The 65,583-nt window shown below is 48.0% G+C and overlaps 1 protein-coding gene across 1 annotated transcript; it reads right to left on the reverse strand.

The window, feature by feature from the left end:
* Positions 1 to 15,606: 15,606 nt before the first annotated feature.
* PXDC1 (PX domain containing 1) lies at positions 15,607 to 44,526 on the reverse strand. The gene is made up of 5 exons (XM_035030756.1): positions 43,695 to 44,526; positions 29,431 to 29,522; positions 28,529 to 28,646; positions 20,727 to 20,838; positions 15,607 to 16,611 (listed from the first exon to the last, which is right to left on the reverse strand). Exons 1-5 carry the CDS (start codon positions 43,948 to 43,950, stop codon positions 16,494 to 16,496), a joined length of 696 nt encoding a protein of 231 aa, XP_034886647.1. The 5' UTR covers positions 43,951 to 44,526; the 3' UTR covers positions 15,607 to 16,493.
* Positions 44,527 to 65,583: the final 21,057 nt, after the last annotated feature.

Below are 65,583 nucleotides of genomic sequence, written 5' to 3' on the forward strand. Positions count from 1 at the left end.
GTGGTGGTGGTCATAAGATTATCCCACTCAGAGTGCAAGCTGGTGCAGCCACTCTGGAAAACAGTATGGAGGTTCCTCAAAAAGTTGAAAATAGAGCTACCACACGATCCAGCAATTGCACTACTGGGTATTTACCCCAAAGATACAAAAGTAGGGATCCGAAGGGGTACGTGCACCCCAATGTTTATAGCAGCAATGTCCACAATAGCCAAACTGTGGAAAGAGCCAAGATGTCCATCGACAGATGAATGGATAAAGAAGATGTGGTATATATATATACAATGGAATATTATGCAGCCATCAAAAGGAATGAGATCTTGCCATTTGCAACGACGTGGATGGAACTGGAGGGTATTATGCTGAGCGAAATAAGTCAAACAGAGAAAGACATGTATCATATGACCTCACTGATATGAGGAATTCTTAATCTCAGGAAACAAACTGAGGGTTGCTGCAGTGGGGGGTGGGGTGGGAGGGATGGGGTGACGGAGTGGTAGACACTGGGGAGGGTATGTGCTCTCGTAAGTGCTGTGAATTGTGCAAGACTGTTGAATCTCAGATCTGTACCTCTGGAACAAATAATGCAATATATGTTAAGAGAAAAAAAAAGAAGAAGATAGCAGGAGGGGAAGAATGAAGGGGGGGAAATCGGAGGGGGAGACGATCCATGAGAGACGAGGGACTCTGAAAAACAAACTGAGGGTTCTAGAGGGGAGGCGGGTGGGACGATGGGTTAGCCTGGTGATGGGTATTAAAGAGGGCATGTTCTGCATGGAGCACTGGGTGTTACGCACAAACAATAAATCATGAACACTACATCTAAAACTAATGATGTTATGTATGGTGATTAACATAACAATAAAAAATTAAAAAAAAAAGATTGTCCCACTCATGGTGTTACTTTGAGGAGTAAATGAGAAAATGCTTGTAAAGACCTCGGCACTGGGCCAGTCATAATAAACGTGAGTTCTCATTGTTTTCAGTCAACCAAGACAGTGGATGGATGACACCTGAAGGGTCCCCAGGAAAAGAATGGGCCAGCATGAAAAGGGACTCTAGGGGATAGAGCCAGTCAGTGGGTTAAGTGCCTGAGTCTTGATTTCAGCTCAGGTCATGATCTCAGGGTCCTGGTGTCGAACCCTGCATTGGGCTCCGTGCTCAGCGGGGAGTCTGCTTGGGATTCTCTCCTTCTCCCTCTGCCTCTCCCCCTGTTCATGCTTTCTCTCTCTTTCGAAAATAAATAAATAAATACTTAAAAAATTAAAAAAAAAAGAAAACTTCATGGAGGGGAGCCAGGCCTGCTCCTCCCCCGTGAGTACGCTGTGAGCCTATTGCTAGGAGTGTAAAATGGTATAGTAGCTATAGGAAACATTCTGGCAGTTCTGCAAAAAGCAAGACAGAGTTACTATATGACCCAGCGATTCCACCTTTGGATATATACCCAAAATAACTGAAAGCAGGGACTCAAAAAGATGTTTGTATACTCACGTTCACATCAGCATCATTCACAATAGCCAAAAGGTGGAAACAACCTAAGTGTCCATCAACATATGAATGGATAAACAAAATGTGTTTGATACATATCATAGACTATGATGGGGTCTTAAAAAGGAAAGGCATTCTGACACATGCCACAACACGGAGGAATCTTAAAGATGTTGTGCAAAGTGAACTAGGCCAGTTGAAAAAGGACAAATACTGTATGATTCTACGTCTATGAAGTACCTATAGCACAGTCAAATTTTAGAGACAGGAAATCAGATGGTGGGTGCCAGGGGCAGGGAGGAATGGGTGGGAATGGGGAGACAGTGTCCAATATGGACAGAGTTTCAGTTTGGGAATATGAGAGAGTTCTGGAGATGGATGCGGTGATGGTTGCACCAACCGTGGGCAAGATGAGGGAGGGGATCAAGGAGCTAAGGCTACAGTGTCACTGTCCCTGTGAATGAGGAGAGGAGAGGGGAGGTGAAGAGTGCTGCCCCCTGGAGGTCAGGGATGACCTGTTTTGTTCAAAGGCCAAGCCACTTGGATTCAAAGGCCATGCCTTCCACATAGTAATAATGATCCTAGTTGGAGTCAGATACATTGCTAACATACACTGAATAGGTAATTTGTACTGGGACCTAACACTGTGGGGGCAGAGGAGTACCAGCCTCCTTTGCAAGGGGAGAGAGCTTACTGGTCTGCCTGCCCTTAATGTGCAAAGCTTGGAACGCCAGGGTTGTAGGAAAATGAGCAGCCTCCACTGAAGGAGGTGCAGGGAAAGGGCTCCTGGGGTAGAACCAGGGCTCTGCTAGGGTGGAAAAGTGAAGTCGGGCAAGGGAGGGGCACAGGGCCCCGGAGAGACTGCTCCCGCCATCTGGGTGGGATATCTCAGAATCCCAGCCACCTTGTCAGCAGAAGGAGTTCACATTTGTCTTGGGATTGAGCTCCCTGTCCTTGGCTCTGTCAATTTCCAATTTCAGGCACTCCAGGCTGGAAAGAACTTGTGCCAAAGTTCTGGTTCACGAACACATTTTACGACAAATGATCAAGAATGCAAACACATAAGAAATCTTGGCAGACTTATCACCAATTGAAGATCCAGTATCATCTGGCCCCAGGAGCCATGGCCCAGAAACAGGGTCTGACCACATTTCTCCCTGTCCAGAAAGTATTGGCAAAGTTGCTCTTCACACCGGCAGAGAGCCGAGCCTTGCAGTCAGGGTAAGTCATCACTGAACGAACCCCTCTGTCCATACACAAATTAAATCATCGAGGGGCCTTGTCTCCCCTGCCAAACGCTGTTCACACAGCTTCTTGTTTACTAGTAAACCCATATTGCACATGCCAATTCATCGTCTTGAATAATTAATGCAGCACATATGAATAATTAAGGCTCAGTTGAGACCTATAGCTGAGAAATCCTACAGTCATTAGGTTGTTTCATGCAGTGTGATGGAAGGAACCAAGAAGTCTTTGACAAAGGTACACGGTGACAGAGGAGGAAGCATCATCCAGGTAGCCAGTCCCACAGGAAGCCAGATGAGGTCACAACCACCTGCTGCCCAGTCCTCAGTGAAATACCATCTCACCCCCTTGTCATTTTATAGCCCAATCCCTCTGGAGCTGGTGGTTTCTCGTGCTGTGTGGCTTCTGGCTGCCTGGATCACTGTTGCTGCAACATCTTCTAAATTCCAGAACATTCACTCTTTGTGGGGGGGTGGAATTTATGAGCGCTTTAAAAATAAGAAGGTGGGCATTCACAAGTCCTTGGGAAAAAAGAGTACTGGGGGAAAGTAGCCAGTCCCACAGGGGAGTGTTAGAACGGTGCAAGGCACTTCGTATGCACTGTTGCCTTCCACTTGTCCTCTGGAACACTCTTGGGAAGAAGCTGCTAAACAAAATGTGCCCAATCGCTCTTCCTGCTCAGGGGCTGTGCTCCTGCCGTTCCCTCTCCTGAGCTGTTCTTTCCTACCACTCTCCCCCTCCACATTGCAGCTTAACCGCCACTCCCTCAGGGAAAACCCTCCCAGACCTTTGGGCTACAGCAGGCTCTTACTGGATTTGCATCCCTGTTGTGAGTAAACACTGCACAGTGAACCTCCCCCCCTCTAGGATGCCAACCCCCGAGGGCCAGGATCCTCTTCGGCCCCTGTTATGCTTGCAACCCCAGGGCCTGGTGCAGAGTAGCTGCCCTACCCAGACTCCCAGGGTGGCTGAACACAGGCAGGAAAGAGGATTTACACCCACATCTGTCTGACTCCAAAGCTCAGGAGCTCTTGACCACACCAAATGGCAGCAGAAGGAAAGAAGGGGATGGGGGGAGACCAAGGACATAAGCACTCATGATCACAGCTCTACAGTGGCTAGGAACCCCTGAACTAAAGTCTGAGTGTCCTCCTGAAAACTTGTGGAAGCTGCCAGCCAGATATGGTGGTGGTAGAGAGAGGGCTTGCCTAACACGCTGGCCCCGCTGTCAAGTCGGGGAAATTGGGTCCTCACAAGTCCTGAGACAACACCTGGCAGTCCACCATAGCTTTGCTAAGACAGTTCAGGGTCCGTGCCCAACACGATTTCAGTGTCAGCTCCTGGATATTGTCGTGATACTGAACCCCTCATTCTTCAGCTGCTCATAGAGACGGAGCCCTAAAATCCCACTGTCTATCTGCCGTTTGGTTTGAGATTTTGATCCCCTGATAAAATGTTCTATACCGAGAGGAGGGATGACTCCCTATACTATAATCAGGCTTTGGTAGCCCACGGTAAATAAGCAGTCTGGTAGTAAGTGAGAGACTCTGCCTATGAGGACATGCATGGGGGACTCGGGGTCACAGGGGATGGCGCGCCACACTGACTAATGAGATTGCAGATCTACGGGGCGCCGAAAGCCTTTCTGCTATGAGTTTGCAGAGTGATAACAAAAGATGGTTAAAGCAAAACAGGGTCCTTCACCCTTTGTCTTCACCCTGTTTTTCTCTGTCTTGTTCCTTGAGCATATTCCTCAGATGCATGCAGAGTGTTTTCATCTTAATTGTCCGTGAAAACATCAGAAATGCCCACTGAGACAGCTCGATGATCTGTCCAGCTCATGGTCACCAGCAGAGAGCATGAGGATGCCCATGGGAGGGCAGCATTTGTTGGCACCTCAAAAGCCCATAGGCCCTTGTCCTCCTTTTCTCAGCTTCCCTCTGAAACAGCTGTAGATGTGCAAACTGCAAGTCACTTAACCTTTATCGTACTCACATAGAAATAGAAATTTGTCTATATTAATATGAACAGCGTGCTTCATCTTTAAGGAAACAAATATAAGTTGTTTAGGCCGAATTCCCATATAAATTGTTTCCAAAATAGGGGCCCCTGGGTGGCTCAGTTGGTTGAGTATCCAACTCTAGATTTCGGCTCAGGTCATGATCTCAGGGTCCTGGGATCGAGCCCTGTGTTGGGCTCTGTGCTCAGCAGCGAGTCTGCTTGGGATTCTCTCTCTTCCTCTCCCTCTGCCCCTCCCCCTGCTCTCTCTCTCTCTCTCAAATAGATAAATCTTAAAGAAATGTTTAAAAAAAGTAAAAAATAAATTGCTTCCAAACAGATGCCTAGAGCAGAATCTATCATCTATTGCCCACATACTATTTTCTAGACATTACTAAGAGTTCCACGTTCCTTATTTCATTCAGTCCTCATAACAAATCTGTGAAGGAGTTCTCATTGTCTGGGCTTCCAGGTGGGTAAATTCAGACTCAGAGAGGTCATGTGACTGTCTGCATTTATGGCTGTTCCGTGGTATGGCGAGATTTAGATCAGGTCTATCGGGCTCCAAAGATTGTACCACAACTATGATGCTCTACTGCTGGATTTGTAAGCTACCATAGCAACTTTGACCCTCGTCATTAATACATAACTATAATAGAAGAATTATAGCAGTAACACTGCTATAATGTAACAAGATGTGCCTTGTAACAATTATGAACCATGATGATGTAACAAGATGTCATTGTGGCCTGAACAGGTTAATTATTAACATAACTATAATAGAAGAATTATAGCAGTAACTACTTCCCTGTTAAAGTATAACAATTATGAACCATGATGATGTAACAAGAGACTGGTGCTGGAACCTATTCTAGTTAGGATAATCAGGATAGGGAAAGTAAGAAATTATGCTTTACAGAGCAGGTTTGGCAACCTCATGTATGAGAAGGGAAAAAGCCAGGCTGCAGGAAGAAAGGGTGGTACCTGCCCCCAACATCAGGCCCCTCCAAACCCACTGAGACCAACATAATCTTGGCTCTGCTCAGTGTCAATTTTCAAAATTGATTTTCAAGAAGATAATAAATGGTGAAATCTAATCAAGCCTCTTCGCTTTTTAGAAAAGATTTGAGGGGCGTCTGGGTGGCACAGTCGGTTGGGCGTCAAACTCTTGGTTTCAGCGCGAGTTGTGATCTCAGGGTCCTGGAATGGAGCCCTGCATCAGGCTCTGCACTCAGCGGGGAGTCTGCTTGGGATTCTCTCTCCCTGTCCCTCTGCCCCTCCTGCTTGTGCTCACTCTCTCTCTCTCCCTCAAAAAATAAATAAATCTTTAAACAAAAAAGATTTGGGAAAATAGAACTTCTTAGGAACGCTCTATTCAATTCATCACCAAAATTTGTTTTTACCTCACTATGACAGAGCCAGCAACACAGGATGGATTATGTGGGTTCTAGGCTGTGTGTTTGGGGGCTGGGGCCGAGGCAGGCTTTAAACAAAACATATGATGCAATAAATCTACTGGAAATCAGAAGCCCCACTCGTGGTGAGGCGATGTTTTGCTGGTGGATGACAGGGGGGTATGCTGTGGGCTGTGGGCCATGGGGATGGAGAGGGCCATGAGCAGCATCGAGAACTGTGGGAGTGGGGTGCCTGGCAGGAGACAGGCAGGCTGTCAGGGCTCCACACAGAACAAGCTGGATTCAAGAAAGGCCCTTGCTGGATGCTCCAGCAAGCCCAGACTAAAGTCCAGCCTTCCTGATGAGCAGATGTGGCAGGGGCTGGGGCACCCAGATCACAACCCAGCTGCTGGCGGAGAGGCTCCAAGTATCCAGCTGCTACCTGCTGGATGAGTTGGGATCTTCTGAATCCAAACTTCCACGTTGCTTCTAGAGATCCAAGCAGCCAAAGAACCCATCCCCCACAGCCCCAGAAGAGTGTACCCAGGGCCTTCGTCGTCCTCGGGTACCAGTCACAGCTATTTTCCTATAGCAGATTAGCCAGACACAGAGAATGTATGATTTACACTTCCTCATTCTTTTTTCCTACATTTTTTTCTGGTGAATGAGAGGAGAAATTCTTTCTGGAAAGTGGCAGGTCAAACCATGCCCCCATGCCCTGACCCCACCCGGACTACTGAAGATCAAGTTGAGCCAGATTCCCAGAGAGAATAAATATTCCCCAGGGCAGATGTCTGTGGGTGTTTGGGGAGAAAGTATTAACCTGTTCAGGCCACAATGACATACTCTCTTGACACACCACCGTTTAGCACCTTCCTGCATGCGAGGCCTCTTTCTAGGGCCAGTGTGATGAGGTAAGCAAGACACACTGGGCCTCTGGTCTCATTTAATCAGATCCAAGGGGCCCTGAAGGAGTTCCTGAGACTTTCAAGGTCCTCAGCGCTTGTGTGCATGCCAATCACAGACCAGCGGACTCTAGTTCTAAAAAAAGGAGTTACTGGACCTGTGACACTAACCTGCAAACCCCAGCTTGGAGTGCAGACCAGACTCAAGGATAAAGACCACATCTGGTGTGGACGCTGTGTATCCGATCCCACAATCGAGGCGGATTGAAAGCTCAGACTGTTCTGTGAGGTGACTGCGGTCTTGAGGCTAATCAGAGGCTAAAGGAGTCAGGGGGCGCTGTCTACAATGGTGAAGGAGAACCTTTAAATGCCCTACCAGGGAGTTGGGCTGTCCACACTTTCTCACTATCCTTGCTTTACTGGAATTATTTTTTCTTCCTTGTCCTTCTTTTCCTTCTTATTTGTCTCCTTCTTCACCTTTTTCTCCTTCATACCATGCTTTGTTCTGTGTTTTCACAGGATAGCTGCTGTCTACTCAAGACTGAGCATCTTACACATTTATGGACACTCAGTGCAGTGGACAGTGCCTGGGACATAGTAGATGCTCAACAAGTGTTATTTTTCTTTCTCCTCTTCCTGCTCCCTGTCAAGGGCCTCCTGTGGTTTCCCAGGCCTGGATGTGGGTGACAACAGTCATGTCTCAACAACCCTCATGCCTCAGGTCCTGGGAAGTCATTGTCAGCTGTCTGCCTAAATTCTCAGAGGACTAAGTTCATGGATTTTACTGCAGACTTCTCTCTCCAAAGCAAGGAGGTTCCTGAGCTGACTTAAGTCAACACCACACATGAAATGAAAAAAATAAATAAATAAATTGGGTGGAGAATAAGGATCAATCAGACTATTCTCAATGAGTCAAAATTTCAAGTCACTGGGGAACTTTTAACTCAATCATCCAATCATTCCAGTGGCTTTCTGAGAGCCCTGTTTGGATGTTGCATGTTTCCATTTAACACATTATCAGCTAAAATCAGCAAAAGTCAAACCTTTCCTGCTGGGTTGCGTGGGATGCCAGATGGATACCTGGTCATCAAGCTCCTTTTGAGTGAAGAAAAACAAAGTGTTCAGAAAATAAAAATGTATGTTCAAAACCACAAAAATGAGGTGCATCCCACATTGGGTAGTAGTCTTGCCCCTGGGTCCCACTCCCACTAACTCTCTCTCTCTCTTCAGAAGAAATAAACTTCAGAGGGAAAAAGGTCATATTCTAGACCTGAAACTGTGCTTCAGACCCAATCAAGGACTTGGAGAACATAACTCATGTGTCTGCCTGGCTTGGTCAGTAACAGGGATTAAAGTGACCCCAAATACTTAGAGAATTAAGATTAGGCCTTTAAGGGATGTCATGGATTCATTGAAATACTGGCTCCAACTTGTTCAAACCTCCCTGTACCCATGTCGTTGGTCGCATCTTCCTAACTTACTCTGGGCTCAAGCCAGTGGACAGTAACGAATGCGATGGGAACAGACTTGAAAAGCACTTGCACATTGGGTTTACCCTCTTTCTGTCCCTGGGATGCTGAGTTCCCATGTGAAAAAGCCTAGTCTGCCCAGGTGGAGGAGGAGAGAGCACGTGGAGTAGGGAGCACGTGGAGTAGGGATGATGAGCCACCGCACAAGCTCTCCTGTACCAGCTCTCTGCAGAGAGCCCAGCCAAGATCAACCAGGTCCCAACCAGCAGAACTCCCTAGTGAATCCCAGGACACGTTGCTGACCCACAGGACTGGGAGCTAAATAAATAGCTGTTCAGTCACTGAGTTTGGAGCTTGTGTTATGCAGCAAAAGCTGAGTGATACAAAGGCAAATCTCCTTCATTTAAAAACAAAAGAAACCAAAAACTCCTACATATCTCTCATGTCTAAAAATACTTCTATAGTCAATGAGGCATTATTCTACAAATACATTCTTATTCATGAGAAATTTTATATGTTCAGGTTACCTTTGCCTCTTCTGTTGCAATTGCAAAATATTTGAAGCAATCTCATCTTCCATTCATAGAGACCCAGCTATGTATTCACATGCATTGTTGGTGGGTGTACAAAGTGGTCTGGCTCCTGTGGAAGACAATTTGACAATGTCTACCAAATTATAAATTGGTGTACCCTATAACACAGATGTCTCGCTATGGAGGAATTGCTCTACAGACCTACCTACATGTGTACTGTAAAAAGGTTATTCTCTGCAATATTGTTTGTAATAACCAAAGAAGATCGGAAACAATGCACTGTCTGTCTACAGAAGACTGGTTAGAGCACTCCCACAATGAAATGTCGTACAGATGCCAGCCAAGGATGAGGAAGTTCTTCAGAATGGATAGAAAAAGATGCTGAGTGTAGGTTGTTAGGTAAAAAAAAAAAGCATGATGTAGAGAAGTATGCATAGTATGCTACCTTTTGTGTAAAAAAGTGGAGAATAGGAAAACAAAATATATATATACACATGTATGCTTATATTCATATAAAATATAAAAGTATAGATCAGTATAAAAGTTTAGACCAGCATAAACACTCCTGATCTACAGATAAGGAACAATGAAACCAGTTATCTGGCTGGGGGAAGGGAGTTGGGAGAAATAGCATATGGGGGAGACGGGAAGCAACACTTTTACTGTATATCTTTTTATTCCGTTCAGGTTTTTGCTCTCATTATTCTACCAAAACTGTGCTTGTCAAGGTCAGCAGTGACTTCCACTATGCTAAAATCCAATGTTCTTTTCTCCATCTTCACCGTACTTCATTATCAGGAACATTGAAAACACTTGATCCTTTTCTGTTCCTGAAATACTGTCTCTGCTTAGCTTCCAGGACTCCAAGTACTCTTGGCTTCTCTCTTACCTCACTGGCCCTTCTCATTCTCCTTTGCTCCTTTGTCTTTTCTCTAGCTCTCAGGGCACAATCTTTGAGACTCTTTTCTGTCTACACCCACTCGTGTGGTGATCAAATCCACTCCCATGGCTTTAAATAGTTTGTCCTTTATTTTGGTAATTCCCAAATCTCCACCCTCAGATCTGCTCTCTTTCCTGAACTTCAAACCCAAGTATTAGTCATCCCAGATTTAAAATATCCAAATCATTTCCTGCTCTTCCTTTCCAAAACCTGCTCTACCTTTGGCATTTCAGTTGAGGGAAACCAAATGATCTGGTTGTTTGGGCTCAAAATCTTGCAGTCACCCTTGAGTCCTTTCCTTTTATACCCAATGGCCAACTCAACCACTGCTTCCTATTTCCAATGTTACCACCATGGTCTACCATCATCTTTTGCTGGATGACTGCAACACTTCTTAACGAGTCTTCCCTCTTCTACTATGGTCCCTCAGGTCTATTCTTCACCCAACAGCCAGAATGACCCTTCTCTATGTCATATACTATTACTCCTCCATTCAAACTCCCCCAGGGGTTCCATCTCACAAGAAAGCCAATACCTAACAATGGCCTACCAGGTCCTCTTATCTCCCCCAAGATGTCCATATGGTTTGCTCCCTCATCTTTGTTCAGATTTCACCTCTGCAGGTGCACCTGCCTGACCACCCTCAACCAGCCTCAAGTTCTTCATCCCTGCTGATTTTTCTCCAAGTCCTCCAGTTTACCATCTCACATGCTATGTAATTCACTTATTTTGTCTATTGCCAGTCCCCTTCACTAGAAATAAACTTCATTGTTCACTGCTTTATCCCTAGAATCTAGAACAGTGGTACCCAGTGGGCACTCGATAAGTATTTTCTGAACAAACAGTGAGTGGATGAATGGACTGATAATATTTTGAAATATGTGGATGGTTTACATATTTACGAAATTAAAAAAGAAACAGAAACAGAGAAAGTATTACGGGGAAATAAAAGAAAAGGAAAATGTTGCTTAGCTAAATAAATGCACATAGATAAAAAGCATGAGGTAACTCTAAGAATCTCCAAACTAAATTATTAAGTGAGAAAGCCAGGTGCATACATTAAAAAAATATACACATTCATATATACTTCTGGAGTGGACCCAAGAAACTGGTTATAATGTTTGTCCCTAGGGCTAGGGCATAAGAATGAGCAGGAACTTGTTTTTCAAGGCACACCACTTTGTATTATATTGAATTTTGTACCATGTGCAAACAATACTTGCCCCAAAACTAAAGTCAAATAATAATAATAAAAGGTTGCCATTGTGAGTTATACTAAAAAATTAACAATTGATTAGAACTAAGATATGCAAATTCTCCTTAGAAGAATGGATCCCAAGACTTGACTGTAAGACCTGTCTGAATTACTGCATAAGTAAATTTGTTCAGTGCCCACCAGTCACCATCCGATGGAGAAATTTTGACCAACCCAACCAACTCTGAGTGTTTGGTTCAGTAGGGAGCCATAATTGTTTTATCCAAAAGAACATAAAGGATGAAACCTTATGTGCCCCATCCTCCCACCAACAAACTCTTCCTGGAGAAGTTTCCCTACTGAGCAAGGATGCTGCAGGACCAAGAAGAGGGTCTGCCTTCCCATAACCCTCATCTGAATATTTGAGTCACATCTGCCTATAGGCAAGGCCATCCTGACTTTGGGGATGTTACTGCTTGGTTTTTCCATTGTTGAGTTCATCTCTATTATCTCTTCATTCAACGCTGGGGTTTCCAATAATCTCATAGCTTGTCCATGACAAATTTTCACTTGTCCACAGAGAAATGAGAAAAAACACAGAAGAGTCACTTTTAAAAACTTAATCTGGGGGCGCCTGGGTGGCTCAGTCGTTAAGTGTCTGCCTTCGGCTCAGTTCCTGATCCCAGGGTCCTGGGATCGAGCCCCACATCGGGCTCCCTGCTCTGCAGGAAGCCTGCTTCTCCCTCTCCCACTCCCCCTGCTTGTGTTCCCTCTCTCGCTGTGTCTTCCCTCTGTCAAATAAATAAATAAAATCTTAAAAAAAAAAAAACAACTTAATCCGTTGACTTTGTGTGGTGTCAAAATGCCTTCCATAGAATTCTAAAGCCTTGGTACCAATGATATTTCCAGTAGTATTTAATCTAATTAATCTCCTCTCTTCTAATTTCCATATTCATGAACAAGCTTTAGATCATTATTCTACTTTTCCCACTTGCCAGGAGTGAATACACTGGCCAGCCATAACTTCTTAGGATTCTGATTTCTGGATCAGTTGTTTCTATTGTAAATAAATAAGTGGCCAGGCATTTTGGTGTTTAGACATCTGTCTCAAGATTGTTTTTTTTTTTTTTTAAAGATTTTATTTATTTATTCATTAGAGACAGAGAGAGAGAGGCAGAGGGAGAAGCAGGCTCCCCGCCTAGCAGGGAGCCCGATGCGGAACTCGATCCCAGGACCCTGGGATCACGACCTGAGCCGAAGGCAGACGCTTAACCATCTGAGCCACCCAGGCGCCCTGTCTCAAGATTGTTTAATGTGAATGTGCCACAGAAGAAAAATTTGCTCTCAGGATTTACTATCTTAAGACCAAGAGCAGCCCTTAGTTTATGGCAAATTCACAACCCTCTGCCAGCTCCTACCACCCCTATCTTCACCCCAGCCCCAAAACAGACAGGAACAAATACTAGAAATTCTAACACTTTGCCCAGCAATCTAATGAAGTTAAGCGTGTCTAAGATATGATACACTGCATACCTGCCAAGTCCTTTAGTCATTCAGACTCTGATTAGAAGTAAAACTGATCACATTTGAGCAGACCACCGAGTTCTGAAGTGCTTCGAGACACGTTGTTAATGACCGTGAATGCTAAGTTATACAGACTTCTAAAAAATATGTACATTCATATTTAAAGAAATATTACAAGTCTGTGCTAGAAACCAATCAGTGTTAGGGAGGATAGGATGGGGACAGGAATAGGAACAATACTTTCTGTCCAAAACCCTTTAAATCATTTTGAGTTCTGCACCACAGGGATATGTCACCCATTCAAATTAAGAAAAAGCAACATCTATATCTATGGGGAGCCTTGTACCTGTTGGAAGATTTTTGCATGAGGCATAAAGTTATGTCACATTTTTAGTTTCCTCTGTGTCATCAGCAGGGGATAAAATCAGATCCCTTTGTAGACCAAGGACTCATAGGGATTAATTTGTATAATAACTACATCTTCTAGTTTCTGTATTTGATGCTTAGACATCTTGGGGCCTTGCTCATGTTGGAGGGACTGCACCTCCCAGGATTAGCCAATTCCTAGAAATAGTGAACAACTTGCCTTTGAGCCCACCTTTAAATGCAAACCAACCAGTGCAGAGCCCACAACCCACCACCTCCTTTATGGGCTCTCATACTCTGGGCCACTGTCCACCTGCCCTAATCACCCCTAAGACAGGTATCAGACACATAGGGGCAGCCCTGTGCCCCAGAGCCCACTGAATTTATTCAACCTGGCTAATCCGAAACCTGCTTACCCTGCCTTGCCTGTTCCTCTCTGTAGAAATCACAATAAAGGCTCTTGCCCACAGCATCCCCCCCTCCTCCACCTTCTCTGCCTCTTGATCAGCCCTGGTGTTTCCCCATGTGGCCCTGCTGGTGTTGTGTCTCCCTCCTCTTGGGGTCTGAGTACCAAACTATCTTTTCAATGGCTGTCATCTGATCTGTTGGCCTTGCCATGCCCATATAATCATAAAATCTATATTTGAAAACAGTATGCACCTGGAGTAGGAAACTGGTCTGCAGGAAGTACTTTAGCACCCCCGACGTGGGTCAGAAATTTCACCTGCAATAAAAATGCTTGTAATTTGACAGAATGCCCTCTTAAATGAAGACCAAGAATGCATTCGATCTCTGGGAGGAGAAAGTGGCTAAGGTTAGGACACATTGCTCAGGGCAGTTTGGCTGCCAGCACCCTGCATATATTTCTATTAATGAATGTTCTATCTGTGAGAACTGTGTGCTTATTAATGAGCCCCCAGTCTGCTCAATTACCAGGTAGCTTGTGCCCGTCTGCTGTCCCACAGCAAGGACGCAGACTGCCCAGCATGTCAATTCTGCAGGCTCATCAGAGGGCAGACCTAGATCGTGTCCTCATTGTGCATCTTCACTTCAAGCAAACCTCATCCGTGAAAGACAGCATCTATTTACAACACAAAGAGCAGATGATCCCCCTGCCTATAAATAGCATTTGCTGAAGGTTCCTTTCAAATAGGAAATGTAGGTGACTTTCATTTGATTCGCCAAAAAATTGTTTTAACTGCAAACCCCTATGCAGGGGCCTATCTAGTGAGTTTTCTGACATGATTCAGTAACAAAGGGGAGTGTCCAGGCCACCGCTGCCAAGGGCCTCCTGGTTACCAGGGCAGCACGAGGGACACGTCACAGGGGAAGAAGAGAGGCAGGTTGTTCTAAAGCAGTTTCTGGAGAAATGTGTGGGCAAGAGTGCAAACTTCCTACGTGAACTTGAACTCGTCTGGTATGGATTCTCTGAACTGACGGTTTAGAAGGTGAAACTTCCTCATTCTTTTACTTGGAAACCTTCTTGTCCCTGGAGTTTTTTTTGGTAACACTTCAAAATTGGGATATTTCACATAAAAAGTCAGATTTCCAGCTCCTATTGAAAACCTGGGAGGACTGGCCACTTTGGGCCCACACTCCCAGCTGGAACAGTCCACTAAACGGAGTGGTGCTGACTGTTCCTTTACACAGTGCACGAGCCCTGTGTTGGTTCCAGTCCCCACCACTCCACACTGCCTTCCCACAGGGACTCTGAGTGCCAGCGACCAATGACCACTGCACTTAAAGAAATATTTACCTGTACTTTGGATTCTTTCAAATGTTAGAATGAGAAGAATAAGCCTACCTGTGTTTTTCCAGGGAAAAAAAAAAAAAAAAAAAAGGAAGCCAGAGAATGCTTTGATGTGCTTCACAGAAGAACAAATATCTAAACACCTGATCCCCCCCCCAGTCGAGGAAGCTCATGGTGCACTGACTGGAACCAGTGAAGAGGCTTGTGGAGCCAACCTTGGGCCCCGATGGGGAAATGAGGTCCAAGTAAGCAGAGGAGCTCGGCCAGCTGCTGGGTAGCGTGGGAGAAGCACCTCTGGGGAACAGGGATCCTGAGGATCACCAACTGAAACATAGATGGTGATTAACTAAACGCGGTGATTGATTCTAATCTTAACTGCTAGGCAAGCAGCCCTATCCTTGTAAAGAACTGAATTTACCCCACAAGAGAAGAAAGGCAACTGGCCAACCCCCATCAGCCAGCCAATAGCCTGTTTGAAAGCAGGATGCGTTCAACGGAGCACAACCGGAAGGCAGAAGGGAAACGCAGATCCCATGGAAATGCCATATGCTAGGCAGTCGGGTCAGAGGAGGGTTCCCGGGGCTGCCAAGAGGAACATGGAGAAGGGGGGCAACCCTAAGTCAGAAAAACAAAAATCAAAAAACATAAGCTGTTTGTTCACTTTTCAGTTTGGACAGATTATTCCCTAGGGTGAGAACAGAACACATTTCCTAAGTAACAATGAGACCAGAGTGCTCGGGGCCAGCCCTGAGGCGGCGGGGAATAAAAAGGAGCCATACCTTTAGACACCAAACATCCTAAATCCAGGAGTAGAGTAATACACTTTATTTAATTAAAATAGATTAAAAAACAGACCGTGTAAAAGAATTAGGATTCTCAATAATTTACTATTATTTACATTAGCAAATGTTGGTCGTTAGTAGACCCCATGAGGAGATAAGCACACAGAACCCAGACCTGCCTGCGCACCGCCCCCCACCAAGGGGCAAAGGGGGACTTGGCCAGTGCTTTCCTGTTGGTCTCCCTGCCCCCCCGCCCCCCGCAGGTGAATATGGCAATGACGTCACTGACAGCTTGGTAAACAGCAGGAGAGGTGAACCTCCCACAGCCCGGGGTGGTTCCAGCCTGGCTACCCCACTGAAGGGCTTTAGAGATGCTGGTAGGCCAGGCAGGAACTCTTTTCTCTGGAGGAGAATCAGTACTTCTCAGTCCCCGCTCACGGCACCTGATCAGCAATGATTTGCCCTGTCTCTGTAGCCAACCCTCGCCATCCACAAGGAACCTTCTGTAAAGAGCCCCTTTGGCTGACACCAGACCCACAGCTTCTGGAGAGAAGATGAAAAAGAGAAATGAAAGCCACACATCTGGGTTCCCAGGGAAATCCTGGATTACCTCACATTGCCTGCCTGTGTCGTCCAGACCGTGGCAACTCCTCACCACCTCCCAGGCCATGTTGTGCGCGCTTGTCGGGTGAGGGAATGGTGGGGAGCTAGGGGTGGCCGGGCGGCCGTGGGGGGCCCCTGCACCAGGGGAAAGCCCCGCTGCTCCAGGGGCAGGACACCCGGGCCTCCTGGGCACTGTCACTGAGGAGATACCCCCTGACCCAGGCCTGGGGCAGCAGGGGGGCCCCTGCAGCCGGGGCAGAACCAGCAGTCAAGGGCCCGGGGAAGGTGGGGGCCCACCAGAGACTCAGTCCAAAATGTCCGTCTCGAAGGGGACCAGGTGGTAATAGGATAGGTTGGTGACATAAGCGGCTGGGTCATCACCATCCTCCAGCTCTGAGGTAAATTCACTGCCATTCTCAAACCTGAAAAGGAAAGTTCAGAGGTGAGGCTGAGGTTGGCTCACTGACCACCATCCCCCACCAGGCCCACTGAAGTGGAGAAAGAAAGGGCAGAAGGCCATTGGCAAGAGGGCGCTTAGGGGTCAATGCCAAACGCTATGGAAGGGCTTTCCACAAGGCTCCTCATGAGGCACAGGCTCATTGGACCAACGAGCACGGCCTTCTCAATGCAGGTTTAGGAAGAGTGGGAAGAACCATGGTTACAAATCAATGAGGCAAAATGGACTCTTCTCTAAAGAGCGTGACAGCTCTGGTTGTTACTGCTTTAGACACTGCTATCCCTATTCGGGAACCAACATTTATTGAGGCATTCATTCATTCACTCGTTCACAGAGCGATTTTTTCTCTGTCCAGGGATCACTCTGTGTCGAGCTCTGGGGACATGGCAGGAAGCGAGGAAGGGAGCCAGTCCATGGGGACCGGAGCCCACCCCGTGTGGGGCCCCCACAGACAACAGCACTGACGAGTGGGAAAAGCCACGGTGGTCACAAGCTCACAACCCAACCACATCTGGGGGACATGTGTGCCGGTGACTTCGGGACCGAGAGCAGCCATCCAGAGAGGATCTGGGTGGGGGCTGGGGGAAGTCGTGGAGGGAGGGTTCCTTCTAGAGGGGGCGGGGTATTCAATGGGGGGGCTTCCACGGGGGAGGGCAGGCAGGAAGTGCTGAGGAAGAGTATGTACTCCAAACATAAGGTGACTAATGCCTTCCTGACAGGGATTCCCCCACGAATTGAAACCATTTCCACTCCCCCGTCTAACCCAGACATGGCCTCCTAAGCTAGAAAACAAGGCTCCAGATTTTTAAAACGGAGAAACAAGTGCCTGAAGGACATTCTCCCCGGGAAGGGACACAGAGATGCTGCTTGTGCTTTCTCCATTTTCCTCAACTAAGGATCAGTCCCAACAAAGCGGGGGCAGGGTGGAGGCGGGCAGAGGCTCGCTCGCTGCTCTCCAGGGCTCTCCCTAGAGGAAGGGGCCCGCGGAGCCCACAGCACACCGTGTGTCCCTGCACTCATTCCTGGCACTTGAGGGCCTCACTAACTAGGACAGTTAGCTGGAGGAGCTCCACTCTACCTGGAAGGGTTGGGTGTGACCAGGAAGCACATAACTGAGACGGGAGCCGCAAGGGGGTCAGAGAAAAGGCCCAGCACCCCCCCCCCCCCCCCCGCAGAGCGCCCCTTGTAGCGTCCCACTGATTCTGACCATGGGGCTAACTTCCTCTCAGTCTAAGCTGGAAGTTAAATGAGGAGGAGGTTTGAAATCAGCTCGAAAAGGCCGAGGAGGCACATTGTCCTCTATCTCCACAGTGAGGGGTGTGTGGGGGGATGCGCGGGGCCTCCCCTCATCGGCCGCAGGGGCAGGGGCAGGGCCGCCTCCTCCCCCGACACTTGCCGGCCCCGGTAGCTGAGGCTGCCGAGAAAGAGATCTAGCTGCACACCAACACAAGTGTGCACAGCCTTCCAGGCAGCAAGTCTCACGGAGGTAAGACCACCTCTCCGACTTTATTCCAGGACGTGGTCTCTTCCCAGAAGCCAGCATTGGGAAGAATTAAAAGAGGACTCTTGGACGTAGACAAAGGGGAGGGACAGGGCCAAGATGCAGGCCTGCCCAGTTTCCTACCCTTCCTCCACCTCCTGCCCTCAGATCAGATGACCCTGAGAACCCAGGGAGGGAGGGGAAGCTGGGACACTGGGGAAAGTGAGTCACCAGGCCGAGTCCAGTGGCCTCGTCAGTCCCCAGTGGCCCTCAGCAGGCCTGGCAAATAGCTTTGCTCCGAACCTGTGAGGACAGAGTTGGGGACTCGCCTCAGCCCTGGGTGGGAGCCTGGCAACCACTCCAGCCAACCAGGATCATCACCAGGCAGAGGCCCCTGCAGGCCCGCTGACTCACACCCCGCTCCCGGAGTGCAATGGGGTCTGCGCCTGGGTTCTGGGACCTCCCTGCCCCAGAAACGTGGACGCCGCCTGCTTGGATGCACGACACAGGTCCTAATGGCAGGCTTGACAGCGCTGAGTTCACAGTGTTGGGGCCAAATGGTCACCCTCAGGTACCACCGAGGACGGCTGTGGCAGGGAGGCAAAGCCTTGTTTCTCAAATGTCATCTCTCTGTGACCTCCCGTCCCCATTGTCAACCCCCATCACCCGCCTGACAGCCCCGTGGAGTGTTAAAACAGACTGCTCCCGAGAGACAGCCAGTGGCCGACCATCAGCTCAGCCACACTGCCCTACGTCAGCCACCCAGAGAAAACCCTGGCAAGCCCGCATCAGGAATTCCCTCTCAATGCTCCCCTGAGCCGTTCGGAAGCCGCCGTTTCTTTGTTAAGCCTTTCTGGGATCACAGAGGCTTTTCTTGCTCGGCTTCCTGCCAGCCAGGCATCCTGGAGCCGGGGGCCCCATGCTAAGGGTGTGTCATCCCTGCCCATGCCAAGCCGAGGGGTCACGTTACTACCCTTGCTTCCTCTCTGTGCTTCTCACAGTTCAACTTACTTGTCAAATCTGGCCAGGTGCAGGAAGGCCTCTGAGGCCTCCTAACGACAGAAAAGGCCCCCCAGGGGATACTGTGGAGCCAGAGCTGGTGATGAGGGAGGGTCTCCACCTGTCCCTCATCCACCAAGACAACCCCTCACCAGAAGCTCCTCCCATGAAGCTAAAGGAGCTCTCCTTCTGGTCACACATTTAATACATAGCAATCTCATACCCCCTCGGTGCCAGCCCTGTGCTGTCATGGACCCCCGGCTCGTGAACGAATGAGCTATCTCCAGACACACACCATGGGTAGGATGTCATGTGGTGTCACAGCAAGGCATGCAAAGGGACAAGGGCCTTTCAGAGAAGGGCCACCCCCGGCAGCTTCACCAGCATGTCCTCTTACACAAGCATTTCATGACATCTCCATGGTGAGGGATCCTTGTGCCATCCACCCAAGAGACATCTGAGAAACTGAGAAAGTGGGAGGTGCTGGCCAGGGCCGGTTCCATGGGCCTGTCGGGGCTCCCACTGTGCTTGATCAAAGAGCAAGGGTCCAGCGGAGGCGGCTCCAGCCGCCTGCAGGAGCTCAGGGACATCCTGGGCCTGGGTGTGTCTCCGCACAGGAGTCTGTCCTAGTGCATGTTTATTTGCAGCTCAGTGGGTGGGGTAGGATGTGGGACTCCAAGGCCCCTGGATCCCAGAGCACACTGCTCATGGGCCCACAGGGAGACTCTGAGCACCCAGCACTGCCTGTGAGGACTCCTGGGCCAGGGGGGCTCCCATTTACCACCTGAGACCTTGACAGTGACCCTGGGAGGGCCTCAGGGGCCCCACTCTGAAGAGAAGAGAAGCCAGGAGAGGTGAAATGACAGCCTGAAGCTCACATAACCAGGAGGAGCCGTAGGGTTGACCTCGACAGTCAACAGAAGCCAAGTTGAGCTGTCCCCTCAAGCTGCCTCCCAGTAAGTCCCAAGGACATGACCCGGAAATGCACCAGGGATGAAGGAGGCTGTGCCTTGAGGGGACCCCAGGTGTCGGGCTTTCCTAGAGCACTTACCACTTATCATGCTTAAAAGTTCTGCTATTAGAGAAGGAGGGACACGGAAGGCGGTGGTGTCTTGGCTGTCCCATCTTCACTCATCAGACACATCCTCCCTCCCCTCAGTGGCCCAGCAGGGCTAGGCTCCAGCCCGTGAGCCCTAGAGAGGTCACCTCAGAGTCCGGAGAACCTCCAGACCTGTGATGTGACACCATACAGGTGACACGTGTCCCCATCCCAGGAGACCAGGCCCTTGGGGCGAGGAGGCTTATGGCCACCATACCTCCTCAGGGCCCAGCACAGACCGGACCCTGAAGGCTGGCCCTCGATGCCCCCTCACAGCCAGCACCTTGGTCAAAGGAACTTGGTTCCCACAAGGTTTATGAAACAAGCTCTCACTGCCTCTAGAAAAGGCAAACACTTTAAATAAGTATCCAAATACAGGTAGGATGGCTCAATGTCTCCGGCCACATCTGCTTCCTCTATGGGCCATGAACTCCAGCCTCTGGCACCAGCTGACGGTTCAGGGATCCCTTCTATAAAACTATATTCAAATCAATCTACTTACAAATGCTCTGTCGGATCCACACCCAGGTGTTGGTCTTTTCCGTTTGGTATACTGTGGTCAATAACAATGGTTTCCGTATTTGCTAAGCAAAATCCATTGGATCTCATGATTTCTGAAAAATGAAAGCAATGAAATAAATATGCAGGAGGGGCCAGATTTTGAAGTTTTGGGCTTATACCAATCTCCCTACTTTCCCCTCCATCTACTGCCCCAAATTCTCCCCCACACTCCAAGAGAATGCTCTACGCCCCAGAGACCCATCCTGGAACTCCGCCACACAGACAGGAGGCAATGCCAACCTCCACAGAAACCACACCTGAGGACCCTGTGCAAGCCAAGGGGCACATCCCTCCTTCCAGAAAGATGCTCTGAATTGTACCAGCACCCTCCCCAAAAGCCTTCCCCATTGGTTTAAAGCTGGGGTAGAGAGAGTACTGAGCTCACGTCTATCGGTCTGGGTTTGGGTCTGGGTCCGTCACACCGCCATGAGGCTTTGCACAGGTACCCCATCTTCCCTGTGCCTGAGATGGGGATGACGCTGTCTACTGCCCTGGGTCGCTGTGAGGGTCAGCTGAGATCAGTATGCATTTTAAACCAAATGGGCAACTTCATTTTTTTCCTTTATATTAGTTCTCTACACAAATTGATTTTTTTTACCTCTACACACAAATTTTGGTAATTTAAAAAGGCCAACAAAGTAGTCTATGTTGGCCTTATGGGGTGAGCCTCCGAGGGTGGAGGCCTGGTGCTTACCCAGCACTAAGAGAGGAGAGGACAGGCATGCCTGGATGTGTCCAGCTGACACAGCCCCAGGCTGGGAGCCTGGACATCGAAGCTCAGCCCAGCCATGAGCTCCATGGTCTTGGGACTCAGTATCCACAACTGGAGAATTTCAGAATAGTATTGGATGATCTCCAAAGATCCCTTCAACTCTAAACTCCCAGGAATTACCAGGTTCCATCAAGCCATCTGGTCCATTTAAGTATAAAGAGTCAATGTGGCTTGACTGACTTCTCATATCTGGTGTAGCTTTTATTTACATTTCCCCGGGGAATGTGTTTCTGTCACTCCGGTAGATTAAATACGCTCCAAGAACGGATCTGGTGGCCATTGCCAGTTCTCCTTGGTGTTGGAGCTCTCCAGCCCTCTGGGAGGCTGCCTGAGCCCCTAACCTCAGCTCTTAGTCAGCTAAGCGCCAAGTTCATGGCCCTTGTCTGTCCTCAAATCAGGTCCTCTCCTTACCTCATCTTAAAAAAACATGCTTAAAATTGACTGAATTTCTGGGGCATTCTCAAATCCAAAGGTTTATCATCTTCCCATTCAGAGCCTCACACACAGAAACACACAGCTCGAAATAGCTTTCCTCTCCTACTAGCCCGGCACAGGTAACAAAAACATTCCTCACTGTCCGCGGTCTCCCTGGGCATCTGCCACAATCATTTGGGGGACTGTTTTCTTTTATTTTCTTTCTTACATCTCATCATAATTGAGATTTTTTTTATTCCCATGCATGGATTTGCTTTTCTCATAAGTATAACTGTAACTTCCTATTTCTTTTTAATCTTTCCAGATATCTGGTTCTCAGTTCTTCGAATTTCTCTCCATGCGAAGAGAATTAGGGAAACAACACAAAAACAAACAAAGAAAAAAAGAAGATTTCCTCCTCAGCCCCACAGGAATAAAACGACACTTCATCAATCAGATTTGCCAAGTAATTGCTACCATCTCCCCTTGACTTTCTGCAGAAGTGACAGCTCATGGTTCTTTGGTCTTTTGAAACACCAGCCCCCTTAGTCACCCTCTCGTGACATCAGCACATTGCCCTTCCCTGCCGTTCCCGGTCAAAGCCCACACGCCCTCCCTGTGCAAGGACAAGCATGGAGAGCCTGAAGTCATGAGAAGGAGCACCAAGATCCTGTGAAAAGTCAGTGCTTGGAATCTCCGGGATCAACGACATTTCTACCTGCCAGAAGATGTTTACCCAAGTCTGAGTGAGACTCTGAAGAGGAAGGACTACATTGTAACAAGAAAGATTAAGATTCCCTCCCCTCTCAAATCAAAATGTAGCAGCACAGATCCACTTTTTTTTTTTTTAGATTTATTTATTTATTTTGAGAGAGCGAGAATGAGAGAGAGAGAGAGAGAGTACATGAGTGGGGGAGGGTCAGAGGGAGAAGCAGGCTCCTCGCTGAGCAGGGAGCCCGATGCAGGACTCGATCCCGGGACTCCGGGATCATGACCTGAGCCGAAGGCAGCCGCTTAACCGACTGAGCCACCCAGGCGCCCCAGATCCACTTTCTTTATTGCTTTTCACTAACTCTGACTCAAATGTGTCTGTGTCAGAAGCACATCCAACCTCAGCCAGCTGACAGCCCCCAGCCCTTTCTGCCACCCCTCTGCTAAGGGAGTTTAGAGGGGGAAATCCTAAAGTGAAAGCACATGTCAGTGCAACAAAACATTTCTGACTGTGACGAAGAGTGACCTTGCAGAGGAACTTTCGAACTTCCTAATCTTTCTCAAATGTGAAATTTGGAGCTCTAAAGAAATGAAGTCCTTACCAGCCCCCACAAAACAGATTTGTAACAGATCACTCCTTAACTCCCCCTGCAAAGAAACCTCTGTACACAGTCATGTGGTTTAATGGTTTGCAAAGCAACCTGTAAACTCCAGTTCTGCTACTCATGCCTGGGGAGCAGGTCACTGCCTGCTCACTTTCTTCATCTGTAAAATGGGCATACTGGTACTCATCCTTAAAGCACAGGTGTAGAAGAAAGGAGACGATGTTTATAAAGAATCTAATAAATGTGGGGGCCTGGGTAAGTGGTAGTGGTGACTATCATTACTGCTAATGTCTTCATATCTGTTGTGTCATGCAAATAAACAGAACCAAAGAAAGTGTTATGATTACAGAACAGTGCTCACATCTGAAGCCCATCTCCAAACATGCATAAAATGTGAACATCTTAGAAGTCGGCTTAGTCCCAATAGCAAAAAGCCCTGGCCAGTGTAATTACTTTAATCCCATACGTGACTGATTCCATGTAACAGTTCACTTTCAAGCGACTTTTCTGCATTCGTATTTTTTTCACATGAAGAGTTCTGCTTTGCCATTTCTTAATTTTCTATTTTGAGCTAATTTTAAGTTACAGAAAACTTATAAAAACAGTATAGAGTTCTCATGTATCCTTCACCAGCTTCTCCTGATGTTAACATTCCGCGTAACTATGGTGCAATGATCAAAGCTGGACTTAACTAGACACCTCCCTTACTGGAGTGTCCCCGGCTTTTCCACCAATGTCCCTTTCTTCTGTTCCAGACCCAGCCCAGGATCCTCTGCTGGGGATCCTTGTGTTGCTGTGTCCTAGTTTTGTGCAGCCTCTGACATTACCTCCGTCTCTCCTCATCTCCCATGAAAGTAACACTTCGGGAGGGGCTGGTGAGTTATTTTATGGACGGTCCCTCAGTTTGTCTGATGCTTTCATGTTCTGACTGATGTGGAGCTTTCCAGGCAGGAATCCTGCAGAGTGACCCCACCTCCCCTCCCTGCATCCTGTCAGGGGTGTGATGGCAACAGGCCTTGTTCCTGGGCTGTCCATCAGGATCACTTGCATAAGAAGTTTCTGCCAGGTTCACTCTTTCTTTGCAGTGAATAAATATCTTGGGGGAGATGCATTGAGACTGTGCAAATTTTGTTTCTCCTCAAATTTTTCCCACTCATCTTAGCATCCACCAATGGATATTTCTTGCAACAATTACAGTTGACCTTGAATAACACAGGTTTGAAATGCATGGGTCCACTTACATGTAGTTTGTTTTGTTTTGTTGGAAAAATACAGTGCAGTACTATAAATGTATTTTCTCTTCCTTAGGTTTTCTTAATAACATTTTCTTTTCTCTAGCTTACTTGTGTAAGAATATTTAATACATATAACATGCAAAGTATATGTTAATCAACTGATAATGTTATCAGTAAGGCTTGACGTCAACAGTTTTGGGGGTGTCAAAGTTATACATGGATTTTCAACTGTGCAGGGGGTCAGAGCCCTTAACCCCTGCGCTGTTCAAGGGTCAACAGTATGACTGTGGTGTGCACCCAGTGATGATTTGTCTTATTTTTTTGGCTGTAGCTATGTTCTCATCTGCCCCATAGGCCATCATTCCTCCAGTTCGGTAATTCCTATGTTCTTCTTTTTCTGCGGACATTAGCTCAGTCCTGAAAGCATTCACGGTGTAGCTTCTCCCCATCCAAATCCTCTCTCCCATTATATTTTCAGTGGAGTCCAGCAATCAAACAAAACCCAAAGCACCGTCTTTTTATTAACTGGCGAACTGGTCTAACCTTGTATGGCGAAAATTAAGGTTGAGATTGTACAGATGCTTGGTTAATGAAATACAAAATTAGAATTCATTTCCAGGCCCCCGTCCCCCAAACCTGAATAATTAGATTTTTGCGGCTTATGGAGATTAGTCCAAGTAGCCAGATCACGGGTGGGGTTTATGCTTCCTTTTAAGCACAGACACAACCACCATGTAGAAAACTCTATTTAAGCTTTTCTGATTCCAAAAACATTTAGATTCACGTGGGAGGAATTTAAAGCTGTACTGGCCCAAAGCATCCCCGAGGAGGCCACCGTGTCTCCCACTGCCCTCCTGCGGCCCAGGGACGTGGCTAGCGCCTGGCGCCATCTAGCGGAGCCCCGGCCCCTAAGCCGTCTCCACGGCTGTGTGCTCGAGCCTCTGTGCACGCCTGGCCCTAAAGAAAAGCCCCAGACAGCCTAGGTCAGCGCCTGTCCCCCATGGTGCCACCTCCCTACGTGCCACATCAACAGTATACAAGGCATTAAGAAATCGGAGAGGAAAGGAGGAGGAAGGGTGGGGTGAGCCGCAGGGCAGAGGCATTGTCAGGAATGAGTGGAATTTAGCAGGACAGGATGGATGGGTGGGGTTTGTGAACAGAGGGAAGATGGGAGCCCACAGCAGAGAAAGCCCCACCGAGGGGAGGCTGAGGGTCTGGACCAAAGGGTTCTATGGTGTCAGCATCAGAAAGCTAGAGTGAGCCAGACTCTGGCATGCTGGAAGGACTAGGGCACTTGGCCTTTATCGTAAATGTGAGGTTTTGAGAAAATGAACGAGCCCAGGAAGTCAGAGTTCCAGGATGACCGACCTCAGTATTCAGGGTCTGTCCTGGGGCAGGGGAGGCTGAGAGAGAGAGAGAGAGAGACCTGTGGATATTCCCAGGTGTGGTCATGCTGCCCAGAGCCTGAAGCTTCGACCCTGGGGGGCCCCGAAGCCACAAACACCCACATAGGAGAACAACACTGAAGAACACGGCTTGCCCATGTGTAGACTAGTTCTTCAAAGGGATGTTAGTGCTACTGTAAATAAAGGTGTCATTGAAAAGTATTCTTGAATTTACCGTAGTTCATTGTCTTAATATATTTCTTTCCTCACTCCGGGAATAACGAAAGTATATCTCACATCCCGGGGGGACACCCTGTTATTGTCTGCATATCTACACACTAATTTACGGTGAGAAACACTTGCTCAGACAGACTGAGGGCTGGCTAGTCCTGGAGCAGAGATGGGGAGGTTGGGATGCTTCCACGGGAGAAGCCCCAGACTTGGTGCCCAATCGATCGGAGCAGATGAACAGGATGAAGGCCCCAGGAGACAGAATCTTAGCTCTGGAAGGGTGGCAGAGGCTTCTCCCAGCCTGCCAACCCCGCGAGGGATGCCTCTGACAGGCCCCCTGGCCTTTGCAGGGAGGCATGAGACTTTCCGAAACAGACTTGCAATAGATATTTCCAGACTCCATTGTTGGGCGGAGCTCTCGTTGTTAGAAAGTGGTCTGTGCTGAGCCAATCACTGCAGTTACTCCCCCACCCCACAGCAGTGTCCCTGCAAGCTAAAACCTGTCCTCAGTCCTCACAAAAAGACCCAGAGAATGGGGGTAAAGCCTCACGTGGGAGGCTACAATTATCCCTGTTAAATTTCACCTCATTATTTTCAGCCCTTTAGGATAAACGTGGGTCATGCGTTTATCTCTGTCACAGGTAAAAATAGGACAGTAGACAGAGGGCTGGGAGTGTTCCCAGGTTGCTGCCCTCCAAGAATTAATGAGAAGCAACTCCACGCAGCCCGAGTCTGTCCCTCTTGTGCTTGGGGCCTTCGGGGTCAACAGGAAGCAAGTGTCCAGCTCCTGGCCCTAAAAGAGTTCTAGTGCTCTTTGCTCTCCTATTGGCTCAAAACAGAAAGAAAGAAAGCAAAACGGAGACACGGTGCTGGGACTCTTCTGCTCGGGACAAAAGAAGAGAGACTTGCCCAGGCTCTAGGTGACAGCACATAAAACCCACCAGGAGTGACAACTGGTGTCCCAGAGCCCTCGCTGTGCCCTTCAAGACTGGGGTCCATAGACACCCAAGCAGGGTAAATGACTGCCATTTCTCCTATGAAGAAGGTTCTGGATACTAGGTGCCAGTTAAGGAGGGATGCCCAAACACCCCTGCTCTTCTTCCTAAGAACACACAGGAAGAAGCTATGCTGGATAGACATCAAAAGTAGCAGACCCCAACAAACCTAGGCCTGCCAGCCATCCTGCACACACACAGCCATGTCCTAAAGCAATTTCCATTCAGGTCCCCGAACTTGCCCACCCTCTCCACCCATCCCCCCCACACAATTAGGAATCTCATCCCTGCTGTGACACATAGCTCAGTAAGGACACTTTTCTACCAAAGACATCTGCCACCACCATCCCAATTTGTCCTCTGTCTCCCCATCACTGTGAACCCCCCATGCCTTCTTAGGAGACAGCTCTGGGCTCAGATGCACTCTCATCTCCTGACTGTTCTTCATCAACTTCTGGGGTCTTCCTCCTGCGTTGCTCCTTCTGCTCTCCTCCCTCCTCCATTTGGAAACAGAATGCTGGACGCAGAATCCCTCTTCCTCTCCTTCCTTCAGATCAACATCTTCTGCAGGATCTCCCCTTGCGCCAAGCTCTATCTCCTCTTACAGCTGCCTTTCCTCCCTTTCCACCGGCCACACTCCTGCATGACCCCACTCACATACCACCTCTTTGGCCCAACCAAGCTGACTGTCCATTGCCTGGGGGAGCCCCGTGTCTGAGACTCTGGGACAGAGCTCTTTTCCCCACAAATGCACAGTAGCCTTCACCAAAACAGTAATGCAAAAATAAAAGTCTAGTGCTCTAACAACACGTGCAACCCAGATCCAGAAAGCTACCAAACAGGGAGAAGACCCAGCATTCCGCACCCCCCTTCCATTCACCCCACAGGTGAGCCGGCCGGCAGCTCCTCTCAGCTGACATTCGCTCTTACTGCTGCTGACATTCGCCTCTTTGGTGCTCGAAGGCATGGTCGAGTGTCAACGCTATTGACAGCTAAACTGTGTGCTCCCCTTTCTGTCCTGGGTGCCCTAAAACCAAATTCACTGCCACATTATGTGAACGATCTTATTTCAGCAGGCTAGACTCCTGATTGCAGTCGTTCACTTCCCAATGCCTCATTAATGTGTTCATCAGGACACTGTTTCTTAAGAAAGTTCCAATTGATATACCGAGTTACTCCCTTTGGATATTGGAGAAGTGTAAATATAGGTCGGTGGGTGGAAAACAGTTTCATGAAAATCAGGTAACAGCCTCCACCCACTCTTATCATTCTTTTGGATCCTCTTTCTGGATCCCAAGGGTAGAAGGTGTGCCCAGTGAACTGGGAGGGTTTCCGGAAAACCACGGCCATCCACGGCAGGACCTGGCCTCCCCACGCCTTCCCTGTAGCTCTTACCTGATATTTTCACCGGACTCTGAAAGCTGGGTTGAATTTTATGTACGTTGTCATTTTTTAACACCTGATCCAAAGGAGATCTTTCAAAGAAGGTGAGCACAACTTCTGACCTGGAATACTGAGAATAAGTGCGTTAATGACTAAACTTGAATCCTCCCTGGAGGTGACCTCGTGTGAGGCGAACGCCCCTGCGCTGTTCAGATGCTCGGCAGGACAGTGTGGCTCGGGGGGCCACACTGATGAGGCTGCAGTCATGGCCCACCTTTCACTTACTAATGTTCCCATGTGGCAAAAATGCAAGGCCCCAGGGACGGACAGGATGGGGTGAATGGAAGCAATGGTGAGATTTTCTGAGCGCTTGGTATATGCCAGGGTTTCGCACACTTGTCCCTTCACCATTTGATAGATTGTCAGTGTACTGACTTTCCCCATTTGCAGAGGAGGAAATGGACCCCACGGGAGTGAAGTGGGCCCCAAGTCCACCCAGGGTCTTAACCACCACTCCACACAAAGCTTGCCAACTTCATTTAAAGGCCATCTGCCAATGTGGATGCTAACACTCTCCTTGGCTCCCATACACCCTCTTCCAAAACACCCTCTGCAAGACTGGTGGGCTTCTGAGCAGAGGCAAGAAGGCAAAGACCATGGCAGTGGATGGACCATGTCTCTTCCTACTCAGCACCTCCTTGGCCCCTTACTTCCACTTCTTACCAAGGAGAAAACAATGGAGCCGAAAGAGCCCACAGAAGTCTTCCTTTCCCCTGGTTGTATCTGCCCCTCTCCGTGGCCTGATACGTCCAGGGAGGGAGCAAGCAAGTAAGTGAGCAAGTGCATTGGCTATCTGGAAGCTGGCAGGATGTATTCCGAGCTCCCACCCCCAGCCCTGAGCAGATCGTACTTACTTTGCACGGCATGCTTATGATGGTCTTTAGCAACTTCTCCACCTCATTAAGCCTGGTCTCTATATCGTGGGCATCCTTTATGGCCACCAGTCCTAGAATTGAGACAGAAAGCCTAAAGTCAAAAAAACAAAAACAAAAACAAAACCCAGACCAGGAAATGTGCTCCTAAACTAAATATAGAACAACAGATATCCCCATGACAAGGAGGCCACGGCCCAGTGTTCCCCCTCCACCTAAGATGTCTGAGAGTATTTATTCAGCCCTACTCTGAAAGCCCTGCTCTCAACCTCATTTATTTTTTTATTTTATTTTTTTATTTTTTAAAGATTTTATTTATTTATTTGACAGAGAGAGATCGCGAGAGCAGGAACACAAGCAGGGGGAGTGGGAGAGGGAGAAGCAGGCTTCCCGCGGAGCAGGGAGCCCGATGCGGGGCTCGATCCCAGGACCCTGGATCATGACCAAGCCGAAGGCAGACGCTTAACGACTGAGCCACCCAGGCGCCCCTCTCAACCTCATTTTAAGCTTCAGTGACCCAGTGAATGATTTACATGTGTGCTAGGGTGGATGATGCCCCCCCACACACAAAAGGAGAAGTCTGGCAGGCTGGGGACAGTGGAATGAGTGGGGAAGGCAGGTGTAAGCCAGGGATCAAAGTCCCCTCTGAATGGGACAGTCTGGGCCAGCCCCGTGAACAGCCTGGACAAGCCAGGGGAGGTGGCCCACACGTGCCCAGCCCCAACCACACGGTGGAAGGGCTTGCTCAGCTGGCCACAGCTCACCTCACCACAGAGCGTATGTAAATGGAGCCCATATTTAGACGAGTCATTTAAATGCTTGGGTTTGGAAGGGGGAAAGTCAGATCTTCACCCAGAAAAAGAACCAAAGTGGGTATGACTCACAGCATTTCAGGAATCTGAACATCTACCCTCGTTACACATAACAGGGGCCCCGAGTGGCTGTTGGGAAGGAGAGACTTTTGTTTGCAAACTACGACAGCTGGTGGCCTGGAGCCCTGGGTGTGCTTCCGTCTCCCGTGAGCAGGAAAGAACCCGGGTCTCCTCGTTTCGGTTTCTACACATCGGCGTCCTAGGGATGCGGGAATGACATTCCCCAGACACTGGCCTCTTGTCCATACTTCATGCCACCCAGCATGACAGTCCCCACGAGCCACGACCAAACCAGGCGCTGGGGTCATCCCAGAACTATGATCAGTTGCTGAGTCTAAGGTTCTCAGTTCTGGCTTGGTTTGGTTTTGCAGGAGAAAGGCTTGGTTTTCAGGCAATTCATCGACTGAGCCTACAGAAGTCATCGAGTTAATTTCCTAAACTACACGATTGAACACAGTCCCTGGAACCAGAGGCAGCCCCAAACACAGGGCGAGGACATGTCTGAACGCCTGCGCTGTCACAGGGGGGATCCTTCAAGCAGCCTGAGTCCCGGCCAAGGCCAGGAATGGTTCTCCCAACTTCCTAAAAGCACAGGCCGCCTCGGGTGTCAGAGGGGCTTGTCTGGGCCTGTCCGCGGGCCCAGGTGGCCAGCCAGCAGCTGGTCAGGGGGGCAGGAGCCCAAGGCAGCTGGCTGGGCCATGGCTCACCTGCTGAGCAACCTGGGGCCTCTGTCCACATGGCCCAGGCACACACCCCAGCATGACACCCCAGCAGTCACCGGAGAAAGGGACCGGGCCTTCTCTACCTTCTCCCCTCTTCCTTGGGTTACCGGGCCCCACCACACCCCCCTGCACATTCTGGAGAGCAGAGAAAAGAAAGGAAGGAGTGCCAGATGCTCAGGATGCTTCTTCCCCAGGCCCTGAATTCCTTGCTTGGAAATACACACACACACACACACACACGCGCGCGCACGCGTGCGTGCATGCTTTGCACAAAAATGCTTTCATCTTCTGCTTGCTACAAGGGAGTCTACACAGGAGAGATGCCCAATGCAAAACCCTCTGGAAAATTGTTTTTAAAGAGAGGACAATTAAATAAATCGTCCCCGGGCGCCTGGGTGGTTCAGATGGTTAAGCGTCTGCCTTCAGCTCAGGTCATGATCCCGGAGTCCTGGGATCGAGTCCCGCATCGGGCTCCCCGCTCTGCGGGAAGTCTGCTTCTCCCTCTGCCTCTCTCTCTCTCTCTCTCTCATGAATAAGTAAATAAAATCTTTAAAAAAAAAATAAAAATAAATAAATAAATAAATAAATAAATAAATAAATAAATAAATCGTCCCCACCGAACGCTTCTTTATTCTAGGATGAACAAAACTATTATTCAAGTTCAACTTTCATTACCTCTAGAATACAAGTTTTAAATGAATCAAGTTGATGACATGGTGGTTGTATTTTTATATTCTGTAGGTACATCTGGAGGAAGATTAGCCTCTTAGATGATCAATGTATGCAGCATATGTATACCCATTTTATAGGATATAAATCATAATTGAACAATCTTAAGTTAGATTTATAATTCTTGCATTTTTGCCTTAGTGACATATTTTTGGGTACATCTTTGATTTAACTAATAATGTTCAGCCCACAGTTGGGTTTATAACCTCAATATATATAGTCAGATAAATACATTCTGCTCTATATTGATCTTTTTTTTTTTTAGGACGGCTTGATTTAGCAAATAAAACAGGACACCAAGTTAAATATGAATTTCAGATAAGCAGTGAATAATGCAATAGTATGGATAGACTTATACTAAAAAATTATTCACCGTTTATCTGAAATGCAAACTTAACTTGGTGTTCTGTATTTTATCTGGCAGTCCTATCTTCCTGGTAGGGTATTCTATTTTCCAGAACGAAGTATAAAAAGGCTAGAAGTACCCTCCCTGATCGACCCCAGCCCACCTTATAACCAGCTCTGTGCCCTGAGACTCCCCATACCCTTCTGCCAACCTCAAAGGTCCACACTACCCAAACACAACCCCCTGCCCTCCCCACCCCTCCAGGCTCACAGGTGGGAACATCGCACCCATCCCTTAAGGGGTGGGCGCATGCCGTCTGTTCTGTGAAGCCTTCTGCACATCCAAAGAGGGAACTCGAGCTGCCTCTGGTCTCCCAGAGAACTTCCCTGACCTCTGCAGTATTCACTGCTCAGCATTGTGACTGCTCCTGGGCCCGCGGGTCTCCCCAAGCCCACCTTGTGCAAACCTGAGGGGAGCAGGTGTCTCTGTTCCTCTCACTGTTGTCAGCCAGCACATGGCCTGACTCATGCAGGGGTTTCGATGTTTACTGGCTGTTTGTTGATTGATTAAAGTTGCAGAAGAGGGCACAGAAGTCAAGCATTAGTGATTTCCGTGGGTGTGCTCCATCTTGCCCCATAGGATAGTAACCCTAACTCATGCTTCTCAGCACCATGCTCAGCCAGCCCCCCCACCAGAACCTGCTGCCAAGCAGCTCAAGGTCACAGGCCTGACAGCCAAGTGGCATCATGTGTCAGTCATCAGCCATGCCGGCTTGATTTTATTTGTGGAAGTGTGCAGAACCATACCACTTCCTTTGTCCTGTCTTTATGTTCCTGAACGCCAGCCAGACAGTACTCCTTGGAAATGTAAACATGCCCCCAAACAAAAGGAGGCTCTGGAAATTTAACCAGGCAAAGGAAGATGCCAGAATCCCTCGCTGCAAGAACAGAAATGACAGGTGACTGCTTTTTAGCTAGGTCATACTTTATCATTTGCTTCTCCATCCTGGCTTCCCGGGTGACAATCAAGCTGACAATGTGGATCAGCTTCCTTACGATGCTGTCCTCCTTTCTCTAAGGAAAGGCATCCACCAGGAGACAACCAGCACTGGCCTCTTCCCCAGCAGGGGCCTCAGCTAATCAAAGGCGGAGGGATTTAGGAAATGATGGATCCAGCTGAACGCTGTGAAACCCGCCTAACAGCAGCAGATACCTCAGCCACCACCACCAACCAGAGCTCAGAGCGCAGCTAGCCCCCCAACACCCCACACACGGGCATGAAAGAATCACTACCCTCCAAGTGGCTCCCCGCAGCCTAGCCTTTCCCTTCACTCTGGGGCCCCAGACATCACCCTTCTCAATGGTTTTAAAAGTGCCTCCCATCAAAAGATGGCTACCTTACATGTGTTAGGAAAATATTTTTAAGAAAGACAAACCCACAACAGCCACAGTGCAAATATAAACTAAATCTTCATTTTAAAATTTCATACGCACAGGGGTTCCTTCCTTCAGACTTCTCGGTTTCATAATGGGTGGAAAATTTAGACACCTACGGCGAGACCCGAAATGATTATAAATTCTCAAAACGTGACAGCGCTGAAAGGTGAAGTTGCGAACAGAACATGCACGTGGGACATTGAATTACTTTTCAGGGGCAGGTGGCAAGAACCGAGCTCATGAAGGACTGCTACCCCAAACAGATTATACGTACTGGGGTTTCCTTCTACCCTACCTCCTGTCTTTTTCCTTTGTGACCCAACAGCTTTGGTATTTAATGGCTGGTAAAGCTTCTCCAAATAGGACTGTTTACAGTAAATAATACTTTTAAAACTTATTTTCAAAAATAGGCTTAAATACAATAACCTAAGTACTTTTGGCTTTTATGTTCCAAATATTGCGGATGGAATGAGACTTGTGTGGGGATCTTGTCTGACTCCGTTTTCCTATCTGTGATGGAAATAACAAAAACTGTAGGCTGGCAAATGGTTGTGATGCTGCACAATTGAACAGAAAAACTAGCGCATCTATTGGTTATGAGACTGTCATTCCAGAAGTAGCCAGCAGGGGGTGCTAGCACTCTGTGGAACCAACTGGGTTTAGCGTAGAAGTAGACTCAGAAGACTTCACAGCCCCTGGAAATTTTTCTAATTTCTGATAAAGCATAATCACTAATATAACCTCCATTTGTAAAATTTCACTCTACCCAGTTTGTGATGTGGAAATTTTAACCAGATTAGCCTCAAACAAGTAAAGATTTGAATCCGAAAGACGGATAACACATGATTACATATCAATTATGGTGTGCTGATTTAAATATATTTGGGGGCCAAAAATCAGCCTAGAGCAGCCAGGGTGCCCGCCCTTTCTTTCCAAACTACTTTAGCATTGAAAATTGAGAAACTAAAATGTGATTCTGTCATTTTCAGAATTAGCTTTTTTTTTTTCTTTTTAAAGATTATTTATTTATTTGACAGAGAGAGGGAGCTCAAGCAGGGGGAGCGGCAGAGGGAGAGGGAGAAGCAGACTCCCTGCTGAGCAGGGAGCCAGACATGGGGCTCAATCCCAGGACCCTGGGATCATGACCTGAGCTGAAGGCAGATGCTTAACTCACTGAGCCACCCAGGTGCCCCCAGGATTAGCTTCTTTATGCAAACACAAACACCTGACTTATTCTTGGAACCGAAACTGAACATGCTGGAGTCAGCACAAAGACTTATCAGTGAGAACAAACTTAAACAAACCAGTTTCCTAACCTCAGAAACCCTGGGTCCAAAGTCCCACATTTTCAGTAAGTGGAAGCTTTGGGATGAACACCTCTGGTAACTGTGCCAGGCTTCCTCCACGGCTGGACTCTGGAGGTCGGAATCTAACCTGAGTGCCTTCTGCCATCATTCCTGAAATAAAGACAAGGTGCCTCTTGGATCAACTGGTAAGGAAGAATGTCCTTTTCAAAGCACATTAAGAAGTGCCCATTACCCCCAAGAACACATCTCTTAGAGGAGACTCACACAATAGTGCCCTAGGGAAATTTTCTGTAAAGCGAACTTTCAAATTGAGTCAAATAATAAATTAGGTTTAAAGATTTCCTTCTCCATTTAATAAATGTGTCCATCAGCACACCGTACAGCAAGGCAGATGGCTCGGGTGAGGCGAGGAATGCAGGGTCATCTTGCATGCATAAGAAATAGGTATTCTTTAAAGGTGGCCCATAATAAGAATTTTAGAAGCAAAATATTTTAAATCTTCTAGGGAAATTTTCAATGCTGATTTCCTAAGTACCTGTTTTCTAAATAGGTAGCCGACATTCAAGAAGTGGAACGTAAGAAATGATGTGCTTGAGAGCATAAGGGAGCTGGTTCTTCAGTGCACACTTAAGTGTCCCAGTGGGAGTCCTAACTCCCAGGGAGCCCGTGGTTCCTCTACTCTAGGCAGGTCTCCCCGTTCCATGTGTGGGGTGTCATGTAGCATTTCTGGAAGGACAGAAAGCCCGTTTCCCCCTCGCTCCCGGCGAGGTTCACCCTCCCACCTTCCCTGCATTAGGCTGCCCACTTAGACGATGCTCACACCCAGCTGTAAAAGGTGGGAGCTGCTGGGTATTAATTTCTCCTCTGCATCTTTCCGAGAATGAAAAGCAGGGCAGAGAAAAGAGCAGGAGGACATAGAAGAGGCAGAGAAGAAACAGCACTTCCCAGAGGATCCAAGAAGGGGCTCAGAGGAGAAGATCCTCCTTTCTCTGCTTCTTCCTGCACCTACGAGGTGCCCCCTTGAATGATGTGTTCTTTAATCAGCAGGAGAGAAAGAGTGCCAGACTCCAACATACTGCCCTTCCCCACTCCCTCCTTTCCTGCACCTCTTCATTATTCTCTCCCAATAAAAGCACAATTCCCTTACTGGACTTCCCACTTAATGCATTTCAGAAGCCACTTAATGCATTTCAGAAGCCACTCCCGCAGCTAGTCTGTCCTGGAACATCAAAGGTATTTAGGGCACACCATCACCTGCTAGGCTTGCAAAACAGGAAGCACGCATTCACCCACTCATCCTAAACTACCCAGTGGCTCCCACTCAGTGCCGGGCACCCAATCGCGTGGTGGGGGGGGGGACGGGACTGGAAAGACAGATGGACCCCGGGCTCCCCAAGAGCTTTCCTGCTAGCCAGGGCAAACACTGACCACAAAGAGCAGGGTGTCACCTGGGGGACCAGGAAGACTCACAGCAGGGGGACCACCCTCGCCAGGGTCAGAGGTCTGAAGGGTGAGCAGATACAGGGGCCCAGGGAGGGAGGAGAGGAGCAGGGAGTGGGGTCAGGAAGTGTGGAGGCCCTAAGGAGGCCCGACAAACTACATTAAGGGGTTTACCCACAGTGGGCACTGGGGAGTCTTGGCTTCCCATGTAGGCTCTGCTCACAGGAACTCTACCCACATGGCAGTTGTATTTCTTCGAGTAATATATATATAGTCACCCTAAGCCTCCACAGTAATCTCTGCCTTGTGAAATTGCCCCCTGGAGCACAGTCCCCAAACCTGACCCCTGCCAAGCACCAAATTCTAGTTTCTGGATCGGCAAAGCCACAGGCCTCGTCCGCAGGGGTCCCACTGAGGTATGTAACTGTAGGGGCCCCCTTTGTGGGCTCCCTCTTTTAGCCTGGGCAGGGGCTGTCACCATTCCTGCCTCCTAGGGACCCGAGGATGGGGTGGGGGGGTTCCCCGGGGAGAGGATGCGGTCAGGAGCAACAGGTGGGGCGCTAGACCCACACTCGCCCATCTGGACGACTCTCGGTGAGGATGCTGTGTGTCCGAGAGCAAAGCGCAGAAGCTCTAGGGACCCGTGCTGAGTCCAAAGCCCGCAGCTCTCAGGTCTCAGGTGTCAGCGCTTGGGCCCTCCAGCAGCTCTGCTGGGATATCATCATGCGATTTCATCAATCAGGCACCCGGGACTTGGGGAGCTAAGCGACGGCCTGAAGTCCCTGCACAGTAGCAGGGGACAGAGCAGGCCTCTGTGTGCTTCCAGAGCCTTCCACCACTCAGCCTGAGCCTCCCACACGGTGACCGTGAGATATCCCCAGGGGAGTCACTACGACCCTGACCCCTCCCACCTGGCCCCGGTGTCCCCAGGTGAGTCCCCAGTCTTGCAGGGCCTGGAGGATTTTCTCCCGCAGGAAGCAGGATGGGCTTCTGCTGGGATTAAGATACTCTATGTAAAAGTTTTAATCACATGTTATTCCTTCCCTCCTCCCTCTCTACCCTCTGTCCAATTACTGCTCATCAGATATTTCCTGCTGATTCTAAGTTACGTATCAGCAAAGGGTGATTAAGATGTTTTGTTCTTACAACAAATATGAAAGCTTGCCAGTATAAATTAGCCGCAGAGCTAGGTGGCTCCTTTCACAGTCATGACTCGATTTGGGGGGGCGGGTGAGGAGGGCGGCCTGGAGGTGTCTGTCTGGAGAATCGCATCATCCAGCACGTGAGTCTGTCCTGTTATCACTGAAGAGAGGCCATAGTCGGGCCAGCAAAGAATGGTGTACAGGCCCCTCTGCCCTGCTTCGCCCCCCCACCCTCACCCCTCAAGGGGAGGATGCAGATCAGGTCATCCTGGGAGCTTCTCAGCCTGTTCCAGGACATGGGGACCATTTTGTAGTGATGACAACCAAAAGTGTCCAGTGGATGCCAAGTGTCACCCAAGAAAGTAAAAGTGAACACAAATACCAATAAAAAGGGACTTCAGAGGACCAGCAACACCAACCACCGGTCCAGACGCGCTCCTCAGCTTACTGTTTCCGCACTCCCTCCCCAGGACGGCACAGAGGGGGCCCAGGGCAGCGGAGTCTACCGTGAGGCCACACGGGGCAAATGCATGTGGGGCTCATACTCACTACCAGCCTGTCCTCCCTGTCCCGAATCCCACCGCACTCCATGCTGAGCTTCGCTGAGAAGTGGCAAACTGATCAAATCCCCATTATTTCACTTGCGAGGCGCTGTCACCTTCCACTGGCTTTCAAATCTACCCTCTCCTTGACTCTTCACCACACAGGAACATCCTTCGCCTTTTGGAAAAGTGTTTGTAGAAACAGCAGAGACCCATGAGGCCCAGACCTGTTTTAGAAGGGAAGGGGACCCGTGTCCCTGCAGGCCCGCCCGAGGGCAGCCAGGAGGCCACCAGGAGGCTCGAGAAGCAGGCCAAGTTTCTCCCCCGGAATTTGGTGGAAAGTAACCGTGACCTAGAAGCAAGCCACCTAACCACCTGTGTCAGTTTCTGGCTGGCTCCTTCTCTAGCTGAGAGGTGAGGTCGGGTCACCTGGGGTCCCCCTGCACAGTCCGAGATCTGATGGGATGAGATCACAGGACCAAGAACCAATTCAGCCATAGGGCCACTTGCAGAGAAAGGAGAAGGCCCCGGTGCACCAGGAAAGGAAATGGCAACAAAGCCCGGTGCACACTGGGGAAGCAAGATAAAACAGAAGGCAGAGAGAGGAGAGCAGGCTAAGTGGGGGCGGACACGGGGGTGTTGGACTGGGACGGCATGCTGCCCCCGGGGCCTGGGAAAAGCGCATGCACCACGGATCTAGAAGAGCTTCAAAAATACATCTGTGAATCAGAAATCCCCAAATCCCCGTGGGAAGTGAAAGCTACCCCTGTCCGAAGGGGCAGGATGCCCTAAAGTGAAGCACCGCAGGGGCTGGGGGGTGGGGAGCAGTGTCGGAGCAAAGGGCAGAGCCACACGCAGCAGGCAGGAACAGAGCTTCTCCCCTGCAGTCCATGTGAGAATAAGTGGGCAGGCTCAGGGCCTGGGAGCATGGTCTGGGCTGTGGGAGCTGGGCAAGCAAATCTGCGTCCAGCCCTTTCTGGTTCTCTCCTGGATGCCTTAACTCCGGTCCTCAGAATCTCAAATCTAAGCCCACACCATTTACGTGTATGCAGGTAGATTAATGTTCTTGGTGATAAAGGTGAACATGGACCTGGATGCTAGCACCACGCCCAGGCCTTCAATGACCCGACCTTATTTGGAGAAAATGCTAAAATACCACATTCAAGCTGGGCCCTCCACCAGCCCTCCTGCAGGCTCCCCCACCCCTCCCAGTGAACGGCAAGTTCCACTTCTCAGGCTGAAAGCTGTAGCAGGCCCTGACCCTCCTTTACTCCCACATCGGGTCCCTCAGGAAATCTCCTGCCTCTCCCTGCCAGACACATCAGTGTTTGACCACTTCTCGCACTTGCTCTGCTGCACCTGGCCCCACAGTCTAGCACCTGTCCCCCATCTCACTGCCTCCGCCGTGTCCCCCTCCAGTCTTTCTCAGCACAGCAGCTCAGATCTGCCCACTCCCTCCTCCCTGATCACCTACTCTCCACATCCTTCTCCCCGCTCCAGCCATGATGGCCTCCTCCTCCTCCCTCCTGGAAGCCACCAGTCCTATGCTGGCCTCAGGGCCTTTGCTCTTGCTCTTGTGCTGCCTAGAATGCTTGCTTCCCTAGGTATTGACAAAGTGGCTTGTTCCCTTCCTTCCTTCAGGTCAGTCCTTTGAGACTTTCTGGAGAACCTCATCTGAAAGTTAACTCCTCCCCCTAGAAGTCATAGCCCCTTTCCTTGCTTACTTTTTTCCTTCTGAATGTTTATCACTATCTAACATATGATTTATTTATCTTTGTTTATGTTTGGATTTCTGCCAACCACAATATGAGAATCATGAGGGCAGGAATTTTGGGGGGTCTCTTTTGATCACTGCCGTGTCTCCACCACCTAGAACGATGCCTGGTACATAGCAAGCACCCAGCAGATACTCACTGCAAGAATGAATATGAAACCAAAATGTTGGATTTCACAGTAATCAAGAATCAAAGATCATCTGACTACTTGGGAAATAGGATCTCTTGCTGGAGTGGTGACCAGGATGGCTCAGACTTCACAAGGCCTGGAATTGGTACTATTAAAAAAAAAAAAAATCACAATAGTCAAAGAGGCCCAAACAGTCAGTCAGAGAGTCTGCATGTTTATGTTTTAATGTGTAAGAGATGTAAGAGACGGAACAGGCAGGAGACCCTGACCACGGTCAGGAAACCCAGACCACGTAAGTATTATGCGGAGGGAATTCTGGTTCAAGACTCAGCCCCACTGGTGTAGGATGTAGAAAAACCAAAAGGAACCCCTTGGTCACTCAGAGATAATATCCACAGGAAGCAGCTATCTCCATCTCTTTGGGTTGGGGCACCAGAAAGGATGGGTGAGTACCTCAGATCCAGAGGAAGAAGAGGGTGAGGTGGGAAGCCAAGACTCTAAGAAAAAAGGATGGAGGAGGACAGAAGCAGGACTAGTCCTGAGGTCAGCCTTGCCCAAGAGAAGGCCAGGAAGGTGAGTGAGCGAGGTCCCCCCACTCGTGCAGGGCCCGAAGCACCTTTAGACGTGCGTCATTGTGAAACATTCAAGGCCACGGACGGTCCCCGAGCCTAACACCACAGTGTGTGTACCAAAGGGAAAGAAAACCACATTCTCTCCACATAAACACCCTCCCCCACTGCAAGACTTGAGGGACTAAGAAAAAGGGCTCAGCAACCCTTTAAAATCGGAGGGTGAGATGAACCATGAGAGACCATGGACTCCAAGAAACAAACTGAGGGTTCTAGAGAGGAGGGGTTGGGGGGATGGGTTAATCTGGTGATGGGCATTAAGGAGGGCACGTTCTGCATGGAGCACTGGGTGTTATACGCAAACAATGAAGCGTGGAACACTACGTCAAAAATTAATGATGTATTGTATGGTGATTAACATAATATAATAAAATTAAATTAAATTAAAAAAAAATGCCAGTGGGGGCTAAGGCTTTCATGCCCCGTGAGGGTGTTCAGTCAGACATGTATAAGAGCTACCAGCCTGCTGCAGCACGAGCTCCGAAACCCAGATCTGCTCACAAAGCTTGTTAATAAAAGTAGAGGGCACAAATCTAACCCAGCCCAGAAGGATTTCAATAAATTTCAAGCGAGGGAATCTGATGGGGAATTATACCGAGGAAACCTGACATTTCCCATACAACACATGCATCCGCTTGCCTTTTGTATTTACAGTTTGTATATCCAGACAATCTTTTTATGCAAATAATAAATCCGCATGGAAGTCAGGTAGAATCTTCTCTTACGTTACTATTATGTATTTGATTCAGTGAACAATTTCCCTGGACTTAAAAGAATCTAAGAAAGGAAAAGGGCTTCCCCTGGGATTCCACAACAAAACTCAAGGGGTGCCCTGGGGCAGCACCAGCTTGCCTCCATGCAGAGAATCAAGGACCGGGACAAAGAATTAAGGTCATCCCTTCCTCTGGCCCCACGGTCCCCCATCTCCTCCCCTCCAGGGGGTGCTGGCCCAGCCCTCACAGAGGTCTCCGCTGAACAGGACTCCAGCCCAGGCAAAGGGGGCCAACAGTTCCAGTATAAAGCCCTTTCCACCCAATCACTGGTCCTCATCCTCAGCACCTCCCCACCCCCACCTCCACCAGCAGCACCGCTAACACCCAGAACTAGTTTCTCCCTCCTTCAGATACTTGAGCAGCTCTCCTGTCCCTCTGAATCTTCTTTTCTCCCTGCTAATCCCTCTCTTCCTAAACCTGTCTTCACTCTCTCTTCAGAGACACTCTCTGTGACTACACTTCAGGAACCCAGAACTGAGCCATAAGCACAGGCGGGTCGGAGCCAGGGTGTGTGCAAGGCAGGTCGGGTGTCTCGCACTCACCACCCTTCTGCTCCAGGCAAGTCTATTTCACTACCAGATCCCAGAGCTTCCCCACTGGCTACAACCCTTGCCTGGAGCCGCTGATGCTGAGGCTAACAGTAACAACTAGTATGTATGGAGGGCTTACTTACTATTACGAGACACTCTACTATGCATTTTAATCCTCACCAAAAAGAAAAAAAAAAGTAGGACTATTACTCTGTTACAGGGGAGGAGCCCAATTCCAGCCCATCTGCCTGCCTGGGGTCCCAGCTGAGCTGTGGCACCTGACTGGAGTGAGACCTGGCAAGGACAGGGAAGGGCATATGCCTCGGCCAGCCCTCAGGGGCTCTAATTTGTTAATGGCCAGCCTTGTTCCAGAAACGATGTAACTCACTGAATTAACCATTGTTCCTTCATGCAAGCTTTCCTGGTTTGGGCACTCATTTGTTTAAAAACTACAACATACACACCCAAATAGCAAAGCCAAGGAAAACTGCTGCCATGCTTGAAATGACACTCAACTATCTCTGGAATGGCAATAAATGTGAGAATCTGGGGAGCAACGAGAAGCGTGAAAGGCAGGCCATCTCACTCAGGGCCTTCAAACTTGCTGGCTTTGGGAGCCTTTCCAAACGATGTGTCTGCCAGAGGATGTGTCATGAGAACTGAGCTAATTATCCATATAATTCACACACTGGGGGGGGGATCAGCAGGAGGAAGTAGAGGTTATCTTCAGACCTCAGGCAGACCAGCAGCTAAGGAGACTTGTTTGCGCCACCCTGGGCTTCAGCAGATGCCCCCCAAAGGTGCCACCAGGTCTGTTTAGAAGATTGTGGAAAGGAAGACCTCTGGGTGAAGTGTGACCATTTTTTCCGAGCTGCAGGTGGTCACAGCGAGTGGCGGGAGGGAAGGACTGCTCAGAGCCCTACAGACTTCCCGGGCCCCTTCTCTCCAGCTTTCTCCCGCCCCTCCCCCTTCTGGGCTCAACTTCAGCCTCTCTCACGCGCTTCCTTCCCTCTTCCAGCCGCCTCTCCTCCTGGCCTCCAAAGAGCAGCCGGTGGGATGGGCGTCAGCCTGGAGTAGGAAATGGGAAGCCACAGCGGTTCTCTGAGAACTCGAGTCCCCAGGAGCCTGCGCAGTCACAGGGCCAGGGAGGAGACGGGCCGCAGTTCATCACACCCCAATGCAGTCCCACCCTAGGGGTGGGGACCTGGGCTCTCTCCCCTGCCGTCGGCAGCAGGGAGGCCCCTCCGGACGAGTGACAGAAGGCTGCGTGGCACCTCGGACTCGGGCTCCTCTGTCGCGGGAGACCAGAGGCGCAGCCCCTTCCAGCGGAGCACTCCGAGGGGGGAGGCTGCCAGACAAGACGCGACCCCAATCGGACACTCTTCTTAACTCTTCTCAAACATTTCACCAACCCTCTCCTATCGCTCTCGGGGCGGGGCAGGGGTCACAGCCGGCCCTCCCGACGGTGAGGAGGGAGGGAGGGAGGCCGCCACTCCGGAGCAGGGGCTGGGTTGAGAGACCTGGGGGTCACCCCGACACTGGTCGCTGTACTGGTACAGGTCAGTGACTCGTCCTCGGGGACAGTCGGGGCGCCCGTCTTGCCCATCTCCGCCTGGAGGGCCTCAGGGCTCCAAGAGCTGACTCCTCGTCCTCCGACCACTGCCGCCCTGGGCGCCCTTCATTTGGGGGCGCAGATCTAAGCGTCCCCCGTCCCGTGCCAGGGACGGAGGGGAAAGCCGCAATCTCGGCTTCAGTAACTGCCCCTCCAGCCTGCATTGCACTGTAAAACGACCTCGCAACCACATCTCCCCGTAAGACTCCATCCGAGGCGCCCCCCCGTCTTCCCCCCGCCCGGTGCCCGCGGCCCCCGAACCTTGCCGCAGCGGCACGCGCGCTAGCTCCGGCCGGTCCTCGGGGAAGGCGTCGCGGAGGCGCTGCCACAGGCGGCCGAGGTCCGCGAAGCTGCGGTGCAGGTAGAGCACGCTGCGGTCCGACCACTCCGTGCGGATCTCGAAGAACTCCTCCTCGTCGCCGCGCCGGCTGACGATGAGCCTGCGGATGCCGTTCACCCAGCAGCCGCGCACGAACATGTTCACAAGCGAGGTGCCCTCAAACACCGCCGAGGCCATGCCGCGGGCCGCGCATGCCCCCGCCTCCGGGGGCGCCTTCGGCCCCCGCCCGCTCGCCGGCCCGCTCGCCGGGCCGGGGGTCTGCCTGAGGTCTGCCGGGAGCCGGGATCGGGCCGGGATCTGTCCCGGGCCGGGTGCGTCCGACGCCTCCGGGGCCGGGATCGGGCCGCCGCCGTGTGCCTGCGGTCTGCCCCGGACCGGGGTCTCTCCGGGGTCAGGGTCCGTCCGAGGTCTGTCGGGAGCCGGGAGCCGGGAGCCGGCCGGGGTCTGCCTGCGGTCTGCCCGGGGCCGGGAGCCGCGGCCCGTCCGAGGTCTGCCCGGAGCCGGGGTCCGTCTGGCGGCGTCAAGGACCGGAGTCCGTCGTGACCCGGGTCTGTCCGGGGTCCGCCCCCGGCCTCCGCGCGCACTCGCGGGGAAGCGCGGCGACAAGTCGGTCGGGCCGGGCCGAGCTGTGTCTTTATAAGGCACTTCCCATCGCGGGCGGCGCGGTCGTCGACGTCGAGGCCGCCACCGCCGCCGCCTTCCTCCCTCCTCCGGGTGAGCGGACGCGCCGCGGGCTGCGAGCGGAGGGGGTGGCCTGGCCCGCCGCGCCCCGCGCCGCCCACCGCAGCCCGCGCTGCTGGGGCCGCCGGCACCCCGGCCGCCGGGAGCCGGCCCGAAACCCGAGCGCCGGCCCCGCCTCCGCGCGCCCCGCCTCCGCGCCCCCGCCCGGCCCCAGACCGCCCCCGCCGCTTCCTTCCCCTCCCGGCCGCAGAGCCGCCGGCCGGTGACTGGACGAGGAGCTGGGAAGGGAGGGCGGGGCGGGCCTGCGCTCCCGGGGTTCTCGGGGCAGACTTTCTTCTCTTCCGTTTCTCGCTTCTCCGCAACGCTCGGCCTGGGGGCTGCGCGCCCTGCCCCGCCGGCGACAGCGAAGGAAGCTGCACGGGGGTCGGGGCCGGGGACCGGGGCTGGGCGGAGCGCGAGGGAGGCTGCGGTGCGGGGGGGTCCGGACGCGCCGGGCGTCGGGACCGTTGCTCTCGCCCTAATCTCTGCACCGTCGCCCACCCACCCCGGCTTGGGCCGGGGGCATGGGCTGGGCACCGAGGTCCGCTCGTCCCGCGTTCGCCCCGCGCTCAGCGTCCCCTCTCCGCCCGGTGTCCGCTCCCCGCCCCGCGCCCCCCCCCGCCCCCCGCGCATTCCAGTCGTGCCACACACAGCCCGGACACCCCTGCTGCAGACAGACCGGGACGCGGCGGGACACACAGGGAACGGGCGTCCATTAGGACTTGGCCAGCCAAACAAGCGGTGGCCCTCCAATAGGAGAGGGGATTCCCCCTCCCTCCTCCCCTGCCAGGAAGGGGGACAAACCTTGGTGGGAAAGAGCCCCCCCGGAGTGAGCTGGGGCCCTTTGTGAGTCTGGGATTTCGGAAGTCGAACTGGGGAAACTGCCCACCTTGGAAACTGGGATTTATAGCAGCCGTTATTCACAGCCTATTTTTTAGGCTGTTCCTAATTGGAAGATAATTTCAAGCGATAATTTAAGAATTGGAAGTTCCAGAAGTGTCTCCTGTGACCTCACATCGCCCTAGGCAGGGGTGGGAGAGCCAGGGCTAGGCTCCCGTCAGCGCCTTGCAGAGTTCTAGAAAGCACAGAGAGCCCACCTAGGGCACAGAAACGTTAGAGGTTGAGGGCAGGTTGGTGGTCACTTGACTCAATCCAGCCCGAGATATGACCCCCTTCCCACCTCCCCCCATTCCACCCCCCCACTCCGCTTCCCATCACCGCCACCAGGTTTTATTCAGACTGCTCCAGCGACTTGAGGTATTCTATCTTCACGGTTCACCATCTAGGTTTATCTTTATCTCCCTGTGCTAGTCTTGGTCCCCGTTTGCTGTGTAAACTGGGAGAAGAAGGACTTTTCGGCAATTTGGCATGCCCTGCCCCCACCGTGGTGGCAGTCAGTAAGTGTGGTGCGACTGATAGGCTGACCGTGGGAGTCTGCCCTGTGCACCCAGGGGCCTGAGGGCAGAGGCTCAAGGAGCCACGCAGGGCTGCGTTCCACCTTCCTCAACAAAGCCCCACTGAGGCCTCCCTCACAGCCACCCTCCCAGGACACACACCCTTTAGCTCTCCAGGCCACTGGGCTGAACAGCCATCACTAGGACTTTAAAGGCCAGAATTAAGGTGCTTTTACACATTCTGTAAAGTCTTTCCTAGGAATAATCTGTCTGGGGTCCCCCGTTGCCAAGGAGACCTAACTTTGTGAAACTGCCCCTCAGTCTGTGCCAGGCATTCCTGGTCACCAAAGAGAAGAAAGTATTTTGCTATCAGTGGTGTTTGTTTGAAGAGACCCAGAAGGAGAGAAAACCAGATGCCCAAGTAGAAATAACAACTGCCCCAAAGCCACGAATAATTACAGAAATTCAGGTTAAAACACAATGAACTATTTTTCATCCATTGCATTGATACAGATTTCTAAAAATCTATTAAGAAAAATTATCCCAAATCTGAAAAGAAGGCCAAGAGGCTGGTCACCCCCTCTCAATGTATGTCCTTTCAAAGTTACCGGGCATTGTTTTAAAGCCCAAGGATTACTTAATTTTCTAGGAGAATGTACCATTGTTTGATGTAGCTATTTACTATTAATGAAAGGGTAAGACTCTGTAGGGTTATATATTAACGTGTAGATTTGTGCTTCATGGAGATGCAAATAATTTTTGCCCCAGAGATAACTTCACAGTTTATCATTTATTGCCCTGTAGGACATTAACCATTTTTATATCTAGTCTAGCAATCTTATTTTAATATATTTTAAGGATGATATAAACCTTTTTCACCAAATGGTCGTTGAGTCAGCTTTGTCATCTTACAAATTTTCACATTAATTAATGAGGGGAATAAAATTTCTGACACATGTTCATGCCATATTTGTAGAAACATTTGACAGTCACATTTAACTTTTGAAAATTATACTTGGGCAAGTCTGACAACAACAAGAATTTTTGCAGGATTATGGACAGATTTTTGGATGCATCAGTTGGAGCAGGCTCTTTGGAAAGCAGTTTAGCAGTGGTTGTTAAAACTGAAAATGTGAATGACTTGTCACCCAACAACTGCTAGGATTCAATCCTAGAGAAGCATTTCCACATAAGCACTGACAGAAAGGTACCAAGACACTCATCATTGCAGTGTTTGTCACAGTAAGACATTGGAAAGAACTTCAATGTTCATCAAAAGTGGGGTGAATAAATTAGTGACACAACAGAATACTATATAGCTGTGAAAAATGGATCAGTTATAAAAGTATGGATAGATCTCAGAAACAAGATGACTGATGGGTATAGCATAGGAATAAAGATATATATGTAACAAAACAGTACTAAATTTGGAAAGATATCTGCCAAATTCATAAAGGTAACCTTTGGGGTGATGAATGAGTCCAGATGCGAGGGTGTCAAGAACATTTATCTATAATGTTCTTATATACATTTCTGAATTACATGAATGTGCACACTGTGTAATTTTTAAAAAGGACATGGGTGCTGTGGGAGGCTGGAAGTCCATAGCCAGAGTGCTCCCGAGTGCTCACTTCTGGGTGGTGGGAATAATCGCTAATAAGATTTCCTTCTTTAAAAAAAAAAAAAAGATTTTTTTTTTTTATTTATTTATTTGAGAGTGAGAGAGAGCACGAGCGAGGTGGGGGGCGGGGGGCAAAGGGAGAGGGGGAAGCAGATTCCCCACTGAGCAGGGAGCCCAACCCAGGACTCTATGCCAGGACTCTGAGATCATGACCTGAGCCAAACGTAGATGCTTAACCGACTGAGCCACCCAGGCGCCCCGAGATTTCCTTCTTAGTATTTCTCTGTTACTTAAATATTATCTAATGATGATGATGAAAAAAATCTCGGAAACAAGTACCAAAACTTCTGACTCCTGGTCCTGCCCAGCCCCTGACGGACTCTAGCTGTTGAATCTCAAACTGCTCACTTGAACTTTCTTGTCCTGGACTTTCTTTTCTGTGAATTAGGAATTGTAAACAAGAACTTTGGAAAGCCCATGTCTGCCACAAGGACAAATAACGTGGTAGATGGCAGAAAGTGTGTCGTGGACACCTTTGCGGGCCTGTGGGTTATAAACGTGAGGACCAGACACAGAGGAGGAGGAGTGGTTTCAGGCTGTAAATGAAGCTGAGTAGCCCGCTCAGGGCCTGTGCTGACGTGATAGAATGTGAAACGGAGAACGAAGAGGAGCTCTTGGGTTCACCTGCGCATCTTCCCAGCCTGGTGCAGAGTTACACGGGTACAAGAGAGGGAGAGCCGTGGTGTAGGTGAGAGCCTGGGAAACCTGATACGTCCATCTGATTGATAAGAGTCAATAAAATTCAAGGCCTTTACTTTTGAAGTGATGTTTGTTTCTCTGTTTCTCTTCTTTTTTTTTTTCTTAAGATTTTATTTATTTGAGAGAGAGAGAGAGAGAGAGCGCACACAAGCAGGAGGGAGGGGCAGAAGGAGAGGGAGAAGCTCCTCCCAGCTGAGTAGGGAGCCCGACTCCGGACTCAATCCCGGAACCCTGGGATCATGACCTGAGCCGAAGGCAGACGCTTAACCGACTGAGTCACCCAGGTACCTCTCTGTTTCTCTTCTGCATTTGCTTTGTTTTGACTTGTTGTTGTTGTTGTTGTTTTGTTTTGCTTTGTTTTAAGTTCTATCCTTTCTAGACCTCACCGTTAACAGAAAAACTGTGCAGAGGTTGGTAGCCACTTCTCTGGGTGGCCCTCTGTGTCACACTCCTTCTGCATCTAACAACACCATAGGAAGCTGGGGGCTTATGCCAGAAAGTGAGATGGGGATGGGGGAGGCAGTCCTGGCCCCAGGGCAGCCCTAACCCCACAGGTTCCACCATGTCTAACCCCCCCTCCTAACACTCTACATCCACCAGTATGCAAAATCACAGCTAAAGAGTCTTTTTTCGTCACTGCTGCTTGGGATGCCTTTGATAAACTGTTCACATCAGCACCAGGATTTACTTTTCAGTTTCACCTCCCCAGTTCCAGACACGGTAAGGAAATTCGGGGAGCATCCTGCAGACCATAGCTCTTCTCTGTTTTTCTTCTAAAGAAGAGCAGTGGGAGGGCCTACAGCTCTGAACATTTGCAGTACATTAACTGATCTGATCTTCCCAACAGCCCCCAGCGATAGGGGGTGGGGAGGATAATGGTCCCTTGGCCGATGAGGAAACTGCAGGCTCCAAGAGGATCTAAAGTGGTGCCAACCCATAGCTAGCCCTAAACTGAGGGTCTCCCTTGCTCATCCCACCAGCCTCTGTCTGGCCTTGGTCCATCCACATTGGCCTGCCTTCACCATCTCCAAGTGCCAGGCGCCTCTATCCAGTGCCCCCTCACGGGCCCGACAGGACTTCCCCATGCCCTCCACCACCTGCCTTGGCCTGCTGATTCCCACTCACTCTTTCAACCAGTGCTTGTTGAGAAGCAGATCTTGATTCATTAGGTCTGGATGGGCCTGAGAGTCTGCATCTCTGACAACTGCCCAGGAGATGCCAGTGTTCATCGTCCGCAGGCCCCTCTGGGTAGCAAGCCTAATTCTAGCATAAACCAGACAAAGTGAGTCTGGGAAATGTCAGGAGACACCGTTGTACAATTTCATAATGCCTGCCTTGATTCCTAATCGTAACTAAATGTTAGTCCTGTTTTCCTGGAGAGAATGTAATCTCCCTGGGGACAGGGACGAAGTATAACTGTCTCGTTCATATTTCCCTACCCAATGCCCAGCACAGGGCCTGGCACCTGAGGAATGCTCACTCAATACCTGTGGAATGACTGAATGAGCCAGAGAGCCAACACCGTTCTTCCCACCAAAATGCCATCCCTTGATTTCTGACAATTAGACATTTGGGAAGTGTCATCATGTATCATCAAACCCCGGGCATCGAACCATTTTAGAAAGGGACAGACCAAATTGTTCATGATGACAATCTCTCAGGAATGGGATTTTATTTTCTTGTGTGCACTTTTATGTTTTCCAGATTTCATGCAGCAATCAGGCATAACTTCAGTAAATCGAAGGTCATTTAAAAGTTCAAGTTCATCTAAGCAGATTCTTTCTTGTACTGTGTACGTGGTCACCTCTCCTTTGTCACTGCAGACACTCAGCTAGCTGTGTTCCTAGTGTATCCGTTTCCTGACTACGAAGGAAGGTCAGACTGCAGATGAGTACTGGGAGGCTTGCTCAGGCCTCAAATCTTTCTGAATCTGTCTTTTTATCCATGCAGTCCCTCTCACCCTTGTTACTCCCAAGGGATCTTAATCTTATTAGTAGAGTGGTGAAGGAAAAAATTCTCCCTCTCTCTTTTGAGGTCTTCCAGCTGGACTAAGAATTAAAATTACATGAGCAAATTAGCAGAAGAAAAACCCCCGACATTTTATTAAATGTGCATGGAGGCCCAATAATAAAATTCTATTTTTGGGGTGCCTGGGTGGCTCAGTTGGTTAAGCGACTGCCTTCGGCTCAGGTCGTGATCCTGGAGTCCCGGGATTGAGTCCCGCATCGGGCTCCCTGCTCGGCAGGGAGTCTGCTTCTCCCTCTGACCCTCCCCCGTCTCATGCTCTATCTCATTCTCTCTCTCAAATAAATAAAAAAAAAATAAAAATAAAAAAAATAAAATTCTATTTTTAGACAAAGAGACAATAAATCTGTGAGGAATTGACAAGACAAAGAAAACTTAACTTTGGGAGCTTTAATTAGAAAGAATTTTTTTTTTTTAAGATTTATTTATTTGAGAGAGGGAGAGAGAGAGAGAGTGCTCATGAGTGGGGGGGAGGGGCAGAGGGAGAGGGAGAAGCAGACTCCCTGCTGAGCAAAAACCTGAGCTCAATCCCAGGACCCCGGGATCATGACCTGAACTGAAGTCAGATGCTTAACTGACTGAGCCACCCAGGCGCCCCACAATCAGCAAGACATTCTAAACAGAATTTGGGCTGGGCAGTAAATTAGTAAAACCTAACAAATGTTCTTTATACAGTCTTCTCAGCCCTGAATTCCCTCTCTCCGGAGGTAAGGATGTCTCTTTACCTTCTGGTATAGGGAGGGTACCTCTCCCATCGGAGATTTATTTCCTGCTTGCGGGGAGAGAGAGGAGGGTCTGAAAGTCCTCACACAGGCTGTCTGTTAAATAACTTTTACTTAAAATCGCACATTTTGGGCGCCTGGGTGGCTCAGTTGTTAAGCGTCTGCCTTCGGCTCAGGTCATGATCCCAGGGTCCTGGGATAGTGTCCCACATCGGGCTCCCTGCTTGGCAGGAAGCCTGCTTCTCCCTCTCCCACTCCCACTCCCCCTGCTTGTGTTCCTGCTCTCGCTATCTCTCTCTCTGTCAAATAAATAAATAAAATCTTTAAAAAAAAATCGTACATTTTGGGGTGGCCTGCCTTCAGCCCCTACACTGCTGACCTCAGCTTTGCTTTTACTGCCAAACTAAATATTGTGTCAAGCTATCCCTTTTCTGAGGATGGAATTTCTTTACTTCGAACCTAGATAACAGACTTCATTCATCGCTACTGCCAAGGTGCTTGCCTAAAGTTGCCATTTTTGAGCAGAACACTCTGAAAAATCATTGAAAACCCAAGACTGTTTAAGACTATCAGCTTTTAGGGCTCCTGGGTGGCTCAGTCGGTTAAGCGGCTGCCTTCAGCTCAGGTCGTGATCCCCAGGTCCTGGGATCGAGCCCCGCATCGGGCTCCCTGTTTAGCAGGGGAGCCTGCTTCTCCCTCTCCCTCTGCCTGCCGCTTCCCCTGCTTGTGTGCTCTTTCTCTCTCTGTCAAATAAATAAAAATCTTAAAAAAAAAAAAAAAGACTATTAGCTTTTAGGGCACCTGAGTGTTTCGGTTAAGCATCTGCTTTTGGCTCAGGTCATGATCTCAGGGTCCTGGGACTGAGTCCTGAGTTGGGCTCTGTGCTCAGCCGGGAGCCTGCTTGTCTGCTTGTCCCTCTCCTTCTCCCTCTGCACCCCCGCCCCAGGCTCCTGCTCTCTCTTTCTCTCTCTCAAATAAATAAACAAAATCTTGGGAAAAAAAGGGGGGGGAGCTATCAGCGTTAGTCACAGCACTAAATAATCCCATTAGTAAAGCCTGATGGAGTTCACACTTTTTAGTTACTAGCATTCAGTAAATATTCTTAGATGATAACCTGTGTGAGGTGATTCAGCAAATAGCCTGTGGACAGGCAAAATATTTGTACCTCTTCCCCCGACCCGCTCTGTTTTACCCAATGGTACAAATGCATGAATATATGAGATGATTTAACATGATTTTCTGGTTTGAAGATAAATGCTGTTTTCACATTTATTAGCTCATTGAAACATCCACTCAAGCTGTTTTCTATAGGCTACCCTGAGCAGAATTAGTAAGCCAGTTTGTGGAAACTATACAGGAAACATAAGGAAAGTTTCAAGATCAAAGTGGGAATATTAATGGATGGACATTGTAGCCTGAGATACAGTGACTGCCCATAATATTTATATGAGGTCTATCTATTATATTAGGACAGATGTCAGGCCTCTTTGAATGGCTAGATTAAATAAAGGATCATGGTTACTACTAGGATTCTGTATTCTGAATAGAAATAAAATTTCCGTGCCTGAACTTTGTTCTTACCGTTTTGAGCCAACATCACTGCTCATATTAACCAGCAATGTTAGCCCCAAACAGGTAATATAATTTTAAAATCTTTACTGTTTAGGTAGATAATATAGAGATATAAATATGTATTGTTTGAGTCCATGAAAGATTTAAGATGACTTGCCAAATTATATATACAATAAAAAATGCATGAATTACAACTGAAAGCCTAAAAAAATATGGTAGAAGAGAAAAAGGAGCAAAGGAAATTTGTTACATAGATACACAGGCCACAGAACCTTATTTGGTTACCAAATGTGGATTGTAAATGGCTTCCAATCTCGGAGTTAAACTCCAGAATGCAGCCTGTCCTCCAAGACCCCTACAGGACATGCTGCATCACCCTATGCCCCCAGACCCCTACACCCCAGCCCTGCAGCTTATCCCCTGCCATTGTCCCCCTCCCTCAGTCTGCTCCCCCACAGATAAGCCAGGCAGACCACTGCAGTCCTTCAGTTACTGCTGCCTGGGCATGAAGGTGCCCATGTCCTCCCCGAGGGCTCCCTTTCTCTCTGGTCTCTACCCAAATCTACCCCCTTATCCGAGGGGCCCGCCCCGGCCACCCTACCAAAAAAGCATGAGGCTTCCACCCATCACTAGCCCCTTCTGGTGTTTTCTTTTTCTTCAGAGCACACCACATGATCTGTCCCCTCCCTGGCAGGTAAAACTTCTGAGAGCTATGGATGGCTAAGGTTCTGACTCTGGCCAGGGACAGAGTGCAGGCATTTTGTACATGAGAGAAGGTCCATCCTACTATCTGATGCTCAGTTGGTACTTTTTTTTTTTCAAAGCGCATGGATATGCTCTCAATCAACAGGACAGATTTCTTGTCTGGATCTGGTTAATCCTCATAACTGTGATGTCTCCGGAGCATTCCAGCTCTACATGGCTGTAGGGCAAGGAGGATCTGCCGCTAAAATTGCCTATAGCCCAGAAGCTGCTTTACTGTGTGAACAAAAGAACGGTCAAGACCCCGGGGTTGTCTACCCTCGGGCTGGGCCGTGGTGATTTGGGTCTGGGAGAATTTCAAAGCAGCATGTAGTAATTGCTGCATGTCTGTACATACAGACAGATAACCAACATGGATTATCAGTGATCCCACCAGGCTGACTTCATTGTCAAATAAAAGATACCTTCAAGTAATTGAGTTTGGAGTATGTTTACCACAAATGAGAATTTGGGTATTAGAACAGTCTCATAAGCCATGCTTTCTGCCAACAGCGTGAACCGAGTGTTGATAAGGTCACCTCTGGTACATCAAAACAAATCTCTATAATGAGCATAAAGAATAAGTGTTAGACCATTGGAAAAAGACTATGCACAGGATATTAAATGATATTCCAGAATTTTTGTTTATTCTCGTAAGTGTAATAATGGTATTTTGTAATGAAAATATCCTTGTTTTTAGGCTCTGCATGCCATAGTCCTTAGTAATGATGTGACATAATGTTAAGAATTAGCTTTCAGTTGGCTCCACAATAAATACATAAATGGATGGATAGATGAAGTGAATACAGCAAAATGTTAATAATTATTGAATCCAAGTAAAGGATTGCAGTGTTTATTACACTATTTTATTCTTTCAACTCTTTTGAATATTTGAAAATTTTCACAAGAAAAAATCGGAGAGGGAGAATATATTTTCATTTCTACTCCTTTATAGTACCTAGATAATCTAAATGTGATTTCAAATCAGTAAGTCATAAATTAACAAGAAGAGAGGGGAAAAGTCCTGTTTTCTTGCCTTCAGAAACCATTTATTTCTGCTGATATTCTCAAAGTGATATTAAGGCTCAGATTGTGTATAAGCATCAGTGGGCAAGGATTTTTATCAAACACATTAAAATTAGTCCCAGAGTAGTTCCTATTCACTGAGTTAAAAGTCAAGGAAAAAGCACAAACAATCCGGCATCTTGTGTGTAACTTACAGTTATGCATGAGGTGATGAAGAGAGTGGGGACAGCCATATTTCAAGGCTCCTTAGTCCTGAGACACCCAGGCTTGTTGGGTGCCCTACACCACCATCACCGTAGGACACAAGAATCCTCCCCCCAAATTAAGTCCAGAATATTGCATTTTATACCCAAGTTCCCCAAGTTAGATATTCAACAGACTTTAATAGAATCATTTCACCTGCTAGCTAAAAGGGACTTTAATGATCATTTCACTGTAGTGAATGTTGATTGTACAATTATTAATGCTTCTGAGGGTAGAAATATTGCCCTGAATGCACCTGCATTAGTTGAATGACATAACAGAGAGACTCTAGATTGGTACTGGGTAAACATTTTCTTCTATGAGTGAATGAAAAGGAGATTGGGGCACTTTAGGCTCATTCAGGAAATTATGGGGAAAGAGTTGGGTCAAGTTTACTCCATTTAATATGTGCTCATATCTGTCTACCCAACACCTTGTCCATTTAGTGCCTTTTCAATCTAACACATCAGCCATGAGACATGTAGGTGAGGTGAGCAAGGGCTCCTACTCAAGAAGAAGAGATCTTCTGAAAAGATTAGATTGACTCAATTTCCATAAATTTGATTAGAATGAGCAGGCGTTTGTAATGGGGGTGATATTTTTCTACTCAACCTCACCCACATACAGGGCCTTGAATTTGTCCCCAGAGCATGGCTGAGTAACAAGGACCCACTCTCTGTTGGGGGGAATTATATGGCTCATGCCATTCAAGGGAGGAAGTATGAAGCAATTCTGAGGCTCAGCAGATGTGTGGAGAGATGGGCATTCTGTCCATTGGCAGTGGGCCTGCAGGGGTCCATGAGGGTCCTGGCCCGATGAGGACAGGTAGAACAACTCCTTGCCACTCACCTCTGCAGGTGTGACTTGGCTTCCAGGCAGTAGCCTGTTGCTGCCTGCCAGGTGGTCCTCTCCACTCCCAATTTTTTTCCCACCCGTGGCCAAGAGCACTCCTGCCACCATGTTCCCTGCCATACACCCCAGGCGACTTAGATTCCTCCTTTCCTTCCCTTCCAGGGCATAATCTCTTATTTCCTGCCCCTCTGTGGCCTTCCTTTCGGAATCTCAAGAGCATCATTCTGGGGTGGGAAACCCTTGTTTATTTCTCTTTGCCTTCTCGACACAACAGTTCTAGCTTCTTGAGGGTTAGTCTAAGAAATGGGGGAAAATTTACATCAAGATAATGTTTGAAGACATCTTGCTGCAAATCAAGAGAGCTTTAAAGAGTCTCAGGTGACCTTCCTTTCTAAAGCAAATAATCACATGCTGATTTTCCTTTTGGCTTTTGTGCATATTCATCTTTTCATCCCCAGATTTGTTCAATGCAGGTATGGCCATATTGATGAAAGCCTCTGCTTTTACCCTTCTCTCCTTCTCTCCTTCTCTCCATCTGGCCAGAATATGTACTTTCAAGTAGTAGTCCAAATTACTTAATTGTCTGACCAGTCCAGGTATTTCAGCTAATTGTCAAATTTCTCCTATACGTTATCCCATGACTGTGAAGACCTCACCAATGGGGCTTAAATTCTGCCCAGGCATAAAGGGCTCAGTGAACTGAAATCAGAAAAAAGCTCAGAGCAACACAGCACATGCCAGTGTCTTGGTTCAAGGAGTTGACTTTTATAGAAGTAAGTACATTTGTATTAGTTTTACAATGGATTGTTCTGGCACTTACCCAGACAGGAAGATAATGGAAGATTCTTTTCCCAAGGGCTCTTTAACTCAAACATTCAAAATGACCTGGCTTCAGTTCGCCCAGAGCAGAAGTCATAAGACTGAAAAAACAAGTAAATAAATTTTTAAAGAGATGGGCAGAGCACTGCTTTCCAAAAAAACCTCCAATTCAGGCCAATGATTGAAAAGGAGCTAAGAATAGCTTCTGGAATGTTTGCTTCCTCCTTACTTAAATTTTTGTGAAGTTGTTATAACACTTATGTTAAACTTCCAAGCAAGAAGAGCATGTATGTGTGGGAAGTATATGCTGGAGGGACTATCCACCACCAGCCCCCCAAATTACATACATTCCAAAGAACCAAGGCTAGCTCTGAAGACCAATTTTGGGCTACAGCTGTAGTTTAGAAGCTAAGCAATTGCAGACTACTCTGGTAGGTTTTGCTTTTTGTTAATAACCTATTTTCAAGTTCAGCAGACTGGCATCTCCTTTGATTCTGATTATACTCCTAAATCTCCAAGTTCAGTGTCAGCAGGTAACAGTGTAATAGTAAGTGAGATTGTTTTCCTGGTTTGCTGGTGCACCAGCTGGCCCCCCGGGGGTTGCTGCATGGGCATGCTTGGGGCAAACAACCAAGGGTTACAGGTTAACCACACATTTCACACCCATAACCACACCCTCCTGAAATGTAAGCACGGTCTAGTCTTCAGAGGCCTTTCTATAATTTTATATTCAATGGTAATAGCTCTTGGTGATTAATTTGGCTGCTTTTGGTCACTTCCAGGAAACGGGTTTTGACATGTCATCAGTGTTTTTCGAACTGAGGGAAAATAGAGTTGAGGAGAGTGTTTTCAAATTAATTCCAATGAATTTGAGTCCCATGTTGAAGCAATGTGATTATTCCTTGAATGCAGCCACACACATATTGTTCCATTATTTATTATAACTATTCGTGGCTTCCAACACCACGAATAAAAGAATGATATTAATAGCTAAGAATATTAGGTAGAAGCGGAGCATATCCGAATTATTTCACTTCCCTATTGCTCTGGCCGTTCATTTCGCTTCATGAGGTATAAGGGTGATTGTCCAGGGAAAAATGACTCTGAATCTGGTAATACCCTGTTCCAGTGAGAAGCTTCAGGAAGGCAAATAGGACTAAGTGTATTATTCAGGCCATTTTTTACACCATTTAACTGTCACATACAAATATAGAACTAAAAGCATTTTAATAAGGTGGGTAAAAATATTTATGCATATTCCAAATTATCCAAAATTAGATATTCTATTGTATAGGAAGCTTGCCCTGTCTTCTTGCAAGCTCAAACACCTCCTGCCTGCAAGGTTTATTCCTTAATAGCTGGACTTCTCCTCTGAACTGATTCCAAGACGGGAGGCACTTCCCGGAACCCTTATATCAAAGAAAGGATTAATACCTAATTCTTTTAGTGGGGGTAGTGAGCAGGAGAGAGGGAAAAGAGGGAGGGTCCTCCTGATCCAGTATGTGGTGGTCTCCTGGGTTCTTCAGTGTAACAAACAAAATGGTGGAAAATCCTTAAGAATAAGTTTCTATGTGGATGTGGTATGAAGGAGCACACTTCCTAAGGAAATGAAACTTCTAAGTGTCTCTCTCACTTTATTGGTGACCTTAAGAGGAGGTTTTTTTGTTTGCTTGTTTGTTTTTCAGTTTGCTGGTTATAAATCCAGGTTCAAAACCTATGACTATTTACCCAATTAACCACTTATTTATTTTTTTTTTTTTGCATGTATAAACTCCTTTCACTCTTCCAATTTAATTTCTTAAAATATATTCACCCAACCCTCTCCTCTCCCTGTGAAAGTCCCTCTTGGCCCACATTCCCATCCTTTTACCACTCATTTATTCCTTCATTCCACAGATTTTTTATTGCCAGGTGGAAAAGCAAGTGAGAAGAGCACCAATATGTGTGTGTGGAACTCTTCTGTATTTTTGGCTGCTTCTTTATGAAAGATCAACAATTCCTCTGGGCCCTGAGGAGTCACCAGGTGGTCAGGGTTTTCATTTATACTTTTTCAATTGACATTTGTTAGCCTAAGAGATCATGAATTACTACCAGCTCTTGGGGACTGAGAGAAAAGAAAGTTGATTTTCTAGAAGCTGGTCATCTGGTACCTCTGATAAGTTCATATATCAATTTTTAATTCCACCACTGTTTAATTTTCAGGAAGAAGAAATCTGTGCCATAACGTGAGCAATACCTGCCTCCTCCCTGACTCTAATCCATGTGAGCTCTTTAGGATGGTATTTTGAATTTAGTAGGTAGGTAGCTCTGCTCTCTCTACCTTCTATAGACTGCTACCTGGAAAATAAGTATTGGGATTTTTTTTTTCTACACTCCCCCAGCCATCAGACCGTTTACTTCTGCACCAATTTTCTCACTTATTTTAAGGTACACATGCTCTGTGGTAATGAGCTCACGTACAGATTGAGTTTACATTTTGAGAGGAGGCCCCTGGGTTAGACCTCTCTAGTAAATTTAAAACAGCACATTAGATTTGTCAATTTAATTGACAAATTAAATTTTTTATTTAAATAAATAAAATTTATTTTTAATAATAAATTAAATAAATAAAATTAAATTTATTATTTAAATAAACAAAAAATTTATTTCTTTATTTTATTTAAATTCAATTAGCCAACATATAGTACATCACTAGTTTCTGATGTTCTCATTTTCTCTTTTTTCACATTCACATACATATTTCTTGTCCTGAATTTCCTTAGCCTATAGACTAGGAGAAAAGCTCATCAACGAGAGAAGCTATGGATATGTAACTTAATGAATAGCAATGTCCCAAACTTCCCATTTCATTCTTCTGATGAAAAGAATTATCATCATGTGACATACTTCTGCTGTAAGAACTTTTGATGAAATATGCTAATAATTTGTAGCAGTTAAGAGCGTTGTGTCTGAAAGGAAGGGAGAGATATGAACACACAATGAATTCTAACAATGGATCGAGAGTAGCCATGCCCAGCTGCAAGGGATAAAGATGAAAATAATCACTTCATTCTTTACCCTGCTTTTTTTTTAAAAAGATTTTATTTATTTATTTGAGAGAGAGAAAGCACAAGCAGTGGGAGGGAAGGGCAGAGGGAGAGGAAGAAGCAGAATCCCTGCTGAGGAGGGAGCCTGCTGCTGGTGGCAGGGCTCGATCCCAGGACCCTGAGATCATAACCCGAGCCAAAGGCAGCTGCTTAACCAATTGAGCCACCCAGGCACCTCTCAACTAATAATCATTTTTAAGAACTACCAAAGTCAGACACTGTCTAGGTTTTATTGTCAGGAACCATATGATATCCTTTGCTTGATTTCCTGTCAAGCAAAGGATAATCCTTCATCATCTTAAATAATTCTTTCTAAAAATTATTTTTAAAAAGTTGATGCAAAAAGTGTAAAACAAAGTTAATACATGCAATGGTAAGAAAATTAAGCAGTGAAAAAGGGAACACATGGAAAGTAATTCCCTCTCTCTTCCCTGACCCCCCCTCCCCATCCCCAAATTTCTCCCACCTTAAGCAACCATTATCACTTGAATTGAGCTTCCTTCCAGAATATTCTATACCTACACAGCCACCTTCTTTTTTAAAGATTTTTATTATTTATTTATTTAAATTCAATTAGCCAACATATAGTACATCACTAGTTTCTGATGTAGTGTTCAATGATTCATCAGCTGTGTATGACACTCAGTTGTGTAAAAGACGTGCCCTCCTTAATGCCCATCATCCAGTTACCCTATCCCCCCACCCACCTCCCTTTCTGCAAACCTCAGTTTTTCACTTTACTGCTTCAGGTCCTGTGCCTGTCAGCAGTCAGGTGGGGCTTCATCTGCATGTGCCTTCCCAGAGCTACCCATCCATGCTCTGCAGAGCCAGCCAGGGCCCAGAGATGAAACTTCCTCTTGGTGGGGAGGGGGGGGGGAGGGCGGGGAGGGAGCAATTCTTTTTTTTTTATTCTTATGTTAATCCCCATACATTACATCATTAGTTTTAGATGAAGTGTTCCATGATTCATTGTTTGTGCATAACACCCAGTGCTCCATGCAGAATGTGCCCTCCTCAATACCCACCACCAGGCTAACCCATCCTCCCACCACCCTCCCCTCTAGAACCCCGTTTGTTTTTCAGAGTCCACCGTCTCTCATGGTTCGTCTACCCCTCCGATTTCCCCCCCTTCATTCTTCCCCTCCCGCTACCTTCTTCTTCTTCTTTTTTTTTTCTTAACATATATTGCATTATTTGTTTCAGAGGTACAGATCTGAGATTCAACAGTCTTGCACAATTCACAGCGCTTACCAGAGCACATACCCTCCCCAGTGTCTATCACTCAGTCATCCCATCCCTCCCACCCCACCACCCACTCCAACAACCCTCAGTTTGTTTCCTGCGATTAAGAATTCCTCATATCAGTGAGATCATATGATACATGTCTTTCTCTGTTTGACTTATTTCACTCAACATGATACCCTCCAGTTCCATCCACGTCGTTGCAAATGGCAAGATCTCATTCCTTTTGATGGCTGCATAATATTCCATTGTATATATATACCACATCCTCTTTATCCAGTCATCTGTCGATGGACATCTTGGCTCTTTCCACAGTTTGGCTATTGTGGACATTGCTGCTATAAACATCGGGGTGCACGTACCCCTTCGGATCCCTACTTTTGTATCTTTGGGGTAAATACCCAGTAGTGCAATTGCTGGATCATATGGTAGCTCTATTTTCAACTTTTTGAGGAACCTCCATACAGTTTTCCAGAGTGGCTGCACCAGCTTGCATTCCCACCAACAGTGTAGGAGGGTTCCCCTTTCTGGGGAGGGAGCAATTCTGAACCCGCCACAGCTTTTCTTTGAGGAAAAGAAAGGTCTCAAGATAACTTTCTATTTTTTCATTACTTCCCAAACTAATACAGACACATTGTATTTGCATAACATATTTTTGGTCCACTCCAGGACCCCATCTCCGGCTTCCTGAATATGTATTTTAGTCTGTGGGATCTGAGAGCTGAGTCTCTAATCTCATTACCAGCCCGTATGCTTCCAGTGAGTTAGTCTGCAGGCTTTAGAATAGGACCTCCAATTTGTAAGCCTAGCTAACAATTACATTTTCATCTCTGAAAGATGTTAAATAAAAGAATGCTTTGTGGTGAGAAATATATCAAAGATCTCAGCATACGCAGCCCCCACCTCCCAGCCTAGCTACTTTGCTTGTTCAGTGGAGGTGGGCGTTGTAAAACTCCCTTTCCAGAACCTTCATCTTCACCGGGAGAACCTTGCAGAAACTACTTTCAAAACACAGCATTGTTTAACCTCCTTCACCAAGATGCTCTAACTCGATTGCCCTGAAGAATCATTTCCAGGCTTGGAGACAGCGTTCAACTATTGAATGAAATGGCATGGGGTCCCAGACTAATTATGAATAGACTGTCCACCCCTAAAAGAATAGGACAATGGACAAGTTACAGTTTCAAAAAATATAATAATAATTTTGCTGAGACAGGTCAAAGACAGTCAAAATCATTCTTCAAAGTCATTCCCCAGCCTCTCTTTGGCTTCTCTACTTAGGTTGGGGCTGCTTTGGGGCCAAATGCCTTGCCTGGATAATTTCTTTTAACCCTTGCCACAATCCTAGGAGGTTGGTTTTTTTTGTTTTTGTTTTTGTTTTTTTAATCTTCATCATCCAGGCGAGGAACATGAGGCAAGAGACTTTCCCATGGTCCCACGGTAAGAGACAGTTCTGAGACAAGTAATTGGATCTGCTGGCTTTGCAATAACCTGCAGCTTTAATCCTCACCAAATCCTGGATCTATCCTTTCAGTGTCTTCCTGCCTTCGCTCCAGCTTTCTAAGATCTTCCAGGGCAGGACCATGTGCAGATCTGGACGCCTTCTGCCAATTGTGTTCTGCCAGCTGACGCCTTTGCTTTTCTGGCTTCTTTTTGCCTCGAGAAACTGCTTTCTGACAAGATGGGTGTTTCCTACACCAGGCTCATCATCAGAATCATCTGGGGTGCGAATAAAATAGAGGGGCCCCAGCATCTCTTGAAAGTTGATTCGTGGGTCTGGAGGTGGCGACCAGAAGTCTCTTTATTCGACAAGCTCCAGGATGATTTTAATAATCAAGTTGGAGAAAAGATGCCATTTCCCCAAAGTTTTTCACTCATGCAACTCCTTCTTTTTCTTTTCTTTTTTTTTTATTTTGGGGGGGAGAAGGAGGAGAGGTAGGGAGGGGCAGAGGGAGAAAGAGAATCTTAAACAGGAGCCAGACTCAGGGACTCGATCCCACAACCCTGAGATCATGAGTTGAGCCGAAATCAGGAGAGGACACTTAACTGACTGAGCCACCCAGGCGCCCTGCACCTCTTTCTTATAATGTATAATCTGAAGACCTCTTTCAAAAATAAGAAAAATAATTTTATTATTTTTGCATGACTTTGACTAAAAGCTATTCTCATTTATTATCTTATTTTAGATCAATCTGATATCAAAGGTTGTCATAAAGTATTTCTAATGTAATAGTAACGCTCACAATTTATAAGGTGCATTTTATTTTTCTCACTTAATGAGTGGCTTGTGCTATTTAATATGCTTTCATTTTATATGAGAAAGTCATATGTCAACAATTTGTTGACAATTTTTTTTTTTTTTTTTACAGAGAGAGAGAGAGCACGCACAAGCAGGGGTGGGGCAGAGGGGGAAGAGAGAGAGAATCTCAAGCAGATTCCATGCTCAGCGCAGAGCCCAATGTAGGGCTCCATTTCACGACCCTGAAATCATGACCTGAGCGGAAATCAAGAGTTGGACACCCAACCAACTGAGCCACCCAGGCACCCTGACAGACTTAATTTTTAAAATGACCTGTTATATTGTATTTGGTTTGGGCAAACAACAAATATTAAAATGCAGCTTGAAAGTTAGTCATGTTATGGACATCAAAAGTAGAACATAAACTTTTTTTAAAAATCATTTTCATATTTTGTTTCAAAATGATAAAAGAGAGGATGTTTTCTTTTTTTTTTTCTAGATTTTATTTATTTATTTGAGAGAGAGAAAGAGAACACGAGAGGCAGAGGGAGAAGCAGACTTCCCGCTGAGCAGGGAGCCCCATGTGGGACTCGATCCCAGGACCCTGAGATCATGACCTGAGCCGAAGGCAGGCGCTTAACCGACTGAGCCACTCAGGTGCCCCAAGGGTGTTTCTTTGGTTAAGTTTTCTTTTCATAAATGGAAAAGCAATTGGGTAAAATAGTTCCTGTATTTTCTCTATGGGACAATGGTTTTGAGATACCAGAAACTGATGTCCTTCAAGAATTTTGATTCAATGAATGTGACTGGTAGAATTTTTGAGCCTTATTTAAGGAATGATTATGTCATAATGATTATGAAATATTATTTTCTTCATACACTTGTATTTAAAAGTCAGTATTTCAAATGCTTTATTTAACCAACGGCCCATTATGGGCGTGAATTTAACAATGTCAAACTAAGATGAAGAATAATGTAAAATCTGGTGGCCGTCACAAGCACCAGCATGGCTAGCTGTCCTCAGCAAAAAGAGTGACAAAACCTGAACACTGCTTCCATGCTCCACCAGGTGGGCTCACTCCCCGAAGACTTAAAAAGGCAAGTTGTTAGGTGGGAAAGGGAAAAATCTCTGAATAATTGCTTTATTTATTATTTTATTTTTTTTTAAAGATCTGATTTATTTATTTAGACACAGAGAGCCTGAGCAGGGTGGAGGAGCAGAGGGAGAGAGAATCTCAAGCAGACTCTGCGCTCAGCATGGAGCCCAACGTGGGGCTCCATCTCAGGACCCTGAGCCAAAATCAAGAGCCTGTCGTTCAACCGACTGAGCCATCCAGGCGGCCCTCATGAATTATTTTTAAAATGAAAGTCGAAGCAGGTGCTGTCAGCACCTTCAACAGTAGGAACCCCACACGGTATAACACCGGTCGGGAGCTGAGAAACAAAGCTCTGTGGCCTTGGTACATTAGCGAGGGTTCTCCATCCTGATCGCCCACCCCAGACCATCAACCAGAACCTTTGGTGGGAGCTTCCAGTGTCAGGACTGAGTGCCTCAGGTGATTCAAATGTGTAGCCGGGGTTGGGAACCGTAGTTGCAAAGCGAAGGGATGAATCAGACACTATGACAAGCTTAGTAGGGGAAAAATACTTGGGGGCAAGTAGGTCTTTCTCGGATGTGATTTGCCATTATAGGATCCGAGCCATATCCACTAGACCTGCCCCTGCCTCAGTGTCTTCAAAGAGTCTACAGTGAGATGGATTGGCTTAAGGAGACCATACATCCCAAAAAAACCACTTTGCCTGAAGGATTTTGGAAACTTACCTCTTAAAGTTAACAAATTTGCAAATGCAGGCTCATGGAGGCTCACACCCACATCACTGAGCACCACCCTTGCCATGCTCCCTGCAACCCAGTATGAAAGTGCTCTCCAGATCCTCTTTCATTATAAGAGATTGCAGGGGATCCCCACTGGCTTGTGCCCTGCTGAGCACTGAGAACACACTGATGAAGAAGATGCATCCTCCCCCCTCCCCCCGCCCCCGGCCCCGTCTGTGGAAAACCCATCCACCTGGGGACAGATAAGCAAACGTGGGATTACAGCTAGTTGTAAGAGATGTGATGGGCACCAGCAGTGAGCTGGTGGATCAGCATCTGAATCCTACAGAACCTCACCACTGCCTCCACTCCAAAACTTAAAACGACTTAAAACGACAGAGACCAGCATTTGGACAATTTCTCCTTCTCCATATACACATATATATTACATGTTTTATATTTTGCATTTCTACATGTGTGCATATGTGCAGAAGTGTATATATACGTATGTAGCTTTTGTTGTTGTCTACAGAACAGGTAAACAACCGCAAAATATTCCATTGAAAATTTATTTCCACTGCAAGTGATGAGCTTATTCCAAATTGTCCCTAAATGTGTCATCTCTGGAGCAGGGGTCCAGTGGGAGAAAAGCTAGATAAGTAGGGGGGTTAACTGTGGGAAGCTTTGCAAGCCAGGGCGGACACTTCACTCTGGACATTATGAAGCGCTAACAGGAGTTTTTAAGTGTGTGTGTTTGTGTGTGTATTAGATGTGTGTGTTACACGTGCGTATTTGTGTTGGGTGGGGTGTTGGGTGTATGTATGTGTTGGGTAGGTATGTCGGATGAATATGTTAGAAGTGTGTGTGTTAGGTAGGGTGTGGGGTGAGTGTGTTGGGTGAGTGTTGGGTATGCGTGTTCAGGGTGTATGTGTT

Source organism: Mirounga leonina, unplaced genomic scaffold (genome assembly GCF_011800145.1).
Source record: "Mirounga leonina isolate KUSES-001 unplaced genomic scaffold, KU_Mleo_1.0 Mir_366, whole genome shotgun sequence".
Classification (NCBI taxonomy): domain Eukaryota; kingdom Metazoa; phylum Chordata; class Mammalia; order Carnivora; family Phocidae; genus Mirounga; species Mirounga leonina.

Bases quoted from the DNA above. Each gene is read 5' to 3' on its own strand.
- PXDC1 (XM_035030756.1), bottom strand. From the start codon at position 43,950: ATGGCCTCGGCGGTGTTTGAGGGCACCTCGCTTGTGAACATGTTCGTG. The intron at 29,523-43,694 runs GTTCGGGGGCCG...TCTCAATTCTAG, and splicing joins GCGCGTGCCGCTGCGGCAAG to GACTGGTGGCCATAAAGGAT. The intron at 16,612-20,726 runs GTAAGTAGATTG...TTTCCTTTTCAG, and splicing joins GTGGATCCGACAGAGCATTT to GTTTGAGAATGGCAGTGAAT.